Below are 72,089 nucleotides of genomic sequence, written 5' to 3'. Positions count from 1 at the left end.
GTTGACTCCTGAAATTCAATTTCATAATTTTTCAAATCAAGGATCGAAATGAGATATGAAAGTCATAAAACCATACAAACCATGTTACCAATCTAAAATTGATGTTTTGAATCTGCTGGTACGGTCCGTTTTGTCATCCAATACACAGATCAATAAATGTTGACCAAAAGCAACTATAAGACTTTTCAAGTAACCAAAATCCACAAAATTGCACAAATCACACCAAAATATATTGGAAGTCGTGTCAATTATCCCCACACCTCAAAAATATCACAAAGAAACCACGGGGAGGGCTAAAATGGTCAAATCACACAAAAATGAATAATTCACAAAAATCACCTAAAGTCAAGTTGTTACAACATTATCCACCACTAAAAATCTAGTTCGTCCTCGAACTAAAGACAAGAAAAAACTTGAATCAACAAAAAACTAGGGATAAGTTCCACACATATTAGACTCGACCTCCTAAGTAACCTTATCTACAAGTTGATGTCTCTATTGTACCTTAACCACTGGAATATCTCTAGGACACAACCGAATAGCATCCCTAGCCAAATTGGAGACAAGATCCTCAAAAAAAACAACCTCTTATCTAACTAGAATGATTCCCAACGAATGACATAAGACTCATTCGGAATATAACATCAAAGCATGGAAACATGAAAAACAGAATGAACAGCTGATAAATATAAGGGCAATGCTAAGTCATAAGCCGCATCTCCAATAGTCCAAAGAATCTCAAAAGGTCCAATATAGTTGGGGCTAAGCTTTCCCATCTTCCCAAACCTCACCATTCCCTTCATAGAGAAAACACGAAAGAAAACTTGATCACCAACACTAAATCTCAAGCCATGAAGTTTATGATCCACATTGCACTTCTGCCTACTCTGAGCCACTTGAAGTCTATCCTGAATAATCTAAAATCTATCCAAGGACTCATGAAAAAAGTCTATACCTTGAGGTTCTAATCTCAGAATCCTCAAACCAACAAACTGGAGAGCGACAACGCCTACCATATAAAGCCTCAAAAGGAGCTAGCTCAATACTGGAAGAATAGACATCATTATACAAAAACTCTGTCAAAGCTAGATATTGCTCCCACTAACCACCAAAGTCCATCACACAAGCATAGAGAATATCCTATAAATCCTAAATAGTTTGCTCCGACTGACCATCAGTCTAGGGTGAAAAGTTGTTTTATGATCAACCTAGGTACCCAACTCCTCCTGAAAAGTCTTCCCAAAGTGAGATCTGAACATTGAACCTCGATCCGAGATAATAGGAACTGGAAAACCATATAGATGTACTCTCTCAGGAATATAAATACGGGACAAACTCTCAACTCTAAAAAAACCTAAACAAGAATGAAATGAGAAGATTTGGTCCACTGATCCATGACAACCCAAACATTATCAAAACTATGAGATGCACGAGCAACCCAGTCCTGAAGTCCATAGTGATCTATTTATATTTCTACTCAGGAATGATTAACTTCTGAAGTAAACCACAAGGTCGCAAATGCTCGACTTTCACCTAAGGGCAACATAAGCAATAAGCTACAAAATCTGTTATATCCTTCCTCATACTACCTCACCAGTAATGTTGTCTTAAATTATGATACATCTTAGTCACTCTGGATGAATGGAATACCTGGAAAAATGATCCTCCTGCAAAATCAATCTAATCCAATAACCCACTCTCGGTACACAAACTCAAATATTAATCCTCAAGACACTATCTAAATCAAATGAGGATATCTTCGCCTCATCACTCAACACCTTATCCCAAATCACTCTTAACCCAACATCATCAAATTAATGATCCTGAATCAGCTCTATCAAAGAAGACCTAGCCTCTATGAATTGTAATACACACCCAGCTATCAAAATATCAAGCCTAATAATCGGGTTAACCAAAGACTGAACCTCTAATTCCAAATATAATCCCTCAAATTTGGCACTTAGAATGCTACACGGTGCTCATAACCCCAAAGGACCTCAAGCTAACCTATGACTGATATCTATACCTGTACAGTGCATAATACACTGTATAAATATTGAAATAAAGCTTGAAAGGCCATAAGGTTCAAAGATCTGATAAAATATAACATCTGAGGATATGGTATATCAATACCAAAACAACTAAAATAACTGTCTGAACATGCTAGTCTGAAAGCCTCTAAACTGTCTGAATAAAGAGTTGATGGGACATGTCCCTAACTAACTCAAACTACTGAAATAAAGTAATTAATAAGATACTAAAGTAATGGTCATATACTCAAAGGATGAGGACTCACTGCTGAGACTGGAATGCTTCTGATGCACTGGAGCTCATGCTTCTGAACCTATGGTATAAAACACCATAGCACAAATACGTCAGTATGTTTGAATATACCGGTATACATGTGAGGTAGGATGAATGCAAAGGGTTCAGATGCATGAACTATACTAACTGACTGAATAATAGAAACATAAGAATATATGCATGAATAGATAATAACTGTAACTGAGTTTGTGATAACATGATTTGTAAGCCTGAGTATAGATAACATAAGATACTGGTAACTATATAACTGATATAACTAATACTGAGCTACTGTATCTAACCGTCTAGTTTTTGATAGAACTAGCTGAGTTCTGTACTATTTTGAGTTGACTGTATCTAGTAGTCTAGAAATTCTAAAGAATTATCTGAGTTCTATTACTGAGACTGAATGACTATATCTGACAGTCCTGATTCTATAACTAAAACTGTGGGAAGTAGTCATCTAACTAACATGCCTAAATAACACAATATAGCTGAGTTGGGGTCCAATCTGTAACCCCAAAAAGAAGGGTTTCAATACTGCTCCATTCGTAAGGATAATCTGTGAGTAACCCTCATATAATAGGTGACTCTAGTAAGAATAGTAGGAACCCTTATATAACAGCTAAGCCACCTCATCTAACTTTATATAATAGGCTATGATGTCTCAACCTACACTGGCTACGTAGTTCTGGAATGCAAGGATTGCTTCTTAGAATCACACCCACATATAGAAGGTGGCTTCCCATCCTTGGGTTCGCTCGGTGCTAATTTATACTACCATATAGATAGACACTGAACAAGATTAACTAAACTGGGTGGACTGAGTTAATTGAGTTTCGTTGACTAACGGAATACTACTGAGATTACTAAGTTTTCCTGAGTCATGAGACTGACTGAATTCTATAGATCATGGCTTGACTGAGAGTATCTTTAAAACATGACACTAATTCTAGGCACACAGCTAAATATTTTGGGTACAAGTACCCCCAGGACTCGATGGGAAGAAACTGACAAAGTATGACTTTCTTCAATACATGACCAACATCAATAATCCATAATATAATAAGATGGGGATTTCATGAAGTACAAGTGCTAAAGAACCACAATGGCTACACATATATCCACAGTTCATTGACTATGATATTTCATCAAACACTTAACATGCATGAACTTTTACATGAATGGGGATTTCATATTATCATACTAGTATGACACTTTTTCTTCACATAGGCATTTAATCAAACACATGGGAAGAATGCTTTGGTTATATATTTATCCACACATCTAATAATCATGGATACATCAATCAACTTGTAAATTGAAGGGATTATCATGAATACTAAGAAAATCATAACATATTGGGATCAATCACTGGAACATGTATTTCAAAACATGAATCAAAACCCTACAACATCATGAACATGAATTTCAAATTTAATTTAAATAATGAACATTCATAAATACCCAAATCTTGGATTTTGAAAAAAGATTCTTGAGCTTCATAGTTAAAAGGGACCCATGAATCAACACATGACATATCTGGGTTGTGAGTTTCTCGAAGTTCTTGGACTTGAAGAACTTGAATTTCTTAGTTTCTTGATGAAGGATTTGGATCTTGTTCTTGGAGATTATCTTTGAGAGAAAACCCTAATTTGATGTTGTAGATGTATAATAAACTTATGAGCCTTGATTTGATATAATTAGAGGTTAAAAAGGGTGGAAAAAAAAACAAAATACCCTTGTAAAAATGACTTTAAAATAACTGAACGTACTATGCGATGGTCCGTCACTAGATCGATGGCCCATGGGTCTTGACTGTTGCACCTAGGTAGAATAGGGGTTCACTGCCTCTGCTGCGACAACTTGGGTGATGGTCCATCGCTGGCTCGATGGTCCATCAGCCTGAGCCGTCGCCCTTAGATAGAAGGTGGTCTTACTACCTCTGCTGTGACGATTTGGGCAATGGTTCATCACTAGCTCAATGGTCTGTAGGCCCTCATCACCGTACCTAGGCAATTTAGACAATTTTTTTGTAAAACAACCATAACTTTCTACCTCGATACTAGATTTGGACAAAATTGGTATCATTGGAAAGCTAATTCAATTTACCACATAAAAAAAGTGAAAATCTTATAAATTCTACATATATAAAAGTGGATTCATATTTAAATGTAAGTTTCTAACATACCTGGGATGATTTCAAGCTAGGTAGAAGTATGGGGTATTACAATATCTCCCCCTTGAGAACATTCGTGCTTGAATAAGACTGAGTGAGAGGGGAGAAGATAAACTAACGTACATACAGAAAATAAATAACTAGAACATGATTTCCTGACTGACATGATTGATAACTAGAAATATCATACTGAACATGCATATCTGATGCATGTGTACCTGATTAATGAATGCATGACTGAGTGTTCTGGTAAGCTAAGGTTCTCACAAAAGGAATGCATGTCTGATGCATGATTATATAACTAAACCGATACATAAATGCATGAATTACTATGCAATGGTACTTAATACCAAGTTTATAATAAAATTATGAACATGAAATAGATACCAAGTTTGTCACTTAAATTTGAACAAGAAACTGAACAGCTTAAGGAGGAATGTAACCTTGATCTAGATCTGAGTTAGCGGAGAAAAGGTGAGGGCTCTTGGTTTGCATGTATATTTCTGCTTCCCAAGTAGCTCCCTCAATGGACTGATTTCGCCATAGAACTTTGACTAGAGGGGCTTCATTGTTCATCAGTCTATGAGTTTGATTGTCTAGGATTTTGACTGGAATCTCTTCATAGGAGAGGCTGTTTTGAACATCTATGCTCTGAATAGGGACTACGACTGTTGGGTCACCTATACACTTCTTGAGAAAAGATACATGGAAGACTGGATGAACTGAGGCTAGATCTAAAGGCAATTTGAGCTCATAAGCTGCCTTGCTGAAGCGATCAAGAATTTTGAAAGGACCGACATATCGGGGATTGATCTTTCCCTTCTTGTTGAATCTCTTCACTCCTTTTATGGGAGAGATTATTAGATAGATAAAGTCATTAATCTCAAACTCGATATCCTTTACTGAACACACATGAACGGGAACATGAGAACATGGCTGAGTCTGTAATGTGTGATGTGGACTGAGTATCATGAACTAAACTGAGCCATTGTGTACATGGCTTAAAACTGAGATTGGAGTTTAAAGTTCCACCTATGAGTACCCACTACTCCAAGCTAGTTTCCTTACATGAAGATGGAATGACATGTTTTGGTAATGAAAGTTCAAGGGATTATAGTGTATCTCTCCCTTAGGACACTACGTCCCTCATAGAATGCTTACTTGGCCAAGATACTGAGGAGAGACTGGAATGATGCATAGGGCTCCCACTAATGGAATTGTGACCGAATATTGGGAATTTGAGACTGATTCATAAAATATGAACTGAGTTGAATATGCGACTGTTTGATTGGTCTATCTTAGGATGGTTATATCCATGAGACTTTGAATAGTGCGACTAGGTGGACAAAATAGGGAAATATGTGAACTTGTCCATCTGATTGTCGAACTGAAGTACTATTTATTCAAACTAATTCCTACTGAATGACTCATATGGTCTGCTGACTGACAGATAGCTGAGTATTAGGCATGTAAGACTGAACTATACTTAGTCTGAATAAATGGACTGAGAATATAGAGTTTCTATGAACATAATAAAGGGACTAACTGAGTAACATAAGTTAGTTGATATTGAATTCATAAAATACTTGTATTTTCTGAGAATGCAAGATCAGGCATATAACATGATTCAGAAATATTCTGTAAGCTGAGGTACTGAAATACTGATAATATGCGTAACTGATAAATACATGCTATGGTCAATCAAACCTAAAATTGGACTATGGTACTTATCTGATTTCTAAACTAAGGCTGAGGCTGGCACTATATCTAAGACTATAGTAGAGACTGCAACTAAATTTATAATTGAGACTCATACTTTGACTGAATGCTAGTTTTTGATAATTAAGGTTTAGACTGGTACTAAAGTACTGAATTCTGGTGGCTAAGTAATTGATAACTGAAAGCCATGGCCCTGTAGGACTATCTAAGTCCTTTATTGAATATTGAGTACTGAATTGATATTGTAACTGAGGCCTGAGGGACGGAACATCAATACCATGGATTTATCGAGGGATCTAAACTGAGGGTAGACATGGCATAACCTGAGTTTGGCTGATCACTAGGAGTGGAATATGAGTCATGTGGGATGAGTATACTGTAAAGCACGATATGAGTAGATGAGTCATGAGCTGCATGACCTGAGTTTGAAAGTTCTGTATTTATGGGACATGATTCTTACTATTAAGTAAATTGGAACTCCTTATACTAGGAACTAGAAACGCACCTAATTCTATGAAAGGTGCATAAATATAAGTTGTGTTCATGGAACATGATTCATACCACGAGGTAAACTGGGACTTCTTATACTGGGAACTGAAATTATACATGATTTTCATAATTTGCATAAATATGTGCGATGATCATAGAGCTGACAGGTAGGACATGAATAGATATCATGATACTTGATGGGTTTTGAGAATCTGTAATACTATTCTGAGATGGTCTGCATGATTATGTTCACTACGGGAATAAACGAGAATGTCATCTATGAAGACTATGATGAACATGTCCTAGTAATACTTGAACACATGGTTTATCAAGTCCAGAAAGGCTGCTGGGGCATTGGTAAGACCAAAGGACATACTAAGAATTTGAAGTGACCGTATAAAGTTCAAAAAGTTGTCCTCGGAATGTCACATTCTCTAACTCTGGGTTGATGATAGCTTGATTTGAGGTCTATCTTAGAGAAATAGCTAGCACCCTGAAGTTGGCCAAACAAGTCATTGATTCTGGTAAGTGGATACTTGTTCGTAACCATGACTTTGTTGAGTTGACGGTAGTCCATACACATTCTTAAAGATTCATCTTTCTTTCGCACGAACAGAACTGGTGTATCCCACAAGAAACACTGGGCCTGATGAATCCTTTATCTAAGAGATCCTTCAACTATTTTCTTAGTTTTGTGAGTTCCACTGGCGCCATTCTGTATGGAGAAATAGGTAAAGGCTGAGTATCTAAAAGAAGATCAATGCCAAATTCTATTTCCCTTTAAGGAGGAACTCCGAAAAAATTTTTGGGAAACACATGTGAATATTCATTCACTACTGAGACTAATTCAAGACTGGGAGTTTTGGAACTAGATTCCTTAACATGTACAAGATGATAAACACATCCTTTAGATATCATTTTCCATGCCCGAAGGTAGGAAATAAGCTGACTTTCAAAAATTGAAGTACTACCCTTCCACTCTAGGATGGTTTTATTTAGGAACTGAAACTAGACCACTCTATTTCTACAATCGACTGTGGCATAGAAGGAATAAAGCCAATCCATGTCAAGAATAATATTAAAATCATTCATCTCTAATTTGACTAAGTCTTCTGAGGTGACTTTATGAAATATCATGAACGGGCAGTTCTTCTATACCCGTCAGGCTATGATGGTTTTACTCACTAGGGTAGATACTGAGAAGGGCTTTACTAGAATTTTAGGACTGACTCCGAAATCAACTGCTATATAAGGAGTAACAAAAGACAAGGAAGCTCTTGGATCTATCAAAGAGTAAGCATACACATGAAAGATCTATAATGTACCAGAAACCACATCAGGAGAATTTTCCTGATCCTGTCGGGACTGAAAAGCATAAAGTCTATTTGGTCGTTGCCTACTGGTAGCATTGGAGGTGGCACCCTTCTGATTTGGGCAACCGAACTAAGCTGAGGAACGGTTATACTGACCCTAAAAGCCTGATTGGGGATAATCTCTGACTCTGTAGCCTAGCATACCACATCCAAAATAGATGTCGTTGTTAGCTCTGTAAATACCCTGATGGTTCTTACCATAATTCTGACAAAGGGGATGGGTTTGGGCACTACTAACACTGCCCTAAGGTTTAGGACCTGGCGCCCTATCCCTGTTGTCATCTCTGAATTTCGGCACTGGAGCACTGGCTGAAGAAGGGGCTGGGACAATAGCCTGCTGATTGCTCTGAGCTATTACTTAGTAAGATAAAGTGAGGGAGTTGGTTTTGAATTCGCCATGAAAGGCATGCTCATCTAGGTAATCTGCCTGAATGGGTGAAGGTACTGACTGATTTCAGGTTCTCCTTTTGTTATCCCTTTCTGGAGACATATTTAGTAAATAAAATGAAAAAATGGATTAGACTAGGAGTGTACATTTGAGCTTATGCTCACTGGCACGACATAAATACTGAAAGAAGGGAAACTGTTCCTAAAACATATCATATCCTCCTGTCCATAAGTGTGGTACACAACACACTCATGCATAAGACTCTACTAGATGCGGCTTTTCAGACTTTCTAGGACATTGTTGAACCTTAGGCTCTGATACCAATTTTGTAATGCCCCGAATCTAGCACTCGAAATGCTACACGGTGCTCATGACTCCAAAGTACTACAAGCTAACCCATGACTGATATATATACCTGTACACTGCATAATATACTATATAAATATGGGAAAAAAAGGCTGAAAGGCCCTAAGGTTCAAAGATTTGATAAAACATAACATCTGAGAATATGGTATATCAATACCAAAACAACTAAAATAACTGTCTGAACATGCTAGTCTGAAAGCCTCTAAACTGTCGGAATAAGGAGTTGATGGGACATGTCCCTCACTAACTCCAACTACTAAAATAAATTAATTATTGAGATAATAAAGTAATGGTTATGCCTTCGAAGGATGAGGACTCACTACTAACTCTGACTGCTGAGACTGGAATGCTACTGATGCTCTGGAGCTCGTGCTTCTGAACTTATGGTATAAAATACCATAGTGCAATTATGTCAGCACTTTTGAATGCACTGGTATGCATGTGAGGTAGGTTCAATGCAAAGGGTTCAAATGCATGAACTATACTAACTGACTAAATAATATAAATATGAGAATACATGCTTGAATACATAATAACTGTAACTGAGTTTGTGATAACATGATAAATGAGCCTGAGTATTAATAACATGAGATACTGGTAACTATATAAATGACATAACTAATACTGAGTGACTGTATCTAACAGTCTAGTTTTTTATGGAACTAGCTGAGTTTTGTACTATTTTGAGTTAACTGTATTTGACAGTCTTGAAATTCTAAAGAACTATCTGAGTTTTATTACTGATATTGAATGACTGTATCTGACAGTCATGATTCTGTAACTGAAACTAGGGAAGTATTCATCTAACCGATATGCTCCAAATAATAAAATATAGCTGAGTTGGGGTCCAGTTTGTAATCCCAATTAGAAGGATGTCAATACTGCACCACTGGTAAGGACAATCTATGAGTAGCTCTCATATAACAGGTGACACTAGTGAGAATAGTGGGAACCCTAATATAACAGGTTAAGCCACCTTATCAACCCGCATATAGCAGGCTATGATGTCCCAACATATGTTGGCTACGTAGTTCTAGAATGCAAGGATTACTTCTAAGAATCACACCCTCATATAGCAGGTGGGTTCCAATCCAAGGGTTCGCTCGGTGCTAATTTCTACTCCTATCTGGATAGACACTGAACATGATTAACTAAACTGACTAAATTGAGTTAACTGAGTTTCGTTGACTGATGGAATACTTCTGAGATTACTGAGTTTTCCTGAGTCTGAGACTGACTGAATTCTATAGATCATGGCTTGACTGAGAGTATCTTTAAAACGTGACACTGATTCTAGGCACACAGCAAAATTTTTTGGGTACAAGTACCCCCAGGACTCAATAGGAAGAAACTGACAAAGCATGACTTTCTTGAATACATGACCAACATCAACAATCCATAATATAATAAGATAGGGATTTCATGAAGTACAAGTGCTAAAAAACCTCAATGGCTACACATATATCCACAATTCATTAACTAAGACATTTCATCAAACACTTAACATGCATGAACGTGTACATGAATGGGATTTCATATTATCATACTAGTATGGTACTTTTTCTTCACATAGGCATTTAATCAAACACATTGGAAGCATGCTTTGGTTATACATTCATCCACACATCTAATAATCATGGATACATCAATCAACTTGTAAATTGAAGGGTTTATCATGAATACTAAGTAAATCATCACATATTGGGATCAATCATTGGAACATGTATTTCAAAACATGAATCAAAACCCTACAACATCATGAACATGAATTTCAAATTTAATTTAAACTATGAACATTCATAAAGACACAAATCTTGGATTTTGAAAAGAGATTCTTTAGATTCATAGGTAAAAGGGACCTATGAATCAACACATGACATACCTAGGTTGTGAGTTTCTTGAAGTTCTTGGACTTGAAGAACTTAAATTTCTTAGTTTCTTGATGAAGGATTTGGATCTTGTTCTTGGAGATTATCTTTGAGAGAAAACCCTAATTTGATGTTGTAGATGGATAATGAACTTATGAACCTTGATCTAATATAATTAGAGGTTAAAATGAGTGGAAAAGACCCAAATACCCTTTTAAAAATGACTTTAAAATAACTTAACGAACTATGCGATGGTGGGTACGATGGTCCATCGCTGGGTCGACGGTCCTTTGATCAGGACCGTTGCACCTGGGTAGAATATGGGTTCACTGCCTCTACTGTGATGGCTTGGTGATGATCCATCACTAGCTCAACGGTCCATTGTCCTGAGCCATCGCCCTTAGACAGAAGGTGGTCTCACTGCCTCTACTGTGACGGTTTGGGCGATGGTTCATTGCTAGCTCGATGGTCCATTGGCCCTCATCGTCTCACCTGGGTAGTTTTGAATATTTTTTTGTAAAACAATCATAACATTCTATCTCGATACTAGATTTGGATAAAATTGGTATCTTTGAAAAGCTAATTCAATTTCTCATATGATAAAAAGTGAAAATCTTAAAAATTCCACATATATAAAAATGGATTCATCTTTAAAAGTAAGTTTCTAACATACTTGGGATGATTTCAAGCTAGGTAGAAGTATGGGGTATTACAATATCTCCCGCCTGAGAACATTCGTCCTCAAATAAGACTAAGTGAGAGGGGAGAAGATAAACTAACGTACATACAGAAAATAAATAACTGGAATATGATTTCCTGACTGACATGATTGATAACTAGAAATATCATACTGAACATGCATATCTGATGCATGTGTAACTGATTAATGAATGCATGACTGAGTGTTCTGATGAACCAAGGTTCTCACAACGAGAATGCATGTCTGATGCATGATTATATAACTAAACTGATACATGAATGCATGACTAACTATGCAATGGTACTTATTACCAAGTTTATAATGAAATTCTAAACATGAAATGGATACCAATCTTGTCACTTAAATCTGAACAAGAAACTAAAAAGCTTAAAGAGGACTGTTACCTTGAGCTAGATCTGAGTTAGCGGAGAAGAGGTGAGGGTACTTGGTTTTCATGTCTATTTATGTTTTGCAAGTAGCTCCCTCAATGGACTGATTTTGCCAAAGAACTTTAACTAGAGGGACTTCTTTGTTCGTCACTCTATGAGTCTGATTGTTTAGGATTTCGACTAGAATCTCTTCATAGGAGAGGCTGTTTTGAACATCTATGCTCTGAATAGGAACTACAACTACTGGGTCACCTATGCACTTCTTAATAAAAGAGACATGGCAGACTGGGTGAACTGAGACTGGATTTGAAGTCAATTTGAGCTCATAAGCTACCTTGCTGAAGAAACTGAGAATATTGAAAGGACCGACATATTGGGGACTAAGCTTTCCCTTCTTGCTGAATCTCTTCACTCCCTTCATGGGAGAGATACTTAGCTAGATAAAGTCATTAATCTCAAACTCGGGATCCTTTACTGAACACACATGAATGGGAACATGAGAACTTGGCTGAGTCTGTAACGTATGATGTAGACTGAGTATCGTGAACTGAACTAAGCCATTGTGTACATAGCTTATGACTGAGATTGAAGCTTGAAGGTCCACCTATGAGTATACACTACTTCAAGCTAGGTTCCTTACATAAAGAGGGAATGACATGGTTAGGTAATGAAAGTACAGGGGATTATAGTGTATCTCCCCCTTGGGACACTACGTCCCTCACAGAATCCTGACTTGGCTAATCACTAGGAGTGGAACATGAGTCATGTGGACTAAGCATACTGTAAAGCATGACATGAGTACATTAGTCGTGAGCTGCATGACCTGAGTCTGAAGGTTCTATTTTCATAGGACATGATTCTTACTATTGAGTAAACTGGAACTCCTTATACTAGGAATTAGAAATGCACATGATTCTATGAAAGATGCATAAATATAAGTTATATTCATGGAACATGATTCATACCACGAAGTAAACTGGGACTCCTTATACTGGAAACTGAAATTGTACATGATTTTCACTAATATGCATAAATATGTGCGATGATCATGGAGCTGACAGGTAGTACATGAAAAGATATTATGATACTTGATGGGTTTTGAGGATATCTAATACTATTTTGAGATGGTCTGCATGATTATATTCACTACGAGAATAAACAAGGATATCGTCTATGAAGACTATGATGAACATGTCCAAGGACTGCTTGAACCATGGTTCATCAAGTCCATGAAGGCTGCTGGAGCATTGGTAAGACCAAAGGACATGACTAAGAATTCGAAGTGACCATACAGAGTTTGAAAAGTTGTCCTTGGAATTTCACATTCTCTAACTTTGGGTTGATGATAGCTTGATTTGAGGTCTATCTTAGAGAAATAGATGGCACCCTAAAGTTGGCCAAACAAGTCATTAATTCTGGGAAGTGGATACTTGTTCGTAACCATGACTTTGTTGAGTTGACGGTAATCTATACACATTCAAAGAGAGTCATCTCTCTTTCGCACTAACAGAACTAGTGCATCCCACGGGAAATACTGGGCCTGATGAATCCCTTATCTAACAGATCCTTCAAATATTCTTTTAGTTCTCTAAGTTCCACTGGTGCCATTCTATATGGCGGAATAGATAAAGGCTGAGTATCTTTAAGATGATCAATGCCGAAGTCTCTTTTCCTTTTAGGAGGAACTCTGAGAAAATCTTTGGGAAACACATCTGAATATTCATTCACTACTGAGACTGATTCAAGATTGGGAGTTTTGAAACTAGAGTCCTTAACATGAACAAGATGATAAACACATCCTTTAGATATCATTTTTCGTGCCCGAACGTAGGAAACAAGCTGACCTCTAAAAACTGAAGTACTACCCTTCCACTCTAGGACGGGTTCATTTGGGAACTGAAACTGGACAACTCCGTTTCTGCAATCGAATATGGAATAGAAGGAATAAATCCAATCCATGCCAAGAATGACATTAAAATCATTCATCTCTAATTCGACTAAGTTTGCCGAGGTGACTTTCTAAAATATCATGATCGGGCAGTTCCTATATACCCGTCGGGCTATGATGATTTTACCCACTAGGGTAGATACTGAGAAGGGCTCTGCTAGAATTTTGGGACTGACTCCAAAATCAACTATTATATAAGGAGTAACAAAAGACAAGGAAGCTCTTGGATCTATCAAAGCATAAACATGCACATGAAAGATCTGTAACGTACCAGTAACCATATCAGGAGAACATTCCTGATACTATCGGGACTAGAGAGCATAAAGTCTGTTTGGGCGTTTCCTACTGGTAGCATTGGAGGTGGCACCCTGCTGATTTGGGCAACCGAACTGAGCTGAGGTACGGTTATACTAACCTTGAAAACCTGACTGGGGACAATCTCTGACTCTGTGGCCTAGCTTGACACATCCAAAATAGATATCGTTGCTAGATCTATAAATACCCTGATGGTTCTTACCATAAGTCTGACAAAGAGGTTGGGTTTGGGCACTGTTAATACTGCCTTGAGGTTTAGGACCTGGCGCCCTATCCCTGTTGTTATCTCTGAATTTTGGCACTGGAGCACTGGCTGAAGAAGGGGCTGGGGCAATAGCCTACTGATTGCTCTGAGCTACTACTGAGTAAGATAAACTAAGGGAGTAAACTAAGGGAGTTGGTTCTGAATTTTCCATGAACGGCATGCTCGTCTAAGGAATCTGCCTGAATGGGCGAAGGTATTAACTGATTTCAAGTTCTCCTTTTGTTATCAATACCAAAACAACTCAAATAACTGTCTGAACATGCTAGTCTGAAAGCCTCTAAACTGTCAGAATAAGGAGTTGATGGGACATTTCCCCAACTAACTCCAACTACTGAAATAAATTAATTATTGAGATAATAAAGTAATGGTTATGCCCTCGAAGGATGAGGACTCATTACTAACTCTGACTACCGAGATTGGAATGCTACTGATGCTCTGGAGCTCGTGCTTCCTAACATATGGTGTAAAACACCATAGAGCAAATGTGTCAGTACATTTGAATGTACTGGTATGCATGTGAGGTAGTTTGAATACAAAGGGTTCACGTGCATAAAGTATACTAACTGACTAAATAACATGAACATGAGTATACATACATGAATACATAATAACTGTAACTGAGTTTGTGATAACATGATTACTGAGCCTAAACACTGATAACATGAGATACTGGTAACTGTATAACTGACATAACTAATACTGAGTGATTGTATCTGACAGTCTAGTTTCTAATAGAACTAGCTGAGTTCTGTACTATTTGAGTTGATTTTATCTGACAGTCCTAAAATTCTAAAGAACTATCTGAGTTCTATTACTGAGATTGAATAACTGTATCTAACAGTCCTGATTCTATAATAGAAACAATCCATAATATAATAAGATGGGGATTTCATGAAGTACAAGTGCTAAACAACCACAATGGCTACACATATATCCACAGTTCATTGACTAAGACATTTCATCAAATAGTTAACATGCATGAACTTGTACATGAATGGGGATTTCATATTATCATACTAGTATGACACTTTTCCTTCACATAGGCATTTAATCAAACACATTGGAAGCATGCTTTGGTTATACATTCATCCACACATCTAATAATCATGGATACATCAATCAACTTGTAAATTGAAGGGTTTATCATGAATACTAAGTAAATTATCACATATTGGGATCAATCATTGGAACATGTATTTCAAAACATGAATCAAAACCCTACAACATCATGAACATGAATTTCAAATTTAATTTAAACTATGAACATTCATAAATACACAAATCTTGGATTTTGAAAAGAGATTCTTGAGATTCATAAGCGAATGGGACCCATGAATCAACACATGACATACCTGGGTTGGGAGTTTCTTGAAGTTCTTGGACTTGAAGAACTTGAATTTCTTAGTTTCTTGAAGAAGGATTTGGATCTTGTTCTTGGGGATTATCTGTGAGCGAGCTCCTGACTCGAGGGTGAGAATCCGTAGTTGTTCTATTAAAGTTTCAGTAGAGAAAACCCTCATTTGATGTTGTAGATGGATAATGAACTTATGAGCCTTGATCTGATATAATTAGAGATTAAAACGGGTGGAAAAGATCCAAATACCCTTTTAAAAATGACTTTAAAATAACTGAACGAGATATACGATTGTGGGTGCGATGGTCCGTTGCTGGGTCGACGGTTCATAGGTCCTGACCGTCACACCTGGGCAGAATAGGGGTTCACTGCCTCTGCAGTAACGGCTTGGGCGACAGTCAATTGCTAGCTCGATGATTCGTCGGCCTGATCCATCACCCTTAGGCAGAAGATGGTCTCACTGCCTCCGTTGTGATGGTTTGGGCGATGGTTCATCGCTAGTTCGATGGTCCGTCGGCACTCATCGTCGCACGTAGGCAATTTTGAGTGCTTTTCTGTAAAATGGCCATAACTTTCTACCCCGATACCAGATTTGGATGAAATTGGTATCGTTGGAAAGCTAATTCAATTTTCCACATGACAAAAAGTGAAAATCTTAAAAATTCCACGTATATAAAAGTAGATTCATGTTTCAAAGTAAGTATCTAACATACTTGGGATGATTTCATGCTAGGTAGAAATTCAACCACATTAGCCTGACACAAATGATAAAAAATAGTAAGATCATAATCCTTAAGCAACTCAAGCCAACATTGCTGACTCAGATTAAGATCTCACTGGGTGAATAAATACTAAAGGCTACGATGATACGAGAAAATCTCACTATAGACTCTATACAAGTAGTGCCTCCACAATGTCAAGGCAAAAACAACTGCACACAACTCTATATCAAGTGTAGGGTATTTCCTCTCATGGGGATTGAACTAACGAGAAGCGTCCGCAATCACCTTACCCTCATGTATTAACATAATACCTAACCCAGGACCAGAAGTATCACAAAAGATGATAAAACACACGCCCTTCTTAGGAAAAGTCAAGATAGGAGTTGAAGTCAAAAAATACTTGAGCTTTTGAAAGCTTGCCTCAAAAGCATCGAACCAATAAAAGGAAATCTTCTTCTAAGTCAACTTGGTCAGTGGATCTACAATAGATGAAAAACCCTCAACAAAACATTGATAGTAACCAGCTAAATAAACACAACTTTGAATCTCGATAGGAGAAGTAGGTCTAGTCCAATCACGAACTACTGCAATCTTGGCCGGACTAACTATAATACCATCTTTGATTACCATGTGGCAAGAAAGAGACACACTCCAACCAAAACTCATAATTGGAGAACTTAACAAATAATTTCTCATCCCTTAATCTCTGAAGCATAAATTAGCAGATGCTCCTCGTGATTGACCTCACTCTTGGAATAGACAAAGATATCATATCTAAATACAATAAAAAATGAGTCGAGATATGATTGAAAAACCTGGTTCATCAACTCCATAAATACAGCTAGGGCATTGGTCAACCCGAGGATATGACCAAGAACTCATAATGACTGTATCGCTTTTGAAAAGTTATATTCAGAATATCCAAAGCTCTAATCCTCAATTGGTGATACTCAAAACTCAAATCAATCTTTGAAAACATCAAAGCACCCTGAAGTTGATCAAAAAAATCATTAATACGAAAAGATGATACTTATTCTTAACTGTCACCTTGTTCAACTATCGATAATAAATACACATGTGCATCGACCCATCTTTCTTCTTCGTAAATAAGACAGGTGCACCCTAAGGCAATACACTACGTCGGATAAATCTCTTATATAATAACTCTTACAACTAATCCTTTAACTTTTTTTAACTCTACTGGGGCCATCCTATAAGGAGAAATAGAAATGGGCTTGGTGCTAAGCTCAAATATAAATAGCAAAGTCAATATTATATTTGGGATGTATATTAAGCAAATACATAGAGAAAACATTTATGAACTCGCAGATAATACGAACAGAATCCAAAGAAGGAGGTGAAGAAACACTAGTATCATGAATATGAGCCAAATAAAACAAACATCCCCTCTCAACCAAGCAACGATCCTGAAGAAAAGATATAACTCTCTTAGGACCTAAATGAAGCACACCCTTCCAAGTTATCTTTGGCATACCCGACAAATCTAAAGTCATATTCTTAGCATAAAAATCTAGGAAAATATGATAAGTAGATAACTAAAACACCTAAGATGGAATCAAAATTTCCATATCTAACACAATCAGATCTACCAAGGCCTCACTCCGAGCAAAGTCACAACACAAGATTGGTACACTAAATCCACTACTAAAGAATCTCCTACGGTGGTTGATACATGAATAGGCGCATCAAGAGGCTGACAAGCAGAATCAAAACCAAAAGTAAAATATGTACACACATAGGAGAAATTCAATCACAACTTAAATAACATAGATACAGATCTAAAACAAATAGGGATAATACCTATAAAGACCGCATCAGAGGCCTTTGCCTCTAGCCTGGCAAGTGCATAGCACTGACCACATCCACCATCTAACGGGTAGTCCCTCGACAACCACCACGGGCACCACTACTTCTGCATATTATATCCCTAGTAGAACCTCTACCTCCCACAGCCAATATAGAAGTAGCTTTAAATACATAACGGGGATAGTCCCTAGATAAATGGCTAATCTCATCACATACATAGCAAACCCTGCAGCCCAGCTCAATGGAAGAAGGTATAGTTGAACTAGGATAACCATATGAAGCTGCCAAATTAGAAGAACCACTACCTGAACTTGGCAATGGTTCCTACACTAGTCTACCATGATACCCCCAAAAATCTCTAAAATCTTTATCTCGAGAGATGTGACCTATGAACTCACACTAGCCTCCCTAAGATGCTCAAAGAATAGCCTCAGTCAGCTTAGCATGATCCATAATACTCTTAAACTATGCTTCATATACTACCATCTGAGTCATAGCAAGATGAAGGAAAATATCTAAGCCCTTCACAATCTTTTCAATCTTCTCAAATTTTGAGTTAATACTAGCATACGAATATCTATACAAGGCATGGAATTGTGCCTCACACTCTGCTATAGTTATGGAGCCCTGCTCCAAGCAATCAAACTCATCTCACATCTGATTCCTCAAACTAAAAGGTACAAATGTATTTAAAATGGCCTCTATAAACTAGTCCCAAGTAATTTCTTGTGAACTAAGAGGTCGACAACCAATAAGTGACCTCCACTAACCTCTAGCTTCATCTCTTAACTCGTAAGTAGTATAAGCAACCCCATGCAACTAAAGCAAACCAAGATTATACAACTTCTCATGATAATCAATCAAGAACTAATAGGCATCCTCGCCCACAACACCACTAAATCTTAGAGGACCCAAATGAGTAAATCTCTTAAAACTTTTCTAGTTTTCAAAAGACATAATTGTAGTTTAACAATAGAAAGCATAGTAACTCGGGCTGGCTGAGATCCCACCCGAGGAGGTAGTATAGAAAAAGGTTGAACTCCTGCTCTTAGAATATCGTACACAGATATTAGAACAAAAGAAGGAATAACACTCAGAGACTGTGGAGTACTCTAAGCAGATGTTGGTACCACAGGCTGATCCATAATCAGTCGAAGGACACCATGTACACTCACACAGAAAAAAGTGAAATATGATTTAGAACACAAGGTATAAAAGATCCGCATGATAAGGAACAAAACAAGAAAGTTTTTCTAAAGATATATTATAGCCCTCAAAGATAGATATGGATGTTTAGGTACCGTTCTGTGAGACTCTATTAGAAACCCCATTCTTATATTGTTGAGACCAATGAAGCTAGTTCATCTGATACCAATTTGTTACGATCCATAATCAAAGGTCATGATGGTATTTTTTGTGATAAGCCTTAACAAGTAAGTCTATCGCCTACACTAATATAAAATGAAAGATATTACTAAATCCCAAGGCACGACTCTTATAATAGAGTCAAACCACACATGTTTAGTAAAAATGGATAATACATAGCCAAAGATACCATACAAAATCTCAAAACCCAGTGTCATAGTATAAGAACTATTAAATATATCTCAAGTGTCAAAAGATACAATAACAGTCCAAAAGGAACAAAATCGGCCTCTAAATACAAAATAAGATATAGTCTAGCTAAGAAAAGGTAGTAGATTGACTCTGGATGCATACGTCAACCACTACCTTGAATAGACTTCAAGCATTTCCTGAATCAGCTATCGTGTAGCGCACTCATACCTAGTTCTTCACCAAAAGTGCAGTAGGGATAAGTACAGTCTACTTGTACTCATTAGGTATTACAGACTGATTATGCAAAGTAGAAAATAAAGTATACAAAATACACACTATGTGCACGTCACCTGCACTAAAAAAATATCCCAAATGGTAGCCCACACCGTCTTCACTAAATGTTCTAGAATACTCATATATACCATACATAAATACAATAAATACAGGTATAAAGATATCGCATATACAATTATGAAGAAAAAGATACACATAGACAGATATCATATCAAAGAAAATAATATAACACAAAAAGAGCACAATGTATATAAAATGCAATAAAGATGATGATGATGATGATGTGATGCATGAGGTTGTCGCACAACCTCCATATACACCTATCAAGCTGTGCTCCTAAGGTAGGAGCCATGAGGGGTTCTTCAACCCATAAATAATTTATTTCCAATACCAATATTCATATCTCTTCTTTGGCACATCCATCGGTAAAGATTTTTAAAGATGTCACATTTTCTGTCAGAAAAAGCTAGCATTTCTAATATTTTTACGGTGGTATCAATGTTTCATGAATGTATATGATATGACGATGTAATGCTCACAACCAACCAAAATGAGAATTTCCATATCCAACCAATATACCAACTAAGTGAGTCAAAATTCCACTCAATATTCCAACCATTCATGAAATCCAATGTAATATATATGCCAGTAGAGTAAAATACAAAAAAATATGCCATTGATACTATATAAATTCCATTTTAGGTTTTTTCATCAAATAAGATACAACTAATTTCACATACACAAGGTCAACAATATCATAAAAGACCCCACACAATTACACATAGCACATAATAGCTCAAAACCACTAATTAGCAACAATATAGGCTCCCACATAGGAAAAATACAATAATATAGTCATTTTCTTGATTGGTTCCCATACCCATAACATGATTTTATACCAACATTAACTACCCAACCTAGTTTGAAGAAAGTTAAGACAAAACCTACCTCGAATGCTGAAAATTGGTCCAAAAAGCCTTAAATCTGGAGAACAAACACAAAATCAACTAAAATATATAAATAAAGAATCTACTCGTCAAAAGAAAGCTAATGTTATCCATATTGCCTATTTTTGAGTTAAGGTCAAAATGGACCCCCAAAAATAATTTTCAAAAAAAAGTGTAAAATTATTATTTTGTTTAAGAAACATGTTCTCTATATTCATAGGAGTCTATAGCTGAAAACCCATGCGATAACAAGTTGAAAATGACGTTTAAATCAAAGAAAAATTATTTTCAAGCTTTACATGCAAAACCCCCAAAAAGTCATTTTAAAAATCATGAATTTAAAGTTGTTTTAAAGGTGAAATCTAGAGAAAATTGATAATTATAAGATTAGAAACTTTTACATGGAAAAAATTAAAAAAAAAAACTTTGGAATCGTCCAAATCCGAGCTCCCAAGCCCTAAAAATGATGAAAATGGGCTTTTGATTCTAAACTTGAGTGAAAAATATAAAAAATAAAATAGAAGTTCTTGGGAAATGGGGAAAATAGTATTTGAAATTGATAGACAATGATTCTACGAGGAAAACGCATTAAAATCATCAAAATTGGAGCTTTCTAGCTCCCAAAATGTCAAAAATAATAAATGAGTTTGACTTGGGCCTTAATCATTAGCGATGGACTCTAAAGTAGCTTGGTCAAATGGTCAAAGGCTGATAAAGTGGTTGCCAGCCACTTTAGCGCCCACACCAGAACTAGCAACTTTCAAAACTTGTTTTTGACCTTCAAACAGAATCCTATGAACATGATCCAATAGTGAACTTTGATTGTAAAACAAGTTACAGATCCAATGGAATCATTAAATTTATGAAAAAAAAGTTATTATCATAAAATTGACCCTCGGGATCCTATTTACACTAATTTCGAACCAAGGGTCAAAATGGGATCTAAAAGCCACAAAATTGAACCAACCCTACTACTAACCCAAATTCAACATTCCGGACTTAATGACGATATCAAATTTTTAAAAAATGTGATTTGCACTAAGTTGACTCACAAAATCCAATTTCACAACCTTTCGACCTGAGGATTGAAATGAGATATAAAAGCCATAAAACCACATCAATTATGTTACCAACCTAAAATTGATATTTTCGAACTACTGGTACAACCTGTTTTGCCATCCGATACACAGACCAATAAATGTTGACCAAAGTCAACTTTAAGGCTTTTCAAGCCACCAAAATCCACAAACTCACTCAAATCACACCAAAATATATTGTGAACCATGTCAATAATCCCCATACCCCAGAAATACCACAAAGCAACCACAGAGAAGGGTAATATGGTCAAATCACACAAAAAGAAATAATTTACATAAATCACAAAAATTATTTCGTTACAATTATAGAATTCAATTCATTTGAACGATAAACATGTTAAATAAATAAGTTGATAAATTAACTTATTCAAATATAAACAGGTATCTCATGATGCCTTATTGGCAAAACTACTTCAATGCAAGCTCAACAATAAATCAACAATACTTATGAAGTTTTCCAACACCTTCAACACAAGATCAAAATGATCTTTCAAAGAAGTGTATTTTCTTTTATTTTAAAGAAAAAAAAAATAAAGCAGAATAAGCCAAGTCCTCCAATTTCATGAAGTGTTCTTAAGGAAATAATTCCCCTCAAGTACTTGAGGTTGCGGAATTTTCTTCCCAGGATAAAATGGCTTAACAATCTGACAATAGTAGTACCTCACAAAATTGGATTCTCTTCGAACTCACTCAATAGGAGATGATCACATAGAGTATTTTAAAAGACAAAAAGCATTTGTAATGCAGAAATTTTTGTTACCGAACCTGTAGAAAAAATACAGGTTTATATAGTCATTAAGTGCCCCTTTCGAAAGGTGGAAATGGTTTATCGAAAAGGCGTATAATTTCGAAATAGTCATGTATATCCATTCCAAAAAAACCATGTCTTTTCTGAACAGTCATAACTAACTGAACAGTCACCCTTTTTCTAAAACAGAGTGTCTTTTCCTCGAAGGATTGTGTTCCTTCATTTTCCATTCATACCAATTAAACCCAACAATCCCCCACTTGAATAGGAAATGACTATTTTTTTAAAACTTTACGGATGAGTATGTGATCATCAATCAAAGACTGATTGCATCTGAATAAGTGGGTTTTCCTTTGAACTTTTTGTAGTGAACATGCATACGATGTACTCAGTCAATCGGTAGATTTGATATCTTTGAACCATTGATTTTTAATGTATACCTAGACAATACATGTCACACAACTAGCCTTTTACCATTTATGGTTATCATAGTTTTGTTCATTTCAGCCATGAACATGTCCTGGTTTCATGAGAACCTTGAGAATAGGCTTTTACTAACATTCTCATTGAAGCGGCTTTCACTACTCCCTCACATAGGTGACTTGTAAACGTTCAATCTTATAAATTAAACTATTTGGTCAAATCTTCCAAATTTAGATAATCATTAAAAGACTTCAGACCATAAGTCTTGTCCTTGTTTATTAAACATTGTCTATATTATGAGAATGGGTTGGGTATATTGACAATGTTGAACCTATCAGACACAATTTTTTTTGATCTTTTTAAACCTAGCTCTTGAGATCTCCAGTCTGCTAGGTAGAGTTACCTCCATGTTGACTTGTCCTAGGCTGTAAATCCTTTCCCTTAGATGTTCTCTTAACTCCCTCTCTGGATAGGCCTTTTTTTCTTTGGGGAAAACGTATTAGTAGCTTATATGTCGTGGGAGGTTTATAATTCTAAAGATGCAGTACTTATTAGAGAGCGTTTGGTATATGAAGATATTTATACTTCTTTTCACATACGAAAATATAAAATTCAGACTCATGTGACAAGTCAAGGCCCTAAAAAAGTCAATAATGAAATAGCGCATTTAGCCGTCCGAAGATAATCCACTAACTTTCCCTTCAGATAAGGATTGAGGGGCTTACCCCTACCAATCCATTATTCTAAAGGTAGAGGATGTGACCTTCCTGGCTTTCGAGCAGTAGCCTTCAATTTTTCCTATTGTTTTGACTGGGGTAAGTGGATCCGACACATTATCCTTTAACTTCACATAGTGAACAATGATAATTCCACTAGAGAAAAGTTCTCTACAGGTATTATGTCTCCATCTTATGTGACGAGATTTACCATTTTACATCATGCTCCCTGCCCTACCTATTGCCGCTTGACTATCACAGTGTATACATATTGGTGCCAATGGTTTGGGCCAATAAGGAATATCTTCCAAGAAATTTTGGAACCAATCTGCTTTTTCATCGACTTTTATTAATGCGATAAATTCTTATTCAATTGTAGAGCGAGCAATACATGTTTGTTTGGACAATTTCCAAGAGATTTCTTCTCCACCTATAATAAATACATATCCACTCGTGGACTTTACTTTATTTGATTTGGTGATCCAATTTTCATCACTATATCCTTCAAGTACCATGGTATATTTATTATAATAGAAACCATAGTCTTTAGTGTATTTAAGATACCCCAAAATTCTTTTCATTGCCATCTAATGAGTTTTATTGGGATTACTCATGTACCGACTCAACTTACTAATAGCACATGCTATGACTGGTCATGTACAATTCATTATATATAACAAATATCCCAACACTCTTGCACACTCTAACTATGAGTCACTTTCACCTTCATTCTTTTGAAATGCACAACTCACGTCCAATGGGGTCTTGGCAATTCCAAATTCTAAACACTTGAATATTTCAAGTAACTTTTTGATGTAATGAGACTGTGATAATGTCAACCCTTGTGAATTTCTATAGATTCTTATTCCTAAGATCACATCCTTAACTCCAAGGTCTTTCATATCAAACTTGCTCTTGAGCATTCGTTTCATGGTATTTATGTTAGAAATGTCTCTACTGATGATCAACATATCATCCACATATAAACAAACAATGACCTTGTAATTTGGAGTATCTTTAATGTAAACACATTTATCACATTTATTTATCTTAAGCCCTTTTGCCAAAATGGTTTGGTCAAACTTTGCATGCCACTGTTTAGGTGCTTATTTTAGTCTATAGAGTGACTTAACCATTTTGCACACCTTCTTTTCTTCAGCAGGAACCACAAAACCCTTGGGTTGTTCTATGTAAATTTCCTCCTCTAATTCTCCATTTAAGAATGTCGTTTTCACATCCATTTGATGGATTTCAAGACCATATATCGCCATCAAGGCAATTAACATCAAAATTGACATTATGAGTCTGACGACGACATTGCTTCTTTACATATTTGAGGCTCATTTTCTAAGAGAAATATTACAAAGTCTGATCCAAATTAAGTTGATGTTCTTTGACGTGTACTACATCATGGATTCTCATCATTATGTACATCCTCACTTAGTTCATCTCGAGGTCGTTTAGACCCTCTACTAGACTATTCATGTCTAATTTTATACGGATAAATATGTTCAAAAATTTAGCATTATCTGATTCAATTATCGTATTTTCATTGATATCTGGATGTTTGAATTTATGAACTAAAAACCGTCATGCTTTACTACTTTTAGCATATCCAATGAACATGCAGTCCATCGTCTTAGGTCCTATTTTTATCCTTTTAGGCATAGGAACTTGAACCTTCGCTAGACACCCCCACACTTTGAAATATTTCAAGTTGGATTTCCTTTCTTTTTATTTTTCATATGGAATTAATAGTGTCTTACTATGGGGCACTCTATTAAGTATTCGGTTAACTGTAAGAATAGCTTCCCCCACAAGTTTTGCGGTAAAACTAAACTTATTGGTAAGGCATTCATCATTTTATTTAAGGTTCAATTTTTTCTTTCAACAATTCCATTAGATTGAGGTGAATACGCGGCCATAATTTGATGGACAATTCCATTATCTACACATATTTCCACAAAGGGAGATTCATATTCTCCACCTCTATCACTTCTTATCAATTTGATCTTTTTCTCTAACTGATTTTTAACTTCTGTTTTATATTGCCTAAACGTTTATATTACTTCATCCTTGTTTTTTAGCAAATAGACATAACAGTACCTAGTGCAATCGTTAATAAAAGTTATAAAATACTTTTTTCTCCACGAGATGGTGTTGACTTCATATCACAAATGTTAGTGTGAATTAATTCTAAGGGATTGAAATCCCTTTCAACGGACTTATACGGATGCTTAGCATACTTTAATTCCATACACGTTTGATATTTTGATTTATTGCACTCAAAGTTTGGAAAAACTTTTAAGTTAATCAGATTTTGCAAAGTTGTATAATTGACATATCCTAATCATTCATGCCACAAATTATTAGACTCAAGCAATTAAGAAGAAACAGAACTTTTGTTGAGTTCAACATTCATTACATTTATCTTAAATAGGCCTTCAGTAAGGTAGCATTTTCCTACGTACACTTCTCTTTTACTAAGTATAATTTTTTTTCGGAAACAAATACATATTTGAATTTGTTTTTATCAAAAAGTGATACAGAAATCAAGTTCTTCCTAAACTCTGATACATACAGGATATTGTTAACAGTCAACACTTTGCCTGGTGTCATTTTCAGGCAGACTTTTCCTATTCCATCAATTTTTGTAGTTGCAGATATTGCTATATAAATCTTCTCTTTACCTTGAACCGGAGCAAACATAGCAAACAACTCTTTATTTGCACAAATGTGGAGGGTGGCACCAGAATCCATCCACCATTCTCAAGGATTTCCCTCCTAGTTATATTCTGAAAGCATGGCATAGAGATCATCCATTTTGTTCTTGGATTCAGCCATATTTCCTTAATCCTTCTTTTTGTCTTTATTTGGGGCACGACAATCTGTAGACTTATGGCCAATATTGCCACAATTAAAGCATTCTCCTTTGAATTTCTTCTTAGGCTGATTGCTTTGTTGTCCAGTTTTCTTCTGCTTCTTTAAGTTATTGGGGCTGTCTTATATAATGTTAGCTTCATTCATTGCAGAATTTTCTTTAGACCTCCTCTCTGAGGCTTCATTGTCTTTTTCAATGTACAGCCTTACAATGAGGTCTTCGACTGTCATCTCCTTTCATTTGTGTTTCAAGTAATTCTTGAAGTCTTTCCACAAAGGTGGCAACTTCTTAATTATCGCAGCTACTTGAAATGTCTCATTCACAACCAAACCTACAACAAAGTTTATGTGAACATTAAGAACATTTTAACATATTTAAATAAGGTATTCATTAAATTTATACCTTCTACAAGGATATTGTGGATGATGACTTGGAACTGCTGTACTTGAGAAACGACAGTCTTAATATCAATCATTTTGTACTAAAGGAATCGTGCAATATAGAACTTCTTGGTTCCCGCATCCTCGATCTTATATTTCTTTTCTAGTGTATTTCACAATTCTTTAGATGTCTTCATTATGTTATAGACATTGTATAAGTCATCTTGGAGGCCGCTTAGGATGTAATTCCAACATAGGAAATTAGAATGTTTCCATGCCTCTATTACAATGAATCGCTCCTGGTCCGAAGTTACTTTGAGCACTTCTGGAGCATCTTCTGAAATAAATCTTTAAATACATAAGGTTGTTAAGTAGAAGAACATCTTTTGTTGCCACCTCTTTAAATCATCTCCAGAAAATTTTCTGGGCTTTTTCGATAGTGCCATAGCGGGTAGCGCATTTGTGCGACTGGTTATGGCAACGCTTGTTGCTGCCACACTTGTCACACCTTCAACATGACCGTCTGTAGTCATTTTTTTCTGTCAACTTTAGTATAAAATTATACTTATTACAAATTTGTAGGAACTTATAAACACTACTTGTTTCTAGTTTAACAATGAAGTTTTTATGCCTTCCAATCGTTAACTGAATGACCTTTAACTTGTGATGAAGATTTTATTTCTTCAAATCACTTGTTATGATCAAACGGAGTAGAAATCTTAAAGCTTTAATCTCCATAAACCAAACAATACAGATTATGAAAAAAAACTTTGGTGGAAAGAAAATTTCACCAACAAGCAAAAAAAAATTCCAATTATTTCCTTAAGATTGTTGTTTCGGGTAGACAAAATCTATATTTTGGCAAAACTACTTCAACACAAGTTCAAGAATAAATCAAGAACACTTATGAAGTTTTTCAACACCTTCAACACAAGATCAAAATGATCTTTCAAAGAAATTTTTTTTTATTTTAAAGAAAAAGGATGAAGCAAAATAAGCCAAGTCTTCCGAATTCACGGAGTGTCCTTAAGGAAATAATTCCCCTCAAGTACCCGAGGTTGCGAAATTTTCCTCCTAGGATAAAATGGCTTAACAATCTGACAGTAGTGGTACCTCAAACGATTGGATTCTCTTCGAACTTACTTAATAGGAGATGATCAGGCAAAGTTTTTTAGAAGACAAGAAGTGTTTGTAATGCAGAAATTTTTCATTACCAAACTTGTGGAAAAAGTGCAGGTTTATATAGACATTAAGTGCCCTTTCCAAAAGGTAACAATGGTTCATCGGAAGGGTGTAGCATTTTGGAATAGTCATGTCTGTCCATTCCGAAACAATATATCTTTTCTGAACAGTCACCCCTTTTTTGAAATAGTTTCTTTTCCTCAAAGGGTTGTGTCCCTCCATTTTTCATTCACACCAATTGAACCCAACATCTCACAACTGAATTCTGAAAAGAATAGAGTGTACACACACCTTACATCTACCTCATAGAAATAGTATGTAGGTGAATACGCATATGTTCTCATTACCACTGACATATTAGAAGGGGAATAGATTTTTTGCAGGTTTTACTTTTCAAGTGTTTTTGTTGGATAGATTTATTAGTACTTTTGATGCTACTTTGGTTGAATTGGATTCCGCCCAAATTACGGCACTTGAGCTTTCTTTCATAGAATAAATGATCACCATATTGTGTTCTGCTAAACAAGTCGAATACCAAAATTGACTAAAGTTATTTTATCCCAAACTAATTTTAGTTTCTATTAACTAATATCAATGATGTAAAGCAAGCTCACTAAAATACTATACAACAAAAGATTTGAGATACCATCAATTGACACTATTTCATTTGTAACTTATATTCTACTTATTATATTTAAAGTATTTATCTATAATGAATTCATACATTTGATAGTATCTAATAATAACTCCCTTTCAAGTAACAACTTGGTCAAGTAATAGCAGTCGGAAGGCATGATAGAGACCCTGTCATTTACACCATGAATTCTACGTATGCTTATTTTCTTTAATGTGCCATTTAACCACAACTCATCTCCTACTTAGTAATTCTCAGGTTCACTTATATTAGAAGAGCCAAAGGTTCCGTTACCATCTATTGGTATGTTCTCCTTCCCCTTTACCCTCTCCTATATATATTCTGTAATTAATTAAAACAGTGGGTGTTTATGAGAATACCAATGTTAACCCCCTCTGTGTCTTATGAATAGAGGTGAACCCAGGATTTGAAGATAGGGGGTGTACTATTATCTTTAACATAAACATGTCTATCAACTACATAATTTGGTATACAACTTTTTTAAACTTAGAAATTAAAAAATATATATATTATTAAAGTATAAATTTCCAATTATCAAATGACATTAATTTAATATTAATATAACAAAAGTAGACTATCCTTTTATACTAGACATCGATGCGTTTTCATATTCTGAAAACGGTCAATAATTGCATCATTGCTTATATTTACAAATATATCCTTCTCATATCAAACTAAATAATCAATTTTTAAATGCATCTACAATACTATTACGCAACTCATTCTTGATATGCTTCATGGATTAAAAAGCTCTCTCTACAGTTGCAGTAGCGAAAACTGAAAAAGTTATTTGTTGAGTATGCGTGTTTTAGCATATATTTTGTAGCCGTTTGACTATGAAAATTATTTTCTTATTTTGGAAAAATTATTTCAGTGAAAATGAGATGGGTTTGGCTATGAAAATTCCAAATATAATTCTAAAATTATATTTAAAAAGGTGAAAACAAATAAATTTGTTTTCAGTTTTTTCACTCATATTTCTCTCATAAAATTTAAAAAAAAATTAATTTATATTCATGGTCAAACATAGCTCTAACTCGAACTTCAACTTTAACTCTAACTTTAAAAAATTTTGACTTTCATGGCCAAACGGGGTATTACTTGGCTTGAAGAGAACTTGGGGAAATTGTAAATTTTAGGGATTTAGGGGGAATTGATGTTGTTGGCTTGACAGTTTTGGGTTTGGATTGGAGAATTGTCATGGCCCATGGGTTTATTAAATAAGAATAGGGCAAAATTCAGAAATAGCATACTTATCCCCTTAATTATAAGTTTCCTAAAAACAGTTTCATAATTACATAATATAGCATGTTGTATTTTGTATTTTTGCAAACTGTTGCTACAAAAATACAAATATCTACGATTTTTACTTCCCTTATGATCGATATGTATTTTGTATTTTTGCAAACTGTTGCTACAAAAATACAAATACATACAAATACATATGCTACAAAATGTAATTTGATAAAAGTGTTGCTATTTTTTATAATTTAATACTTAAGTATGCTACTTTATATATTTTTTCCATAAGAATATACATTACATTTAACTTAAAGTAAAGGTGGAGCGTGGGGCTAGATGAGGAGGTGGCAAAGGTATTTAAAGAGTGGAGGCGTGGGCCAGATGAGGAGCTGGCAAAGGTACACAATTAAATGGCTGGAGCATTAATTGTAAAGGAAAACCTGCTAGGAATCGAACCCGCAACGTCATGGGCCGGAGACCTTTCATCTACCCTCTGAACCAATGCACCTAGATGAATTTTGATATTATGGGTTCACGATTTTATAAATTACCAAGATTTTACAGTATCTATACACATATATATGATTTTTTAAAAAAGTTACCGGTTGAACGTGCACCCTCATGGATCCACGTGGGTCTGCCTCTACTTATGAAGTCACTGGTGATAAACAAATTGCTATTTGGATCTTTAAAGTGGAAATAACAATTGATTACAAGATCCATTATCCCAATAGTGAATCCTATGACTTCTGTTTTTTATTTATACATGATTATGATCAGAAAACAAATACAAATTCGAACAGTATAGTGGTTATAAAAAGTAGGATAAGGAATTTATTAGAAATTAACCATCCGTTCAATTAAAGGGTGGTCCTTTTAGTTTACTATTCAAAATTAGATCGACAAATTGTTAGGATCTTTCGTGTTGCCTTTCTTGAGTTTCCACTAAGTATCTTCAAATACGCATTTACTATAATAGGAATAAAATAAAATTGCTTTTACACAACTAGTATTAGTACTCGCGCGATGCAAGGTCGATATTAAATAAAATTAATTATAGAAATTATTATCTTATTAATTTTATATAATTACAAAAATTATTCAATAACATTCACATATTTGAAATTAATAAAGTTATGCAATACGAAAAATAACTATTAAAATATTGAACTTAATATCATTAATTACATAAACTTAAACATTTCTTTTTGAAAGTTATATCTACGTGCAAATAATATTATATTGTAATATAATTATTTGAGAATGTTAGATTAATATTGTAATATATGTATTGATTTATTTTGTAAAAAAATCATACAATTACAAAATAAAATGCATATTTAACATAATTATGATTAGTTAAGTGACTTACTTCTAAATTTGGTTAGAAAAACAAAGAACTAATGAAAGATATGTTTTAGAGTTATGCATATGAGACTTCTCTGTAAAATTTTAACTTGAAATTTAAATTCTTTTATATTAGATATTTTAATTTGCGCCTTTTTATCAAAAGGAAGAAAGGAGTTTCCCCTTCTCTTTTCTTGTCTTAATAGATTTTTCATTCAAAGTAAATTTGTATTCCTTTGCATGATCTTAGTCATAGTATATATTTTTTATAAATTTAAAATATTTTTACGTCAAGGCAAATATTTTGAGTAAAGTCTCAATAATAGTCAATTTTTCCTCTCTCATATTTTTTTTTATTACTATTTTTTCAACAAATAACTTATAACATTATTCAAAGTCCTAACATGTTTGCACGATTTCACAATATTCACCTATTCTCTTATGATAATGGACCAACAAATATTAATGAATCTTATTGTATATTATTTTTTTGAATAAATGGTTTAGTCCTTCATAGGTTTGAATATTCACTCTTCAACTTTATTTTTGATCAACCCTATCATATTTTCTCAGTTTACTCAATTTGAATGAAACTATAAATATTAATCACTATCAAAATTGAATTCCCTTCCATCTTAGAACATTCAACTAATACTTAACCCCTCATGTTCAGCAGTACAATAAGATATTAATCTTATTCATCTTTATCCTTTATATTGTACAAAGTATATCAAAATAATCATTACATCAAAAGATCAACAATATTCTAAAATTGGAGTTACAAATATAAATATAGACATGATTGAACTCATTGCCTGTTTATATCAACTAAAATAATAAAATAAGAAAATTAGTAGCATGTTGATTATAAATAACAAATGATAAAATGACCTTTACTTTCACATTAATACAATATTCTACGTAAAAGTACAATATATTTACGGCAAGAATTTAAATATAATGAATTTGAAAAAAACAATATTCTTAAGTATTTGATTTATTGAATTTGAGCATTGCCCATTGAGCATCAGCCACGAGATACTCACCCAAATTTTGATCTTCGATATGTAGCTTTTGAGATAGTAATCCTAGTGTCGGGTAAATTCCATAGATAGTTATACAACTATTATTTTTTTACTAAAATCATTTAACTATTGTTCCTAACACAATATCACAAAACTTTTGATATACTATTAAAATTACACAATCTAATTTACAAATTAATTGTTAATCATAACATATAGAAATATAGTATAGACAAATCAAGTGTTAATCCTAATATATAGAAATATAATGGATTAATAATTTAGTATCATAACTTATTAATTTTTGAAATCATATTATCATCTCACTAAAATCTAAAGCAACAATATTTGCAATGCAAGAAAATCAATTATCTAATATCAATATTAGTTTCTTCATATTTAATGTATAACTTGTAAATTTTTATGTTATTGCTAAAATTCTCATTGCACATTTTGACCAAGATAAATTTTTTTAAGTCTTTAAGAATGTATGACATATTAAAAGATCACTAACTTAAATTTTCAAAAAGTACAGATTATATTTTTTTATAAAACATAAAGTACATGAATACTGGCTCATAAAATTTTCACCAAACATGTAGAAAATAAAATTAATATGTAACATAACTTGTATATTAGTTGACTTGATAAATCAAGAAAATACTATTCTAAAATAATACTCACAGTAAATTGAGATTCTAGCGATTATCACGACAAGATAAGTTGTGGCAGAAATCAATTGCACAATTCATCTTCTCCAACATGTTATGACAGAAATTAATTAGATTTTACTGAGTGTAGCCTTCTTATATAGTGGTAAATTGTTATGACATTAGAACTTCTAGATTAATTGTAGTTGGTACAATATTCTTTTCCATATATACGTATATAATTATTAATTGATTATTCATTTTTTATTTATATTTTGCAATCAATTTTGTCATGTTTCCTTAATTGACTTACATTGAATGAAATCATAAATACTTTTTTGCATATAAATATTCATTTTATAAGAATACTTCAATTGCATATATTCTAATTTATTAGTGACTCACACCTACATTTCATCATATAAAAATTATTATAGATTTTTATTGATATTTTTATTATTAAGAAATATTTATTGCTAATTCATTTCATTGATCTGCACTTTTAAATTTTTATATAAGATAGTAAAATATTTTTTAATTAATTTTTGTTCATCAAAACGAAGTATCTTTTTCAAATTTGATTATTTTAAAATCCTAAATTATTCTTACAGACATATAGAAGGTTATATGATTGGTCAGTTAAAGAATAACTTTATAAAATAAAATTTTATTTGACTTCGAATATTAATTAGGACTATGTAATTTTAGTAGTTATTTTCGATAAATGTTAGGCAATATTTTCTGTGTAGAAATATTCATTTTCAAAAAAATTCAATATTTATTTATTTTCAATCTACCCTCCTTTTAAATTCAAGACTATCATTTATTCATTTCCTAATATAGAATGATAGTTTAATTACTCATTGATAGTTATTCTTAATTATGAAAATTCTTTCATTAAATATGAATGCATATTGTTTTAAATATATATTACTTAAAATATATCGAATGAAAATTCTTCCAATAAATATGAATGTATATTTTTTAAATAAAATTTCTTGAAATATATTGAAATAAATTTCTTCCATTTTGTAGTCCAAAGTTACCATTTGAGTGATTACATCTTTTTCATAATATTTTTAATTTTGGAATAACTCTTTGATTTTTATATTTTTTTCCATATAATTTGTCTGATTCCTTATTGGTTGTTCACTTAATTGATATTTTTTGACACTTTCTTGATTTTTTTCAATTGTAATAAAATCATAAATATTCTTTTCATATAGTATTCATACTTAAATTAATTATATAAATATTTTGAGTGATGACATACTTTTCATAATATTTTTAATTTTGGAAGGACTCATTTGTCGTAATAAACTTTTTCATATAAGTTACTTGATTATTAATTAGTTATTTCTAATTGATTTTTTTTAATACTTTCTTGATTTACTAAATTGTAGTGAAATCTTAATTTTTTTTAAATAATATTATTATTTAAATTAATTATGTATATTTTTTGATGGATAACATCTTTTTCATAATATTTTTTTTATTTTGAAATGACTTTTTGATTATTATAATCTTATTCATATAAGTTAAATGATTACTATTTATAAAATAATTTTATTATTATGGCATTAGAACTTCTAGATTAATTGCAGTTGGTTCAATATTCTTTTTCATATATATTTATATGATTGTTAATTGATTATTCATTTTCTATTTATATTTCTCAATCAATTTTGTTGTGCTTCCTCAATTGACTTACATTGAATGAAATCATAAATACTTTTTGTCATATAAATATTCATTTTATGATGATACTTCAATTGCATATATTCTAATTTATTAGTAACTCACACCTACATTTCATCATATAAAAATTATTATAAATTTTTATTGATACTTTTATCATTAAGAAATATTTATTCCTAATTCATTTTATTGATCTGTACATTTAAAATTTTATATAAATAAAATCTTTTTTAATTAATTTTTGTTCATCAAAATGAAGTATCTTTTTCAAATTTTATTATTTTAAAATCAAAAATTATTCTTACAGATATATATATATATAAGGTTATATAATTGATCAATTAAAGAATAACTTTGTAAGGAAAAATTTTATTTGAATTCGAATATTAATTAGGACTATGTAATTTTAGTAGATATTTTAGATAAATATTATGCAATCTTTTCTATGTAGTAATATTCATCTTAAAAAAATTCAATATTTATTTATTTTCAATCTACCCTCCTTTTAAATCAAGACTATTATTTATTCATTTCCTAATATAGAATGATAGTGTAATTACTCATTGATAGTTATTCTTAAATTTGAAAATTCTTTAATTAAATATGAATGCATATTGTTTTAAATATATATTACTTAAAATTTATCAAATGAAAATTCTTCCAATAAATATGAATGCATATTTTTTAAACTAAAAATTACTTGAAATAAATTTCTTCCATTTTGTAGTCTAAAGTTATCATTTGAATGATCACATATTTTTCATAATATTTTTAATTTTAAAATAAATCTTTGATTATTATATTTTTTCCATATAAGTTGTTTGATTACTAATTGGTTATTCTCTTAATTGATATCTTTTGATACTTTCTTGATTTAGTCAATTGTAATTGAATCATAAATTTTCTTTTTTATATAATATTGTTATTTAAATTAATTATATATGCATTTTGAGTGATGACATCTTTTTCATAATATTTTTAATTTTGGAGGAACTCATTTGTCATAATAATCTTTTTCAAATAAGTACTTGATTATTAATTAGTTATCCTCCAATTGATTTTTTGTTATACTTTCTTGATTTATTAAATTGTAGTGAACTCATAAATGTTTTTTAAATAATAATATTATTTGAACTAATTGTGTATAATTTTTTAGGGATCACATATTTTATCATAATATTTTTTTTATTTAATGACTTTTTGATTATTATAATCTTATTGATATAAGTTACATGATTACTATTTACTAATTGATTTTTTGTAGCATTTTCTTGATTTACTCAATTGTAGTAAAATCATAAATATTTACTTTTTATAATATTATTATTTATCTTGGATAAATTAATAGTTCACGTATTTTAAGGAATGACGTCTCTATTAAAATATTTTTTATTTTGGAATGGCGTTTTGGTCATAGTGATTTTTTTCATATAAGTTGTTTGATTACTAATTGGTAATTCACCAAAATAATCACCAAAATAAATCTTTTTGTCAACAAAATAGATTCTTGTTGCCAAAATACCAAGTGGCTAGTTATCAATATTTCACTTGACTTAATTTTAGGCTAACTTCTTTGATTTATTATATATATATAGATAATCATCAAAACAAATTTTGTGGCCAATAAAATAGATTTTTGTTGCCAAAATACCAAGTGGCTAGTTCTCAATATGCCACTTGGCTTAATTTTAGGCTAACTTCTTTACTTTATTATATATACTAGTATTAGTATCCACGCGATGCACGGTCGATATTAAATAAAATTAATTATAGAAATTATTATCTTATTGATTTTATATAATAAAAAATTTATTCAATATCATTCACATATTTGAAATTAGTAAATTTATACAATATGAAAAATAACTATTGAACTTAGTATCATTCGTTATATAAAACTTAAAACATTTTTTTTTTGGAAAATTTATATCCACATTCAAACAATATTATATTGTCATATAATTATTTGAGAATATTAGATAATATTGTGATCTATTTTGATTTATTTTGTAAAAAAATCATATAATTACAAACGAAAATGCATATTTAACATAATTATTATTAGTTAAGTAACATACTTCTAAATTTGGTTAAAAAAACATAGTAGATTTTGTATTTCTTTGCATGAGCTAGTCATGGTATATTTTTTTATAAATTTAAAAGATTTTTGCATAAAGGCAAATATTTTGAGCAAAGTCTCAATAAAAATCATTTTTTTCTCTCTCATATTTATTTATTACAATTTTTTCAACAAATAACTTATAACATTATCTAAAGTCCTAACATGTTTGCCCGATTTCACAATGTTCACTTATTCTCTTATGATAATGGACCAACAAATATTAATGAATCTTATTGTATATTATTTTTTCAAATAAATGGTTTAGTCCTTCATAGGTTGGAGTATTCACTCTTCAACTCTATTTTCGATCAACCCTATCATAATTTCTCAATTTGCTCAATTTGAATCAAATTATAAATATTAATCACTGTTGAAATTGAATTCCCTCTCATCTTAGAACATTCAACTAATACTTAACCCCTCATGTTCAACAGTACAATAAGATATTAATATTATTCATTTTTATCCTTTATATTGTACAAAGTAGATCAAAATAATTATTACACCAAAAGATCTACAATATTCTAAAATTGGAGTTACAAATATAAAGACAAACATGATTGAACTCATTGTTTGTTTATATCGACTAAAACAAAAAATAAGAAAGTTTGCAGCATATTGTTTATAAATAACAAATGATAAATGACCTTTACTTTCACATTAGTACAATATGCTACGTAAAAGTACAATAATATTTGCAGTAAAAATTTAAATATAATGAATTTGAAAAAATCATTATTCATAAGTATTTGATTTATTGAATTTGAACATTGCCCATTAAGCATCAGCCATGAGATACTCACCCAAATCTTGATCTTCGAGATATAGTTTTTGAGATAGTAATCCTAGTGTCGGGTAAATTTCATAGATAGTTATAGAACTATCATTTTCTTACTAAGGTCACTTAACTATAATTCTTAATACAATATCAACAAAACTTTTAATATACTATTAAAATTACACAATTTAATTTATAAATTAATTGTTAATCATAACATATTGAAATATAGTATAAACAAATCAAGTGATAATCTTAATATATAGAAATATAATGGATAAGTAATTTAGTATCATAGTTTATTAATTTTTGAAATCATATTATTATCTCACTAAAATTTGAAGGAACAACATTTGCAATGCAGGAAAATCAACTATCTAATATCAATATTAGTTTCTTCATATTTAATGTATAACTTGTAATTTTTTATGTTATTGCTAAAATTCTCATTGCACATTTCGGCCAAGATAATTTTTTATAAGACATTAAAAATATATGACATATTCAAAGATCACTAACTTAAATCTTCAAAGAGTACATATTATATTTTTTTATAAAACATAAAGTACATGAATACTGGCTCATAAAATTTTCACCAAACATGTAGAGAATAAAATGAATATGCAACATAACCTGTATATTTAATTGACTTGATAAATCAAGAAAAATCTATTTTAAAACAGTACTCATAGTAAATTGAGATTCCAGTGATTATCACGATAAGATAAGTTATGGCAGAAATTTTCTGCACAACTCATCTTCTCCAACATGTTATGACAAGAATTAGTTATCTTTTATTGAGTGTAGCTTTCTTATATAGTGGTAAATTGATATGACATTAGAATTTCTAGATTAATTGCAGTTGGTACAATATTCTTTTCCATATATATATATATATATATATATATATATGTATGTATGTATGTCTATAATTGTTAATTGATTATTCATTTTCTATTTATATTTCTGAATTAATTTTGCCATGCTTCCTTAATTAACTTACATTGAATGAAATAATAAATACTTTTTGTCACATAAATATTCATTTTATGGTAATACTTTAATTGCATATATTCTAATTTATTAGTAACTTACACCTATATTTTATCATATAAAAATTATTATAAATTTTTATTGATATTTTTATTATTAAGAAATATTTAATCCTAATTCACTTTATTGATCTGCATGTTTAAATTTTATATAAGATAATTTAATTTCTTAAATTAATTTTCGTTCATCAAAATGAAGAGTCTTTTTCAAATTTGATTATTTTAAAATCTAAAATTATTCGTACAGATATATATAAGGTTATATAATTGGTCAATTAAAGAATAACTTTATAAGGCAAAATTTTATTTGACTTGGAATATTAATTAGGATTTAATATTTATTTTCGATAAACATAATGCAATCTTTTCTGTGTAGTAATATTCATTTTAATTTTTTTTCAATATTTATTTATTTTCAGTCTACCCTCCTTTTAAATCAAGACTATCATTTATTTATTTTCTAATATGGAATGGTAGTGTAATTACTCATTGATGGTTATTCTTAGTTATGAAATTCCTTTCATTAAATATGAATGCATATTGTTTTAAATATAGATTACTTAAAATATATCGAATGAAAATCCTTCCGATAAATATGAATGCATATTTTTAAAATAAAATTACTTGAAATATATTGAAATAAATTTCTTTCATTTTGTAGTCCAAAGTTACCATTTGAGTGATCACAAGTTTTTCGTAGTATTTTTAATTTTGGAATAACTCTTTGATTATTATATTTTTTTTTTCCATTATAAGTTGTTTGATTACTAATTGGTTATTCTTTTAATTGATATTTCTTGATACTTTCTTGATTTAGTCAATTATAATCAAATCATAAATATTTTTTTTCATAATATTGTTATTTAAATTAATTATATACACATTTTGAGAGATGACATCTTTTTCATAATATTTTTAATTTTTGAAGGACTCATTTGTCATAATAGTCTTGTTCATATAAGTTACTTGATTATTAATTAGTTATTCTCTAATTAATTTTTTTTGTAATACTTTCTTGATTTACTAAATTGTAGTGAAGCCATAAATATTTTTTAAATAATTTTTATTATTTAAATTAATTGTGCATATTTTTTGAGGGATAACATCTTTTTCATAATATTTTTCTATTTTGAAATAATTTTTTTATTATTATAATCTTATTCATATAAGTTTCATGATTACTATTTACTATTTGATTTTTTGTAATATTTTCTTGATTTACTCAATTGTAGTAAGATAATAAACATTTACGTTTTATAATATTATTATTTAAGTTGTTTAAATTAATTGTTCACATAATTTAAGGAATGACATCTCTATTGAAATATTTTTTATTTTGGAATGACTTTTTGGTCATAGTAATTTTTTCCATATAAGTCTTACTAATTGATTATTCACCAAAATAAATTTTGTTGCCAACAAAATAAATTCTTGTTTCCAACCAAGTGGCTAGTTCTCAACATGCCACTTGGCTTAATTTTAAGCTAACTTCTTTATTTTATTATATATATATATATATATATATATATATATAGAGAGAGAGAGAGAGAGAGAGAGAGAGAGATTTCTATATTTATTAATTAAGAATATACTACTATCCATTATTGATAACCTTCCATTTATTACCATTATAAGCTTCATCAGAACAACATATAAATTGTTATGAAATACAAAGAAGAAGAAGACTAGAGAGAAAATGGAGAGTAATTCTTATTTCTCTTTTAGGGATTATTGAGGGATCAATTACGATGAAGGAAAATTCCTTTATTTATAGGAAAGAACTAACCTTGGGGTTTGTAACTTTTCCATAGATAGGCATACACAATATATGGTAAGGTAGGTATTCACTATATATGGTAAAATAGACATTCACTATTATGGTACATTTATAACACTCCCCCTTAAATGTCTAATTGATAGATAATGTGCCTCGTTAAAACCTTACTAGAAAAAACCCAATGAAAAAAAAATCTGGTGAAGAAAAAAGAGTACACATCTCTAATAATACGCATGTATGCTGCCTCATTAAAAACCTTACAAGAAAACCCAGTGGAACAAAACCTCGTATGGGAAAAAGAGTACAACGCGTATTAACTCTCTCTAATGAGAACATCCTTGAGCCTTTGCATCCCGATCTTGTGCATCATCTTCTTGAAAGTTGCAGTTGGAAGAGACTTGACGAATAAATCAGTCATATTATCACTTAAACGAATTTGTTGCACTTTAGTATCACCATTCTTTTGTAGCTCATGTGTATAGAAAAATTTGATGAAGTGTGCTTCATTCTATCTCCTTTTATGAATCTTCCCTTAAGATGTGCTATGCATGCTGGATTATCTCTATATAAAATTATGGGTAGATTGTCATATTTCCCACATTTTTCTTGAATGAGATGTATCATGGACCTCAACCATACACATTCTCGGCTTGCTTCATGAATAGCTATTATCTGAGCATGATACGATGAAGTTTCTATGATAGACTGCTTTGTATATCTCCAAGATATGACAGTACCACCACATATGAACACATAGCCTATTTGAGACCAAGCTTTATACGGGTCAGATAAGTACCCGACATCAACATGACCAATAAGATCAGGACTGCAATTTTTAGAATAAAGTAAGCTCATGTGTTTTATCCCATTTTGATGTCTCCTAGTAGAAGCAGAAATATACTTTGCTAATAAATTGACTGAAAAGGCTATATCAGGCTTTGTAGTATTTGCAAGATACATGAGTGCACCACTTGCACTAAGATATGGTACTTCATAACCAATCTAATTCAGTATATTTCTCATTTTAGCAAATAATCTATTGCTTTGAAAACTCTCCAAGAGTTTCAACAATTTTCAAGCTATAAGCTTATACAATATAATGATTATCAATAAGTTTCCCAGAAACTTTATATTTTGAATCCTTAAAGAAGTTTTCATATAAATTTTGTCAAGTGACAATATTCAACATTTCATGTGTGATATCTTCAAGTTTCTGGATTGCAAATTAAATAAGTTTTACGCTTACCAAGATGCATACTTTCATGTTACTTGATAAATGTTTCTACGTCAGCATGCTTAAATAAATGTAGAATTCAGATCCTCGTAATCTTTTATTATATTGCGCCAATATTATATCAAAGATATCATCGATAATTTCTTATTTTGTATCGGTTCACAATGCGACATAATATTTCGAGATCTCATCACTTCTTTATTTTCAGGTACCTGAACCTCTCATAAGGTTTCATAAAGTATTATGTCATAGGCTCTTTAGTAGCACATTGCCTTCTTATTATGATTATTTGCTCCTTATCCTTTTTAAGGATTATTTTATTTTAAACCGATTGGTCCACCACGCTTTACGTATGCATAGACTTTTCCTTTAGGGACACAAAATAGGAGCACTTGCAGCTTAAATATGAGATGCTTTCGGCATTTGACTTGAATTATCTTTTGAATGAGGATCTGATGACAATTCTTAACATATTTCTTAGCTTTTTATAATCTCCCCCTTATGTTAGGAAAACTAACATACATCCTCTATCTTATTTGAGGAATTCACCTTTGTGCATCATAGTATATTCATTAATCGTATACCGCACATCAACTATTAGATGGAATAATTGTTTCGTGATCTTGAACCAATTGAGAGGAAACAAAAAATCATAATTTATTGATTTATTGCATACAAGTGCTATTGTATGCAACATATCATATTTCAAATCAACATATGAAGTTTTGTTCTTATTAACAATGATTTAGCTATTTATCGAAGGCATTCAATGCCAAATCGATATTATCAAGATGAATTGTCTTGATTACACAATCTGAAAATTATGCTCTTAACTCAATTTTATTGAGTAAGTAACTTTATTAATGTCACAATAAACTCACATGTGATCATCTTATATTGATGCATCTTAATAGATCACATGACAGGTGAATGAGTCCATATTCACCTTTTATACTTTCAAATTTTGAGGGATGAAATCCCAACATTAGTTGGTCCAATCAACTTATCATGAGAAAACACAACAATAAAAGTTAATGAAGAATTTTCTAATTCTTCAATATTTGTTCAATAATCAGTACGCACATCTTTGGTATATCACAATCGTTCATATTAATTTATGAACTTTTATTCTAGCAAACTCCAAGTTTACCATGACATGTACCTTTACTTTAGTAAATTTCAAATTTACTATTACGTGAATAAATTTCATATTTAATACATTAGAAGTAGATTTCAAAGTAACTCTTTTCAATTATTTAGCCTCCTTAATTATTGAACCTCTTTCGGAGGTGAGTTGTGATATCATCACAATCAAGTGCATGTTTGCATTAATAAGCTTCTCAATCCCAGGGAATAGAATATAATCGTGCCCTAAGTCTTCCAAATTTTTATAGCTTATAACCTCTTTCATGATATTGCTACTTCAGGAGCAAATCAAGGCATAAATGTGATAGAGAGAATTTCTCTATATTGATACCACATTCACTTCAAGAATGGAGCAAATTGTCATCCTTCAGAGTTATCATATATTGCTACCATATTCACTTCTTGGAATGAAGCATATTCAATGGACAAGTTTCATGACTTTTCATCAAAAACACATTATTTTGCCTTAGCCATCATAATATCATCAATATGGTGGATTGATATTCAAACTCAAGGTCTTACCCATATAAAGACGTCTTAGGAATAAATCAATGGAACTTGAAACCCAATATATTATCATCCCTTTTGATAATATTGTTCTTGAGGAATAAATTTAAAACATAAATGGTTCCAAACCAATTATTTTTATTCAAATCCTACAATAGATATATTATTAGTAGCAAAAGATAGATAACATAAGAAATTACTAACCTTGAAATTACCTTTAGATTTATAATCTCACCTTATTTGATAGAGTCTCGTGTTGATAACGTGTTATGAAATATAAAGAAGAAAAAGAGTAGAGAGAAGATGGAGAGTAATTCTTATTTCTCTTGAGGGATTATTGAGGGATCAATTACAATGAAGGAAAACCCCTTTATTTATAGGGGAAAACTAACCTAGAGATTTGTAACTTTTCCATAAATAGGCATACACAATATATGGTAAAGTAGGTATTCACTATATATGGTAAAGTAGACATTCACTATATATGGTACATTTATAACTTAAATATATTATTGGACAATATATCGAATGCAAAAATGATCAAAAAGAAATTTATTTAAACACATTTACTTAAAAGAACGTGTGAAGTGTGTCCATGTTCCTTTGTAATAGTATAAAAAACATAAAATAACAAATAAAATGAGATAACACATCAATAAATAATTAAATAAACAAGATACCCATATAGTAATACTATACACAATCTATTCGAAAATCGCAAACATCATCAAAACACTACGATCAAGAAACCACAACACACATGCATAACACTACCACTATAAGCACAACTACGAACAAGACACTCCTTTCTATTAATAAGAACACAATCCTACCCACTAACATTAATCTCTAAAAATAAAGGATACACTTTAAAATGTATTTAAAAAAATAATTTTCACTAGAAATTAAGGATGCACTTTCAAAGTCATTTGAGAAGATAATTCTCACTTTAAAAGTCATTTGAGAAAATAATTCTCAATATGTTTATAATTCACAACAATAATAATTAATAAACAAACCATTACATCAAAACAATCTCAAATATTGGACTATATTTGTCGCAATATGATTTTGCACGTGGACAACTGTATGTTACACTTGATCATGACAAATCAACCAAAGCTATAGAAATAAGCATAAATCAAAAACATCATTTATAAAACATGCTAAACCAATATAACATTTTTATATCTCTCATAGTATCTACAATTACAAGTATTATATAATTAAAAAACTAAGTTTATCATTTTTCATGTATAATGTATATTTAAATTCATCTATTCGACTTTTGTTAAATCATCATTTAAGGAACTATCATACTTATTTTTAAGGCTAAAATCATTGACAACCACCTAAATTTGTAGCGATCTTTCACTTTGGCACCTCGAGTAGACAGTGTTCATTAGGCATCAGATGTGTCACTTTGACACTTTTTGCCCATATTTTAAAACATCTCTGGAGTGTGTAAACACATGCTTCCAGGTGGATTTAAATCACCAATTAAAAAGACCACGTCATTTTCTACGCCACGCATAATAACTAAATATAAAAGGGGAAAAGGGAAAAAATGGGTCATTTACCCATTTCTCAATTTGAACCCGATGAAAATTGAGGTGAGTTTTCTTCAACTTTTCTTCGATTTTGATTCAATTTTACATAGATCCTAAGTGATTACTAATTATTATTAGTGTATTTTGTAGGTATCTTGCTTACAATCAAGTTTTGATGCTTTTTTATTTATGTCGGGTTTAAAATCGAATGTGAAGTGTGATTTTCTTGACGAAATTGAAGATATTAGAAATTTACTGAAGGTGTGCTTGTTAATAACAATATAAGTGTTTGGATAGTCCTTGTATTTAGAGTTTTTTTGGGGATTTCAGTTAGGATTTTCTGGGAGTTTTCGGAAAAGTCAGTAATATATTTTTGATTTCTTTGAAATTTGGGGTATTTCAGTTATAAGTGTGGATTTTTCTAGGATTTGATTGATTTAGGGTTATTTTGGTAATTTTAAATTTAAGGACTTTTTGGGTATTTCCTTGCTTTTCAGAATACTTGGGGGTTTTGAGGGAATATAAAAAATGACTTTATTTTGACTTTTTTTCATCATGGGGGGACTATTGTAGCCGATCCTAACACTACATATATAAATAAATTAGATGTCTTTGTTGTTGCTATTGACAAAGACCACTTCAGTTTTGTTGATCTTTTTTCCTACACCAATGATCTTGTGTACATAAAGGTGCAAAAATTTTACTATCAACACATAGATGGTGGTGATTTAGTTCAAATTACTACTGATAGACAATTGTTATACTTTGTGAAAGACTTAAAATATGGTAATGAAGTTGATGTGTTTGTTGAACATGGCATTGAGAATGATCTAGAGGTTGTATCAATCCCTATTTCTCTTTTAGAAGGGCCATAGTGTAATACCTTTTCTGAAGATGGTATAGGTAGTGATGGTAATGAGGATAGGGAGCTTAATCTGGATCTAGATGGAAATAAAATAGATCTGTCTAGTGAGGAATCAAGTAGGGGTGAAATTCCTAATAAGGATAGTTCAGACATTGATGAAGATTTAAGAGCCTTTAGGGCTGAAAGTAGAAGCAAAATAAATCCTAGAAAGTCAAAAGCACCTGAAGAAATTTCAATTGATGAAGCTGGTATTGACAAAAATTTCTAAGACATTGGCAGAAATAAAAAAAGAATAGGTATATGGGTAGATTAGGAGGTGATAAAGAGTACATTGATATTTCGTACTGTGACAATGTTGATAATACTAATTCGTTAGATGAGAATGTAGTTGTGGGTGTTGATTTGCAAAGAACAAGAGGTAGCAGTAAAATTAGGTATGATGATGAGTATGGTTTTACTATTTTTGAACATGGTATGATTTTAATTGTCCTAAAAAATTTAGAAAAGCTTTGAAAAGGTATGTAGTAGAAAACATAGTTCATGTTATTTTAACCTAATAAAGCTCATAGAGCAAGGACTAAATGTATATTCAAGAAAAAATGCAGTTGATTGTATTATGGTGCAGTTGACAGAGATTCAGGTAATTTCTTCATAAAAAATTATAATCCAGTGCATAAGTGTACTGCATCAAATAAGAACAAGATGTGTACAACTAAGTATGTTGCCAACAGATTTAGGGAGGAAAAAAATTAAAAAACCATCTTTGAGAATATGAAAAATACAAGAATTGTGCAGGAAGAAATTGAGATTTTATGTGGGTAGAACTATTTGTTATAAGGCAAAGTTACAGATTTTAAGGGAGTCTTTGGGAGATTGGAACATGAAGTTTGCAAGATTATGTGATTATGTTGAAATGATAAAGCAGACAAATCCTGGCAGTTCTGTTTCATTGAGAATAGACAGTGACACTGTCCCAGATAAAAATTTATTTGTGTATTTTTATGTTTATTTGGATGCATTGAAGAAAAGGTGGATGGAAGGATGTAAAAGAATTATAAGGTTTGACATAGGTTTCTTAAAGGGTGTTTGCAAAGATGAGCTTTTTGTGTCAGTTGAAAAGAATGAAAACAATCAGATATTTTCCATAGCCTAGGCAGTTGTGGACAAGGAAATTAAGCATAGTTGGACTTTTTTTTATCAAATATTTAAAAGAAAATCTGCAATTGGATACTAGAGAAGATCTCACTGTGATGTCTGATATGCAGAAGGTAAAGTATTTTCTTAACTGTAAATTATTTGACATACTTCTTTTTTTGCCAGTTACTTTAACTATTTTTTTTTTATTTTGTAGGCTTTTCTTGCAACTGTTTTTGAGTTGTTATCAAATGCTGAGGTTAGAAGGTGTGCTAGACATATCTGGTCCAACTGGAGTCAAGTATAGAAGGGACAAGAAAGGAGAAAATAGTTTTGAAGATGTTCCAAGGCAAGTTCTGAAGTGAAGTTCAAAAAGGAACTTGATTACATGAGCCAACTTGGTGTGTCAGGTAAGAATATTAATGGTGATTTGTTGCATTATCCTAGGGAGTCATGGGTTAGGGCATTCTTTAGAGAATATTTCAAGTGTGATGTTGTTGAAAATAACATGTGTGAGACCTTTAATTTATGAATATTGGACAGTAGACACAAATATATTATTATCATATATTGGAGAAAATTAGGAGGAAAATAATGACAAAAACAGTGGACATGATTAAGTGTGACAACACTTGAATATGGGATATTTCACCTATGGCTAGACTTATATTGGAGGAGAATAAGTACAAGGCTAGGGCTTGCAAGGTGCTTTGGAATTTTGATATTGGATTTGAGATTAGAGAAGGGGAGTATAGGCATATAGTGAACTCGACTAGTAGTTCTTGCAGTTGTAGAATTTGGTAGTTGAGAGGCATTCCTTGCGAACATGTTGTTTATGCATTGTTTCATATTGAAGAGGAGCCTGAACCTTATATGGAGCATTGGTATAAAAAGAAAAATTTCATGAAGGCGTATAATCACTTCATCCAACCAATATCCAATATGAAGATGTGGCCTGAAATAAATAATCCAAATATTGAGCCTCCTACACCTAAGAAAATGCTTGGCAGGCCTGCAAATAATAAAAAAAAAAAAGAAAAAAGATGAACAAAGAAAGAAATATGAAAAGATGTCCAAACAAGGGGTGAAAGTAGCATGTTCCAAGTGTCATCAGCGAGGCCATAATAGAAGATATTGCAAGATAAAACAGTCACATTACATTTGATTTTAAAAGTTGATTTTTTATGTTGCATTTTCCATATATTAACTGTTATGTTTGAATTTTTAGGTTCCTAATTCAAATTCATAAGAGATCAAGTTTACTGGTCAAAGTTCTTAAGGAAGTATCCATTCTGTAATCTCAAGCCAACCTGCACCAACATCCAAAAAAAAACCCAGCACAATCTAGTTCAAGTCAACATGTACCAATATGCTTAAGATAAATTACATCTTCAACAATAATGTGTGTTGATACAAGCAGAGTTAGGTGCTACAAGAAAGCTGCAGGATCAATTTTTTGTGGTGATACAACAATCCTTGTTAACAAGGAATCAAAAGCCAACTACCTCCTAAAAGAAATAAAAATGTTGGACAAAAGAGAAGAAGAGTTGTAGGTATAGAAGATATTGGAGAAGGTGGATAAAAAAGGACTAAGAATGCTGAATTTGGGATCTATAAAGTGCAAAGGATATCCAAATACTGAATGTAAGTTTACTTCAACTTTGTTTCTCTAAAAAAAAAAGTAAATGGCTAAGTAAATATACTAAAAATATTATTTTTTTTCTCAAAAAAAAAAAAACAGTCAGGAACATCAAGTCAAAGGATCCTATAAACTGGTGCAACTAAAAAGGAAGCAAGTATTACAGGAGTAGATCTTGGTTATAAGCCTAGAGGCTTGAGATGGAAAAATAGAGAAGTTTTCACCACAAATTAGTTGCAGCAGATGGAAAACAAAAATAAAAAATAGTAGCCAAGAAGAAGTTTATCATGTTGATTATGTGTGCATTTTGTTCTATAATTTGAAGTACCAAACAAATAATTAGTTTTAGTAGTTCCTTTGAATCTACTAGTAATGAATAGAAGTAACAATTAGTTGATTATATTTTGAAGTCTTTTAATACAGATTATGTAAATTTTGAGCTCAATATGGAGCTATTTTTTGGATGTTACTTTAAGCTCAATTTAGAGCATATGTATGAAGCTGACTATTCTATAGGTTTGGGTTCAATTTGAAGTATATTTATGAAGTTATATTCGTATTAGTCTGAGCTTAATGTAAATCATGTATAAGAAAGTGATTTTGGTACAACTTTATTCTGTTGCTTGTCTACTTTGACAATACCTTTTACTATATCAGTAGCAATTACATCATGAAAAGTTCAGCAATAAACTTTGTTGCTAAGAATATTACAGGTCAAGCCAAAATAAACTTTATTAAAAGGAAGAAATATTACATGGATAAGATTGCACAAAAAATGTACCTAAATAGCAGCCAAATACACATCAAAATAGTACAGCTAAATCATCATGAAAATCAATAATTTTGGTACATCATATCAGTAGCAATTCACCATGAAAAGTTCAACAATTACGCTTGAATATCCATGTGCTCAACAACAACAAATCAGTAGCAAATACACCACTATTAACATTTCAACAATTAGGCTTGAATATTCATGTGCCCAACAACACCAAACCAGTAGCAATAACGCTAACAATGTAGTATCTTCTTGCTCGATTTTGTTTCTCTTCAAAGGCTCTGACTTTTCTCAATAAACCCCAAAGTACCCGATTTGCTTGTGAAGGGTGTCGTTCTTTATACCAATTAAAGTAATCACATCCACCCAATTTTTATAAAAAGAAGTCCACACTTATAAAATAATTACAAATCAATAATTAATCAACTAATTAAATTAAATAAATATTATCGTTGAAATTTTACAAGTAAAACATCTACGACTTGAATTTTGTTGAGTCCAAGAAGTCTTCAATAGAGCTTCATGACCACACTTACAATATCCGCACCCCCCTACAATTGGTATCAGAGCCCAGTAATTCAAAAAATATGGAAGTGAGCTATATCTTAGAGTTATTGGAATTTATCTATAAATTATTAAATTAATTATGCGAAGACCATTTAAAAATAGAGAAGCTTTTAGAAAAATCAAAGAATCTTTAATTAGTAATTATTCAGAATATATAAGTCTAAATAAAACAAAAGAAAACCCACAAAGATTAGCCTACTTAATTACATTAATATCTAGTATTGAATCAAAATTAATAATCCATTTAAAATCTAGAAGAATGAAACACATACCACCTAATTATGATAAAATAAGATTTAGATATCCGCCAAGATATTATAAATATAATTTAAAATGAATAAAGTACAACAATACAAAGAATTAAAACAAATCATCTCTGAAAAACGTAAAGAATTAAAAATAATAATAAAAAGACTACATTATAATATATTTGCCGGAGTTAGTAAAAACTCAATAGATACACATAAAGATGAAATATCAAAATTAGAATCACAAATAGATAGTTTAGAATATATATATCAACATGAACTATTCACAATAAAATGAATAAAGAAGAATTTATAATAGATGAAAAAATATATGAAAACCACGAAGGATAAAAAATAAAGATAGTATTTTCTAATCTAGGGAGAAGATATAAGAAAATAGGTGAACATTTATATCTAATGTTAGAAAAAGAGGAATTAAAATTAGAAGATAAATTGACAGCAATGGTAAGAATAGAAAGAGAAAATGAAGAGATAGATAGAAAAAAGGAAATAGAAAAAATAAAACAACAAACTACGAAAGAAATACGAAAAATAGAAGAAACTAAAAATAGTAGGATTGCTGAATTAGAAAAAGAACTAAAAATGTTAAAAGAGCTGTATGAACAAAGACAAAAAGAAAAAGAAGAAAAAGATAGAGAACAAAAATTACTGAACGAGATAAATCAATTTAAGGAAAAATTAGAAATAAAAAACGAAGAATTAGAAATAAATAATATAGATATTGAAGAGACAGATAATTATGAGTCTGAAGATAGTGAAACATATATAGAAATATTAACAAATACAAAAAATTTAGAAATCAATGAAAAACAAAAAGAAATTAATGGGGAAAACTTAGAAAGTACCCACACAGAAATAAATACTCTTGATAAAAAAGAAGATGAAAATATAATACCTAAAACAACAGAAATAAGAAAACCTATATATTATAAGAATAAGTTTAAAAAATATAATGAATATGACAAATGGATACCAAAACAAATAATTAATAAAAATTATAACTTTTTAGACCTAGACTGTGTAATAGATACAGAAAAAACAATACAATTATGGATAGGATATATGACAAAACAATTATTAGATAATAATATAAATATAACAGATGGACCAGAATATATAGAAAGAACACTAATAGGATCAGTAAAATTATGGTTTTCAAATTTAACTGAAAATAGCAAAAAAGTATTAAGAACTAATAAACCTATAGAAGGAACATCATCAACAACAACCAAACTAACCCCTATAGAATTATTAAAAAAATTTCAAACAGCTATAAAAGATGAATTTGGTAGTACGACAACAATCGAAGAAGAACAAGATGAAGAAAAAGATACAAATAGGAATTTAATGTTAAAATTAGCAATATGTAATATGTGTCATATAGATGAATATACTTGCGCATTTAAAGAATATTATTATAAAGGAGCATATAGTATAGAAGAAAGTAAAGAAATAAGAAAATTATATTTTACTAAATTACCCGAGCCATTTAGTTCAAAAATAATAAAAAGTTGGGAAGAAGCAAAACTAGTAGATACGTTAGGAGCAAGAATAAAATTTTTACAACAATGGTATAGAAAATTATGTGAAAAATATAGAGAAAAATTAAAAATGAAAAAAACATTAATAAGAAATTTAGCATGTTGCAAAAATAAAATAGCACCCCAATTTGGATGCGAAGAAAGATATTATAAGAAAAGAAAAAGACATAAGAAATATAAAAAATATAAAAAATCAAAATATAAATATAAGAAACCAAGAAAAAGATATTATGTAAAAAATCATAAATATAAAAGACCATATAGAAAGAAGAAATCTATAAAAGAATGTACTTGTTATATTTGTGGAAAGTTAGGACATTTAGCTAGAGATTGTAAATTACCTAAAAATCCAAAAAATAAACAAATATCAGAAATAAAAATAGATAATACAGAATATATGCAGATAGATTATATAGATTATGAATTAGAAAGTGAGGATAGTATATATGAAATTTCAGAAAACGAAACAGATAATGGAATAGATAGTGAAATAGATGAATCAAATGACTGAAGAAGATATAAAAATAATAACAAAGGAAGAATATTTAAATGATGAAGGAACAGAACAAAAAATAATATTTGATAGTAACATATTTGATGAAATAAAAGGAAAAGAATTAGATTTAAGTGTAGAGAAAATATTTAAAATACCAACAATAAAAAATATTTTTACTAGAAAAAAGGATGAATATTATGTAGTATGCCAAAAAGAACATGTAATAGACTGCAGATATGCAAAAGGAAAAGCTAGTATACCATTAGTAACAAAAAGAATAATTAATAAAGAAATAAATGATATAAAAAGTAAAGGAGATCCAATAAAATATGTACACCTTGGAGGTACAGAGATACTAATAAAAGCATGTTTTAGAGAAGGAATAGATACACCAATAGAATTATATTTAGCAGATGATAGAATTATAAAACCTATAGAAAAAAGCATAATAACTGCCGTAAAAGGAAATCTAATATACCAAATATTTAAATTTATAATAAGTGCAAATTATTCAGTAGCAGTAACAGATAGAAATATAGATAAATCACTCGTATTATATTGGAAAACCCCAGGAAGTAAAATATTTACAGCAAGATGCAAAAATCTATATGTATTAACAACAAAACATAAAATAACAGGAAAAAATAAGATTAACAAAATATGAATAGAAAGCCCATTCGAACAAATTGTAAAAACAATAGATTATAATGATTATAGCTATAGAGACATAGATACAGAAGAAAATTTAGAAATAGTAAATGATAGGATAAGTACAACGAAAAGAATAGCTGATGAAAAACCAGAATCATCAAGCTCATCAAAAAGAACAAGTTATGAAACAAATTCAATAAGTAATTTAAACCAATATTACATAACAGGAAAAATAAATGAAAAAGAATATCTAATACTTTTGAATACAGGACAAGAAGAAAATTATATAGCAAAATATCTAGTAAAAAATGAAGAAATAAGTACTGATAATGATATGTGCCCAGATCTACCAAGAAGTTTAATAAATAATAAAAATATAGCAGAAAAAGAAATAATAATAGGAGTTAGAAAAGTAAAAATAGAATTCGAAGTAAAGGAAGAAATGCAAAAAACAGATATAATATTAGGGATAAAATGGTTAGAACAAGTAAAACCATATAATATAGAACATACACAATTAACCTTAACATATAACAAAGAAAAGTTATTCTTAAAAAGAGCCTTAACATGAAACGAAGATATATGTATTAATGAAGGTAGTAGTAGAGGGATATTACAGTAGATATTTTACGCCTATGATAGATACAGGAGCAGAAGCTAGTTTATGTAGATATAATTGCTTAGTAGAAAGTAAATGGGATAAATTAAAAACACCAATAATAGTTAAAGGATTTAATAATGAAGGAAGATTAATTACTTATAAAGCTAGGAATGTAAAAATACAAGTATGGGATAAGATATTAACAATAGAAGAAATTTATAATTATGAACTAACATCAAAAGATATACTTTTAGGAATGCCATTCTTAGATAAATTATACCCACATATAATAATCAAAATAGACTGGTGGTTTACAACACCATGTAAACAGAAAGTAAGAGCAAAAAGAGTTAATAATAAAATAAGAAAGAAAACTGATTGGATAAAAGAAAGTGAAAAAATTACACAAAAGTTAGAAAATATAAAAAATACTGAAGATACAATAGAACTAGTAGTATTTTCGATAAATAAAACAGAAATAACTATATTTTCAATAAATAAAATAGAAATAATTCAGAAAAATTTAGAACAATTATATAGTGAAGATCCATTAAAAGGATGGGAAAAACATAAAACTACTATAGAAATTGAATTAATAGATAAAAATAGCATAATAACCCAAAAACCATTAACATATAATTTTGACGATTTAAAAGAATTTAAAATGCACATAGATGAATTATTAGAAAAACAATATATACAAAAAAGTAATAGTAAACATAATAGTCCAGCATTTATAGTAAATAAACATAGTGAACAAAAAAGAGGAAAAAGTAGGATGGTAATTGATTATAGAAATTTAAATGCAAAAACTATAACATATAATTATCCAATACCAAATAAGATATTAAAAATAAGACAAATACAAGATATAATTATTTTAGCAAATTCGATTGTAAATCAGGATTTTACCACCTAAAGCTAGAAGAAGAATCTAAAGAATTAACCACATTTACGGTACCGCAAGGATTTTATGAATGGAACGTATTACCATTTGAATATAAAAATGCACCAGGTAGATATCAACATTTTATGGATAATTATTTTAAATAATTATCTAATTATATAGTATACATAGATGATATATTATTATATACAAAAACCAAAGAAGAACATTTAAAATTATTAGAACAGTTTACAGATATAATAGAAAAATCGGGAATAAGTCTAAGCGAAAAGAAAGCTGAAATTATGAAAAATCAGATAGAATTTTTAGGAATACAAATAGATAAAAGTGGAGTAAAAATGCAACAACATATAGTACAAAAAATAATAAATTCGAAAGAAGAATTAGATACAAAAAAGAAATTACAATCATTTTTAGGATTAGTGAACCAAGTAAGAGAATATATTCCAAAATTAGCAGAAAATTTAAAACCACTACAGAAAAAATTAAAAAAGGATGTAGAATATAACTATAACGAAGAAGATAAAAAACAAGTTCAAAAAATAAAATTGCTTTGTAAAGAATTACCAAAATTACAATTTCCAGATGAAAATAGAAAATTTATATATATAGTAGAAGCAGATGCTAGTGAATATAGTTACGGAGGAGTACTTAAATATCGATATGAAGCAGAAAAAATAGAACACCATTGTAGATACTACTCAGGTACGTTCAATGAGACAGAAATAAAATAGGAAATAAATAGGAAAGAATTATGTTCATTATATAAATATTTATTAGCATTTGAGCCATATATTGTATATAACAAATTTATTGTACGAACAGATAATACACAGGTACGCTGGTGGTTAACAAAGAAAATACAAAATTCAGTTACAACAAAAGAGATCCGGAGACTAGTTTTAAATATATTAAATTTCACATTTACAATTGAAGTAATCAGTACTAACAAAAATGTTATTGCAGATTACATATCAAGACAAAGCTACACAGACTGAAATAATAGAAGAAGATACTCTAGAAAAAATACTTAACACCCTAACTACGCTTTCAATGAAAGTGGACAGTATGGGTAATGAGATAGAAAAGCTAAAGACTAATGAAGATAAACTGAAGTCTATAGCTACAAATCAGCTAACTCAGCAGTGTGCAGAGCTATGTCGATCGGAAGACATTAAAGTTCCAGAGCTAGAAGGAGACGTTGGGACACTCCATAAAACCCATAACATTTATCAATCTACTTCTGCAGGTACAAGCAAAGGAGTTAATCGACCAAGATACCAGAATATGAATATGAATAAAATATTTGAGAAACCATTTACACCAAAAACACAAAAAGACCACTTATTCGTACCCCCACAAGTTAGCACATACCGAGATAGCCTAAACCAAGACAAAAAAGTATACAACTACACCGCCCAGAAATACATAGAAAATATATACAGAGTACAAACTTTTCTAAACCATAACCCCAGAGCTACAAACATCAAAGAACCAAACACCAACTATATAACCCAAAAATTACAAGGACATAACAAACTAATTGCACTACCCAAAACTAACCCAAGCCTAGTAAAAACCTGTTTTGACTATGGACTATTAAACACCATATACACCCAAGACGGAGAAGAATTAACAGTTATGGAAGAATTATACAAGATATTCACCACCTACAAAAGAATAACGAAAGGAAATTTATTTTATATAAAGTGTTATACTGCACCAGCAGAGATACTATATGACGAAATAAAACCAGTTATACAAGTTGTAAAAATAGGACTAACTAGAGATATGATCATACCAGAAGATATTACACAGCAACCGGCGATACCCATAATTGAGATACCAGATTTCTATGCAAATAAATGACTTATTGGACTAGCTACGATTATTCAAGAACTAGCAAATAATTATACTAATGGAAACCCAATATGGAGCTATTATTCGAGAGACCATCAAATGATTTACTCTAATTCAAAAGAGCTACGACAAGCAGATATGGAAGATGTCAGACAATAGATAATGACGCTACTCAACCCAGAAAAACAATCTACCGCAAGAGCAATAAAAAAAAGATTTATTTCAGACGGACTGCTGACAAGATATTGTAAAATAATTGGACACAAATATCCAGATAACCAATGTTCGAGGTGTAATGGAATATTATTTCAGAAGTACATCTAGAATAAAAGAAGACAAGATGCCAACTGGAAAGATAAGATAAGAAGCAATAATGGAGATATAGCAGATACGACAAAATCAACGGAGACAAGATACTGTTGAATTATTGTACAAAGTCTTATTATTGTTGAATTATTGTACAAACTTTAGACTTTTACGTAAAGATGTAAATTTGTAGGATTGTAGGAAATTAAAGGCTAGTAGGCTAGTTAGTATCCTAGCCTCCCTTTTTGACTTTTTAGTTTACATTTTAAAAACATGTAAAGATTGGATTGTAAAGTTACTTTTCATTCTATAAATAAAGAAAGTCGAAGGCATTGCAAAGGCAAGCCTTCATGCGTTGAAGCAAACATTCTCTCCATTCCACAACAAATATTTTACTCAGTTAATTAAATAGACATATTTCAATGGAAAAAGCTATGGAGGAACAAACTTCAGAAATATCAAAACTACCCGAACAGGTATATTTATTTATGATTATGAATAGCTAAATTCATAATTCCCAACAATCATGATATGATAAAATAAATTCATGCTAGCTACTTTATAGTAGAATTATTCGAAGAATAATATGTTAAGAAGTTTATTAACAAAGTGGAAACGGAGAAAGATCCCTAAGGACTATGCCATCCTAAAGGTGAAACCAATGAGGCAAGAAGCCGTGGGGGGGGAGTAACCAGAGTAGAGGTGCTGTTTAAGGGAAAAAGTATCCGAATTACCATGTTAATAGTGACCGAAGAACATATTATTTAAGAATAATCTAGTACATAGTAAGCTAAGATGACCATATTTTGTTATGTACATGGTTGAAGGAAATATTTTGAAAAAAGCAATTTTATGAAAATGAATAATTATTTATCTGATGTGATGGTAGATAAATTTAAAATACTTATTTTGTATGCACTTAGAGATATAAAAGTAGCAGATATAAGAAAAATCATATTAGAAAAAGCATTTGGTAAATATTACATGACTAGAGTAAATTATATACCATACCTACCTAATTACTCTTACAAATACTTACCATGATAAATTACATAGAATTTTTAGAAAAAGATATAAGAAACATACAGTTACTAGAAAAACAGATAAAAAATAAATATAGACAAATACATGGAAAATAAAGATATAAAATACATAGAATTTCTTAATAAAAATATGCAAGAACTACTAAGGCTAAAACAAACAACTACAAAATATTATAATAAAATCAATTTTAAGAGATAGATCATCTAGATTATCTTAAAGTTTTAATCTTATATATACTTAAAAATATAGAAATAATAGATATTAAGAAAATAATATTAGAAAAAGTAATAGACTATGAAATTGAAACCATAAATTGGCTAGAACAGTTATACGAAGAAATTTACCCAGAAGGATATTATACAGATTAAGAGATGTTAGAATATATTAGAAAAACTAGAGAAAATCAAGAAAATCTAAATAATGAAATTAATTATAGAAACCGAATTAGAAAAATAATGGAAAACCTAAAAGAAAAATTAATATGGATAGAAAAAACCTTAGAAAATTTAGAAAAAAGTACATGTGATAGTTTATATAATTTAAAAAACTCACTACGAGAAGAACAACACAAGATAATAAATAACATTGAAAATCTAGAATTAGATATACATTACAGTACAGATAGGATAAATTATTATACAGAAATTTGTAACTCTGCAATTACTACAGGATAAAATGATAAACAAATTAATGAATATATCTTACGAAAAAAGTAAATCATTAAAAGATATTGAAACAAAATTTAAGAAATATCCACGCACAAATAAAAATAGATTCACTAGAAACCTAATAAATCTATTAGATCTATTAAATATTTAAAATGAACATTGTCTACTTTAGGTGCCAAAATGAAAGATCACTGCAACATAAGATGTCTGTCGATGAGTTCCGCCTATTTTTAACTTTATTTGCTATGTTTCACTAATTTATTCTTTTGTATGTATTTTGTTCCAATTAATGATGTAACATACACACGCGATACATATATACTAAATTAGAAGAACAATTTTTTTTGTTTGCAATTTAAATGAATATAAAGTTTCACATATTATAATCTCAATTAAAATTTTATATAATTGATTCTTTCTGTATGCAATCTTTTATTGCATACTTTTATACTAATAAAATACACACGTGCAACACACCTATTTTAAGCTAGTTACTCCTAAAGGGCATCACCAACACAATATCTGGGACCTTATTAACTTTTGGGGAATAAGTATGAATGATCATAAACATAGTACTAAAATCACATGCAAAGCTGCCCTAGTAACACACAAGATTCCTCATAAGAAAGGTAGAAAACATAAACTAAACCAAGCAAGAAAGCATAAAATGAATAGAAATTTGGCTTTAAGATGTGGCTTGCGTATGGCTCACTTAGTGTAAAAGGTAAATCTCATATATGATCAACATTTTCTTAACATAAAAAGGAAAGAATTATGAAATCTTCTTTAACAGTTTGCCCTTAGATGGGAATGAAAAGAAAAGATAATTAATATGCTGATGAAAATTAATTTGAGGATAGATTACATAAGATAGAAATGTTAATTTCTGGTTTAATTAACACCATATATTATAAGATAACAGTATTTTGGAAGTATAATATTTGAAGTTAATAACGAAATTGAATGGTCAAATTAATTTATTAGTAGAGTTTAGCTTAATATTTTGGAAATTTGGCACTCTATGGCCATTAACCAAATGAATGAAAAATATCAATGGATAAGTACAATAATGATCTCGGCAGAAACTAATTCCACAAAAATAGTCAAATATTTCATTTTTCAATTTACACCCAACTGTCTTTGTTGATTGAAATTCTATTTATTTCGCCCATCCATTTCTTTTTCTTTTTCTTATTTTTTTTTAAAAAATAGTCTGAAATATATCCAAATGTTGATAAAATTTGTTATTACACACATAAACTTTGCAGTGCTATGGTCCCATAGACTATTTATTAGCATATTATGACTCTCCTGAACTATTTATTAGTATTTTACTGATATTTATTTGCACTAATCTCTTTTATTTATTTAATTATTTATTAATAATTTTTTTCTATTTATTAGCTTGTAAACGTCACTAAAATACACTAAAAAGTAGTTCACCACAAAATTCAAGCATGTTAAAGCAAATTTCATCAAAATTTAGATATATTTTGAACCCATTTTCCTATTTTTTTCATCTTTTTCTGTTGTCAATTGGACTTCTCTTCTTCTTCTTCTTCTTGTTTTTTTTTTGGCGAGTTTCATCTTTTGGCTGTTTTAATTCTTAAAAAGAATTGCCCTTTTTATTTTTTTTAAATGCTTTTTTATTTTATAAACAATAAAATATAATTTTATAGTAATTTTTTTTTAGTTTTTCTAGATCTGTTTTTATTTTTGTTTGTTTTGCTTACTTTTTTGTGTTAGATGTTGATTATTTTATTTTTATGCTTTTGGGGGTGGGGGGTGGGGTGGGGGCTCTTTTTTTTCTGGAAAAATTTCTATTCTTAGTATCACTACATATATACAATATAATACATACATGATACATATTAATACACACACACACACACATATATATTATAATACATAATAGATACATGTATATAAGTATAATGCATTCATAACAGATATATTTTTTATTTAATAATGATATAGTTTTTATACACATTTTGTACATATATATACTAGATACAAAAATTATGTAGTTTCGATACATATTCTATATAAATACCTATTATATACAATAGTGATAGATTTCTATACACATCAAAAATTATATTATACAATTTATGTACAACAATTACACAACTTTTATAAAACATAACAACAATTGTACAATTTTTTATACACATCACACACACACACCAATTATAAAATTTATATATATATATATATATATATATATATATATATATCATATATAGATACATATTTTATAAGATGATATACAATTTTTATATAATTGTATTTAATTATTTTTTTTAAGAAAAGATCTTATTAGCCAAAAATTATTGTAGAAAAAAAAGGGGAAATGGGTCAAGTTTACCTTTCTACTTTGAAAAATTGGCAAAATATACCCTTCATCATTCTTTGGGTTCAAATTGATCCTCAGTGTCATACTTTGGAGCCAAATTTATCCTCACTGTCATACTTTGAGGCCAAATTTACCTTTCTACTTTGAAAAATTAGCTAAATATATCCTTCGTGAATTTTGGGGAAAAATTTTCTATCGTGTCATATTTTGAGGTCACATTTACCCTCGCTGTGAAAAAACTTTTCACATGTACCCTTCCTTTAATAGAAAAGCCCAAATCAGCATTAAATATTGTATTTTTTAAAAAAATAAAGACACTCTAATATTACCATTTCAACCTGACTCGAGCTATTAAAAAGACACAAATAAATATACCCTCTAATTTTGTTGGTCAAATTTTTCTAATGAGATTAACCCACTTTATATTTATCAATGCATAACTCAAGAAAATTGAATTTACATTAGGGCAAACACAATTAAATATACCCTTTCCTCTCAGTTTAGGGACCTTTATTCGTGCAAAGCTAATGAAAAATGACACTTAGCGGTGAAAAATGCAATGGATTTGGCCCCTGAGTATATTTGTGAATGATTGAGTTAAGAGGTCTCCCTATGTGTCAATCGTTACATTTCTTTATTCTGATGATTTTATATACAATTTGGATCTACACAGTTTTTTCATCATATCTTTATATAGAATCTAGATGCACATAAAATTGCATATTGTATTTTAAAATTTGAACATAACTGCACAAGAGTAGAGTTTGTAACAAATATTTTTCTTTAGTTCCATACTTTTGCGTGTCCTATTTCATTTTGCTTTTTGTTCATTTATAAACAACCTACCAACATTGCACGTTGAAAGAGAGGTTTGTTTATTCATTGACAAAATTTGACCAACAAAATCGATGAGAGGTATATTTGTTTGTGTATTTTTTATGGATCAGATCGAGCAGTTAGATTAGGGTGTGTTTTATTTTAAAAAAATGATCATTTAGCGTTAATTTGAATTTTTCTGTAAAGGTAAGAGTACAAGTCAAAATTCTCTTAACAATAAGGGCGAATAGACCCCAAAGTATGATATCAAGAGTTAATTTGATGCTAAAATATGATGAAAGATATATTTAACCAATTTTTCAAAGTAGAGAGGTAAATCTGCACCCAAAGTATGACAACGAGGATAAATTTGACTCTAAAGTATGACGAAGAGTATATTTATCAAATTTTTCAAAACAAAAAGGTGAATTTGACCCTTTTTCCCAAAATCAAAACATTGAAGCATCTATAATCTATAATATATTAAAAGTGTGAAGGGCCTTAGAAATGTCGTTTGAACTTTTTGTCTTTCATTAAAAGTCTTTACTTTAGATAAAATCGTCTTTACACTATTTTTTCCTACTATATAAGAGTTGAGAATTAATTAAATATATTTATGGTAAATCTTTTCTTATTAGAAGTCATTAGAATTACCGACAACTAATACTTTTTCCATTAGTTTAAAAATTCTAAATCAACTAAATTTGATTTTAAAGTGATTTAAAAATCTAGAAATAAATAAAAAAGCGTTAGAATAAGAAAACTTTAAGAAGTACCAAATTTTTAAAAGTTTTAAGTACGTAATAAGAATGTAATAAATGATTTTGTAAAATTTGACTTTCAAAATAAGGAAAGATTTAAATATAGAAAAAATAACTGTATCTTGACTGTAAAAACAAGAAAAGATTTTAACTAAAGAAAAAAATAATCGTACCACAAATATGATTCAAATTGATGTGTCTTTCTTAGCCTCTGGCAGCAAGGGAAAGAGGTACTACTGCATGACAAATACAAAAGTGATAATCCATTAACCATTTAGAACTTTTGGTGCTAAAATATATATGTGCTTACACCAAAATATATGTTTACGTTTACATTATTATATTAAAGTGTGAAGAATGTTTGAAATGTGATTTAAGCTTTTACACATAATTAAAAATTTCCGCAATATATAAAATCATTTAATTTTAAATAATCAAACATTACATATGCGAGACACCTGCGATTAACCTAGTTTTTAATAAAAGGCCTAAGACCCAAATTTGGAAAGGATTGAAATTAGACATTCGGTGGAATTATAATAATTGAACGGCCAAATCATGAACCAACTTTGGAAAGGCTACCCAGAAGCTAACCCAATTGCTCCTAATTTTTTATTTTATCATATCTTTATTATAATTAGAATTATCTTTTTTGATGATAAATATTTTCTTTTTGAAAAATATCTCTCTTTCATATTTTATTTATTCTTTCTTTGAAGGAAAAGATTTGAACTTATATAAATTGAAGATACGTTATTTTCAACCACAAGGCAATAACATTCACAGTGTAGTTTTTAGAGAGTTATGTTTAGGAAAGAGATTCTCCTGATTGTTTTTGTGTTTTTAAATTTGATTTACAATATGTAGGTTACTTAAGCAAATATCGACAAATATATTTTTTAGTGCACTATATGGTTTATAATTATTAGCTTCCGCACGCCCTGATGATTTTGATTCCAATAAATAATGTTATTACATATTTTTAACCAAATTTGGTATTTTTAAAGATTTGGAACTTGTAGCAAATTGCATCCTTCTTCCTCACTCGTCTTTAGAGAGTTTCACGTTATTATTTTTCAGTTGAATATGAATAAATGAAGTTAATGCCAATTTGTTTTTATTGAAATTGCTTGGCTGAAATTTACTGGTACTGAAAGTTGATGTTAAACACAAATTTGTTGTTTGGATTTAATGTTTGCGATCTTAAGAACATTTCAAACTCATCTGGAAATGCATCCTTGAGTATGATATTTGAAAGGGAAAAGACATCGTTTCCACCCCAAATTATATTCGAAAAATCGAATCCACACCTAAACTATACTAGTGACCTATTACGCATCTAAACTATAAAAAAGTGAAACTATTTACACCCTGTCAGGCTGCCACCACTTGCATGTGGTGTAGTATTTTACACGTGCTGCCACGTCAGTACTACGTCAGTAAAAAGTATTACTTTTTTTTAGTTAAGGTGTGTAATAGGTCACTTATATAGTTTAGGTGTGGATTCGACTTTTCGACTATAGTTTGGGGTGGAAACGATGCCTTTTCCTTTAATATTTTTAGTCGTTTACTTTTGTTATTTAATAGGCTGGACACGCCTAAAATAAGTGTAACACACACACCTTAGAATGGGGGTCGCGGGAAGGTAATAATATCACTTTTATATAGTTAAGGTGTGTAATAGGTCACTTATATAATTTAGGTGTGGCTTAAACTTTTTTTGTATAGTATGAGGTGGAAATGATGTCTTTTCCCTATTTGAAATAGTGAGATTTTGACAAAATTTTAGTTAGAGGTTGGGTCTGAAATTGCTTGCAATTTGAACAACTAGATCTAGGTGCTTCTTTTCAATTGGAAATTAAAGGTAATCAGATATCATGTTGTTGCGATTCGAGCAATAGTGAAGATTCCCTGCATGGCTCTGATTCTTTGGTTTTGCCTCGGTGTTCAAGATCAGGATCTATCCTTCAATTTACACTCTATTGTTCTATTTTTTGTTCATTTTTGCCTTTGATTTTGTTCTAGTTTATTGTTTCATGTGTGTAATCTCAAGTACATTTATGTCTCTGTTATCATGCATGTTCGTTCATCATTTCCTCTAATTTTTAGTTCTTGTGAAATTTTTTAACTTCTTGTTCATTTCTGCCCTATTTTCTCACGTTCAATTTTTATGGTTAATTTCTTACTTTGTCTCCAAGTTGTTTGTTCAGATAGGCCTTTTTGTTAGGTGGTTGTATGTTATTACTTTAAGTTGCCTATGTTGGAATATATGTTCCATGAATATAAAATATACGAAGAAAAACATAAGATGAGGAGTTAATAACATAAACACCGAACACAGGATTTGAGGCTTGAAATACGTATAAAACACTTTCCTAAAAAAGCTATTTGCTCTCTCTCCTCAGCGAGATTTCTATGAGATTATATGCAAATAGTTTTAGTGGATATGACAAGCCTATTAAATTTTACACTAAGAAAATAGTGAAGAGATTCTTCCGGAATGCAAGAACTTGGACTTGATCTTTTTGGAGAAGAAAATGTTTATTCTCTAATGATAGAGAAGACAGAAAAATTACGTTAGAAAATAAGTAGTTGGGATTTAAATAGAATTGTTGGAAACTAAATAATGAAAGGACACAATCTTTCATCTAAGAGGCACCTCTTCATATAAAAGACACATCTTTTAATTTATTTTCAAATAAAATCCAGCAATCTCTAACTTGTTTAAATATAAATTAGGACACAAATTTCAAGTCATCTTCACGTATAGAGTAGTGCATTTTTCAATTTGAACAATACCTTAGTGCAATGCCATAAGAGAAATCAAAATCCCAAGTAGCACAATAGCTTTCAACATATTGTTTTTTTTATGATAACATCGGTGACACTACACCCATATATATTTCATTCCTTCTTTCCACTCAGTGTGCTTAGCACTTTTATGACCATGTAATATCCAAAATTCATGAAAATTTATGAGAGTAGCTACAACTCCCAATCAAAGAGGCACCACATCTATGTTCATAAAGGTGAAGTTTTTTGAGTATCTTTGTCATTTTGATATACTTGTTCCTTGAATTGAACCTCATTAAGAGTATTAGAACACAACCCTCCAATCTATGACAATCAGTCCTAGTATATCTCTTACTTAAGTACTGCATCATCCACGTATCAATAACTTCTTGTTACCTTTTGAACCCATAACTTTTCATTTCATAGAGTTGGGTGGGTTGACATTGTTGGTGGACCTAATTAAGGAGTTTTAATGTAATCAAACTTGAAGTTGTATTCAATAACTTTCTTGTAATAAGAGTTTAGTAAATAGATTAGACAAATTTATTTGACTTCACCGATGTGATATAATTTATTCCATCTTGAATTAACTTTCTCATATAATCATGTCAATAACTTATGTGTTTTGACTTCTCATTATATATTCTATATATGCTCGAGATAGAGTGGCTTGACTATCACAAATTAAGCTTATATTTTGCAAAATTAGTAGAGTCTCTTAGTAATTCGTCAACCCCTTAACTCCTTTAATTTGCTTGCTTCTACTAATGCAAAGTTTTAATGATTTCAAGAAATTGTACCTCCTCTCAAGATAAATATCCATCATGTGATGAATTTATTTTTCTTACATATCGGCACCAACTTGTATCGATATATTAATATTAAACTTATAGTTTCCCAAATTTTTGTTCTCTAAGGAAAACTAAAACTCAGCTACTGGTCCTTTCAAAAGAATTTGTTAACAGAAGTTAAGCCACAATTCTTTCATAATAATTTGTTAATAGATCTAGGATTAAATAGGGTATTGTCTACTTTATTTTTAAGTTACTAAATTCTTTAGCACTCTTTTCTCAATATAGCGAGATAAACTCAATACATTACCGCCACTATTTTATTTTATATTGATATCCAACATAGTATCAACTTGTCTAAGATCCTTTATTTTAAATGTGAAAATAAAAATATTTTCATTTTTATTATGATTTTTGTATTATTAGTTACGATCAACATATCGATAAACTATAATAAAATATCATATACTTATCAAGAATTGTAACATGGAGGTATACTATCTCAAGTTTATGCTTTTCTAATATTTGTTAGATAATGCTAAGTCTAATATTGACTTATAATCACATGTCAAATTGATGTACCATGGTTTTATGACACTTTCGACACTTAAAACTGAAAAATATGCAAGTACTTAGGTCCTTTTTGTTAGATGTAATGTGTTTTTGTGTTTGTTTTGCGGGAAACTAGGTTCTGGAGTAAAAGAGAAGAAAAAGAGTGAAGTGTTGCAGAAGACACCCACTTACCAGTCGTAAGTTGTATTTACAAACATCATAAGTGGCCATGTATGTGCCAGAGAAAAAATACTGACAATCAGAAGTCTGCTCTGAGAGTTACGAAGGTACTTACGGGGCCGGAAGTGGCAGCTACGACCCTCTTAATCACCCCCGTAAGTAGAAGATTTGAAAGCTAGATTACCCTCTGATACTTTTGGACCCACCTAGGGTTCGTAGGTAGTACAGACTAATAATGACCAAGCTACACCTTCACTCTAAAGATTATGCGGTCGCTACTAAATATAATAACACAATAAAGGTTGGGGTCAAATCTGAAAGAAATACGTGGAATCGTGGCTCTCAACTGTTGTAAGTAATGGGCAGAATTGGAAAAGTAAATAGGGGGTTTTGAGTAAAAATATCTAACAAATTTGGGTTTAATAAGTCGTAGGTGAACACTAGGATTGTGTTCCCCCCAGCTTCTCAGCTCCGTAGGCTTATCGTGCTTTATTGAACCAACCCGATACCTTACATGCAGAATCGGATACGTTATGTACTATTTACAGTCTTTTGGACGAGCAGATGGATTTCACCTTTACCTTTTAAGTCTCAGGATATCACCTTACTAACCCTTATCTTGATCCCAGTTAACTATCTTACTTAGACAATACCTAGTAGCGTGTATCGACAGATAAACTTCAAATTACTATTGTAGTTATTTTTTCATAGTCACTACTCCTCTTTTGGAGTAAGTAGCAATAATGTAGGAGGAATTGTAATATTCTCAACCACTAAGATATCTATTAAAGTGAAGATAATACAATGCATGTGTGGGTATCAGTTCAGGTCAACAATTGCACTTCCTCTACATCGTTAATTCGCCAGGGTTTTCATAATCCTAGCTAAGGGTTTTAAGCAGCTCATTCTTGTGAAGTAATCAACAACATTCATGATTGAAAACATAAGATGAAATCACAATAATCACAAGTAAAAACCCAAAACCACAACTGTATTAATTAGCCGAAATCAATACAAGAAAGACCAAAATCGAATCTTGGAATCACAATATGTTTGTAAGTATCAAGAGTGTATAACTTCTACTAAAAATCATAAGGGGTATTTATAGTACATGAGGAAACCCTAAAATCAAATCTCGAACGAAAAAGAACAAAAAGGGGTGGTGGCCATATGTAGTGTCCATATGTGGCTTGGCCTTGGGTGCATGTTCCACATGCGTCCTAAGGCTGGGCGTATGTAACCACCGCATGTGCTCAAACAAAAACCCCTGCATCTTCTGCTCTTGGGATTTTGGACTTCTGACACATGTTTTGTCCACATGCCGTCCACATGTCCTACATGCAATCCGCATGTTGACATAGGTATGTGTCAGAAGTTCTTTTTCAGCTCTTTCACTCTCTGGATTATCAATTCTAGCACTTACCTTAGTATCATACAGACCACATCTGTACATGTGCTCCATATATAGACATAGGTAAGTGCTAGGCCTTCCAACACTTACAACCAAGCTTCAAATCTTCAAATTTTATCACTTGCTTTGATCACGTATAATCTAGAAAATATCACGAATACCCAAAATTGATCAAATTAAGTAACCAAAAACTCCATTTTCATTTTTTTTCATGAACTTAGTATCCAAAACCTAATATCCTGTAAAACATATCCAAAATGTAAAATATCTAACAAAACAACCTACGAAACTTGCATATTTTCCTTATTTTAAGCATCGAAAGTGCTATATTTCTATAGCACATCAGCACTCTCAACTTAGAAAGTTTGCATGTCCTCAAGAAACACAACACAACAAAATAAATACGTCGCTTAATTAGGAGAATCTAAGCTATTCAGGGCAGTCAATCAACACTTTAAGATCAAATCACAATACCCTCTCCTATATCACTTTTCAAGACTTACTACGTATAAACATGAAGTACAACAATGTGACACAATGGTATCAAGGTATGACACTATATTAGAAACATACAACCATGCATATGTACAAGTTACACTACCCAAACACGTAGACAACTAGCAATCTGACTCATGTACCCTCACAATAAAGATGTCCTATTTACTCATATGAAATAATACATGTCAATGCAGGGAGTCAAGAGATACTCATACTTAGAAGATAAGTTCCAATCAATGTGCATCAAATACCATAGGCTTGCCCTTATTTTCTTTACCTTAGCTTTTAGACAGTCAAATTAGGATCACAATAGGATTTTTCTTGGCTTGTAATGTAGGCTTGGAGGATGGTGTGGTACATATGGACATATCAAATGACTAAGCCTCCTTGTCACTACAGTAACCTTGGGGTCTCACTTATAAGCCAGTTTCTTTTTTATTCCATCCTTATTTCTTCCTTTTTATTCTTTATTGCATATTCAAGTTTGGAGTGATCTTTTATTCTTTCCTTTTCACCTTTTTCATAATTTTTATTTTCTTTTTTTATTGTTTTTTCTACCACACCCAGCCCTACTAACTTTTTCTCTTTATTTTACCTCTCTATATATCTACTTTACATCACACACCCCTATGATGGCCACACTTAGGTGATTTGACTGGGTTGAGGTGCTTAATATCCAAGGAGGAACGGGCTAAAATAGGTTATTGAAATACAAATGGGAAGGTGATAGGTGAAATAAGAAAACATGCTATAATGCCCAAAATATGGATCAAGGAACAATATTTCACATTGGGAAAGTCATTTAGGCTAAAAGTGGACTAAAATAAAAAATAACGTATGATTTTTTCTTAACCGACTATCCTATAACCTAGGCAAGACTAAATGAGCAAATTATAAATTCAACACACAAAGTGAATTAAGTAACATCTCACACACACATATAGCACAGAGTCAATATTACGAGCTACTACCTATTTTGTTCATGCAAGTGTTAGAAAGTGATCATGTCCTTAATCCTAATGCCATAACAAGATCCATAATATTCACACATATATACATTCACACAATTCTGAAATATAATTTTGGAGGGGTGTCATTTTTCTCAAAAATCAATAAAAAACATGACAGTTGCCCTAAATAATTAAAAATCTCCTAATTATATAAAAACACAACACAATTTAAAACAAAACATAGTACAACACAAATTTTAACCTAGACATGCTGGTTCTACAAATATATTGTAGCTGACAGGAAAAGAAACACGATAATAAAAACCTGCAATGGCTATGGTATACCCTACCATAACTAAAAACTACACACTATCCCCAATGTACTAAAATAATATAAAACAAAGGGAATGAGGACATACCTGGGACATACTAGGTGTCCGTGTCACGAGCATTCCCAGATGAGGGCATATTAACTGGTGAAGGCGGTGGTGGCGATGGTGCCCTATTAGAAGATGCACTCGTTGCTATCTCTGCATGTCTCTGCCTCTCAACAATATATCTATCGAATTATGTCTAACCCTTTCAAGGGCCTAGTTATATGGTATATTTGGATCCTGTAAGTCTACCATGTGACCTCTCTTGTCCCCAACTACCGAAACCTCCTCGTCATCCTCTACAAAGAAATAAAAATGCCTTGGTGTATATGAAGGTCATATCTAGACTACTGGGGTATGGCTGAAGGAGTGGCTAACACACAACTCTTTATGAAAGAGCGTACCTCTGCTCGCAATATATCCAACTCCTCCCTTATTTAGGCTAGATTCGACATCTCTATCTCTGTAAATTAAGATGTAACCCATCTCTAAAATGCATCAAAATATGCCTCTAAATTAAAAAATAGCTTAGATAGGATAACTTTCTATGCGGCCTCCTATCTAGCCTCTGTCCTTTCTCGAATCTAGTTTAAACCCATGATCGAATCTGCCCGTATAGTATCATCATCTCAATCTCAAAAACCCATAACCGAGCATTAGTTTCTCTCTTATTGTATATTAAGTTCTACAAGAACTCTTAAGATATCATAATCATACATGTAGCAGGAGCTGTAATGGATGGGTGAATAGGCTCTGAAGATACACCAACTAGCTCGAGGTTGAAGCCAGGGCTGATGAAGAAGTAGCTAGTTTCCCTCACCCTGAGTACTCAAATTTGGGGCCTCTCTCTACTCCTCTATCTTAAGATTAAAACTAACTCACACATCGCTTCCATGTACATCACCAGGCTTTGTGGAAATTGATGGGCCCTTAGTTTGGTCCCAGGGTATTGCGATAGGCTCATTAGATCTCCTAGAAAGGGCAGGGCATATCAGATCCGTCATACTCTTTGTCTGTACAATGGTTATCATACATACTCTCTTATCTACTGCCAAAATCTTAGGTATATCGGCCTTATCATATAATCTCTTAATCAGGAAAGAGAATGGCAAATTTTTGTCTCCCTAAATACTCTATCATGAATCTCATGCTGGAGAATGGCTGAAAAAGTAACATCATACCTGACCATCATACCAATAACTAAAGATACTCCTTTCCAAGTTAAAATATTATCTAAAGCAGTAGGGAATAGTTGATATTGGATGAGCAACCACCAAAACATGGCATCAAAGGTTAATGAACCTTATTTTATCACACCATGACCCTCGATCCATAGGGTCTCATCACCCAAAGGTGAAATAGAGCTGGCTATCTACTTAGCCATCTCAACTCTCTCTTTTCTATGCCTCGCCTCCTGCATAATGTGTCTATCACGTGCGACTCTCAGTCTAAAGTCACACTCTACTGTAGATGTGGGAGTGATATAGTCTGGACCAAAAATGACTCGGTAGATAGTCTTTATTGAAAGATCAACCCTGACCCCTCTTATAAGGGTCTGATTAATCCGTGGCTGCTCCATGTGTCTCATCAGGCATAGAAATTTGCACATTGGAAGAACTACTGTAGCACAGTATGATGCATAAAACTCTAAAACCGCAGCCGGGCTATAAGAACCGAGTGGTCTAGTTATCCACTCTAACTGATAACAATCAAAGAAAGACTATAATTGTAGTACTCGACTTAGCCTGGATAGATCAATCCTGTTCTCCTAAAAAATAAGCCTCTTGGGCCTGTTGGCCTATGAATACGATTATCTATATCAAATATACTCTGCATCTCTTCCACATACCACCTCAGATTTTCCTCCTCAATAGGTGCCTTCGAGGTATGTGTGGGTGCGAAACTCTGCCCCTGCTGTATTGGTGCCTCATGGGAAGCCTGTTCTGTACCCTTATTAGAATGGGATATATTTGACTACTGCACATGAATAGTAGTACCCTCCTTATTCTAGGGTACCGTTGATGACTCCTCCTGCTCCGCAGCCTCGGATGAATCCTGGGACCCCTC

The sequence above is a fragment of the Capsicum annuum genome, chromosome 9 (genome assembly GCF_002878395.1).
Source record: "Capsicum annuum cultivar UCD-10X-F1 chromosome 9, UCD10Xv1.1, whole genome shotgun sequence".
NCBI classification, from domain to species: Eukaryota; Viridiplantae; Streptophyta; class Magnoliopsida; order Solanales; family Solanaceae; genus Capsicum; species Capsicum annuum.
The sequence above is the reverse complement of the archived record's forward strand: the minus strand, read 5'-3'. Positions refer to the sequence as shown.